Source organism: Spermophilus citellus (genome assembly GCF_964194105.1).
Source record: "Spermophilus citellus genome assembly, chromosome: 5".
Lineage (NCBI taxonomy): Eukaryota > Metazoa > Chordata > Mammalia > Rodentia > Sciuridae > Spermophilus > Spermophilus citellus.
In genome coordinates this window covers 42,316,141-42,388,229 of record NC_138186.1, presented here as the reverse complement: position 1 = coordinate 42,388,229, position 72,089 = coordinate 42,316,141, and the positions used below count along the sequence as shown (strand labels likewise).

At 35.7% G+C, this 72,089-nt stretch overlaps 3 protein-coding genes and 1 pseudogene across 4 annotated transcripts; 2 read left to right on the top strand and 2 right to left on the bottom strand.

Annotated features, from left to right (window-relative positions):
- Positions 1–12,467: 12,467 nt before the first annotated feature.
- LOC308650376 (olfactory receptor 10C1-like) lies at positions 12,468–13,430 on the top strand (the record flags this gene model as incomplete). The annotated part of the gene is made up of 1 exon (XM_081296423.1): positions 12,468–13,430. The coding sequence occupies one exon, from the start codon at positions 12,468–12,470 to the stop codon at positions 13,428–13,430; it is 963 nt and encodes a 320-aa protein (XP_081152549.1).
- A 3,099-nt stretch (positions 13,431–16,529) lies between these two features.
- On the bottom strand, positions 16,530–40,971 carry LOC308650375 (olfactory receptor 2G3-like; the record flags this gene model as incomplete). The annotated part of the gene is made up of 4 exons (XM_081296422.1): positions 16,530–17,260; positions 29,132–29,343; positions 39,039–39,222; positions 40,899–40,971. 4 exons carry the CDS (start codon positions 40,969–40,971, stop codon positions 16,530–16,532), a joined length of 1,200 nt encoding a protein of 399 aa, XP_081152548.1.
- Positions 40,972–44,919: 3,948 nt separating this feature from the next.
- On the top strand, positions 44,920–45,832 carry LOC308650374 (olfactory receptor 2G3-like; annotated as a pseudogene). The gene has a single exon. The product of its transcript is annotated as an olfactory receptor 2G3-like (transcript).
- Positions 45,833–50,499: 4,667 nt separating this feature from the next.
- On the bottom strand, positions 50,500–53,762 carry LOC308649830 (rho GTPase-activating protein 17-like). Its single transcript, XM_081295677.1, is given in 5 exon segments — positions 50,500–51,419; positions 51,422–51,888; positions 51,891–52,208; positions 52,211–53,422; positions 53,425–53,762. Coding segments are annotated over 5 exon segments (2,526 nt in total). The 5' UTR covers positions 53,693–53,762; the 3' UTR covers positions 50,500–51,158.
- Between the last annotated feature and the right edge of the window lie 18,327 nt (positions 53,763–72,089).

Here is a 72,089-nt window from a genome sequence, read left to right as displayed (position 1 = left end):
GGAAAAAATCAAAGTATTGTATTCTCCTTCATTCATTCTCCCTGGGTCACATTATTTTGAGGTTTGTCACTTTCCATATCCAAGAGCAGTAGTAAGACTTTACCTACTAATAATTACCTTGAATATAAATGTATTAAATTCTTCAATAAAAACATAAACTGATTGAATGGATATAAACAAAATAATATAGACCCATCTATATGCTGCCCATAAAAGGCTCACTTTACCTATAAGAATACCTATAGATTGAAAGTAAAGGACTAGGAAAAGATAGTTCTTGAAACATGAAAACCAAAAAAGAGATGGTATAGCTATATTTAAATAATATAAAATAGATTTTAATTCAGAAATTGTGAATAAAGGGACAAAGAAAAATATTGTATAATGTTACATAAGTCAATTCATCAAGAAAACAAGAATTTTAAATACACATACATTCAACATCAGAGCTCCTAAATATATAAAGCAAATACTAGCAGATGTGAATGAAAAGATAGACTGCAATACAATAATAGTAGAAACCTCAGTATCCCATGTTCAGAAATGAATAGATCATCCAGAAAGAAAATCAATGTCAAGAGATTTGTAATGTTTAGAACAACCAATAATAAAAAAATAAATAAAAAAAGATTCAGATCATTTTTGAAAAAAAAAAAAGAAAAGTACCACATGATCTCACTTATATATTAACTCTAAAAATGTTGAACTCATAGAAGTAGACAGTAAAATGGTGATCGGCAGGGGCTTGAGGGGAGGTTGGGGAAATATTGACCAAAGGATATAAAACTTCATGAAGAATAACTTCCAGAGAGGTACTGTAAAACAGTTATTATGGTTACTGACCATGTATTGTGGTCTTGAAAACTGCAGAAGAGTACATCTTAGGTGTTCTCACCATAAAAATTGATAGTTGCAAGAGACAATGCAAATGTTAATCAGTTCAATTTAGTCTTGTCACAGAATGTACATATGTCAAAACAACATATTGAAAATGAAAAGTATGTATATTTTTTTTATTTTTCAATTGAAAAACAAAAGTATTAGCAATCTAAATTTCTTCCCCCAGTGAAAACATTTAGAAGACTGTTTTAAACAATCTAAAGCTGAGCAATTCACTGGCAGTAAACCATAATAAAAGGGAAGTTCTTCAAGCAAAAAAAAATGATACTGGATGAAATTTTGAATCTATGTAAAAAGAAACAAAAAGTAAGAACTTAGGAATTATAAAAATATAGGTAAATAGGAAATAATTTCTTTGTTTTAAAAAATTGACTCTTCAAGACAAAAGGAATAGTAACATATAGTGCTATACATAACATATGTAGAAATAAAGTACATGACAACAATGGAAGGTAGGAGAAATTAGAGTATTTTTAAAAAAGGAATCTTAGGTTATATATCATGCTAAATAAGGTTTAGAGATAGGTATTGATAAATTAAAAGTGCAAGTTATATGACCTTGAACAACATTTTAAAAATAAGGCAGATTTTTTTGATCCAAACGTATGTTAGAGCACTAATCTCTAAGATATATAAAGAATTAAAAAATCTTTACGCACAAAAAACCCCAAATAACCCAATCAATAAATGGGCCAAGGAACTGAATAGATACTTCTCAAAAGAAGATATACATTCAATCAACAAATATATGAAAAAAAAACGTTCAACATCTCTAGCTTTTAAAGAAATGCAAATCCAAACTTCTCTAAGATTTCATCTCACTCCAGTCAATTTAGCAGCTATTAAGAATACAAGCAACAATAAGTGTTGGCGAGGATGTGGGGAAAAAGGTACACTCATACACTGCTGGTGGGACTGCAAATTGGTGCAGCCATTAAAGAAAGCAGTATGTAGAATCCTTGGAAAACTTGGAATGGAACCACCATTTGACCCAGCTATTGCTCTCCTCAGACTATACCCAAATGACTTAAAAACAGCATACTACAGGGACATAGCCACATCAATGTTTATAGCAGCACAATTCACAATAGCTAAATTGTGCAACCAAACTAGATGCCCTTCAGTAGATGAATGGATAAAAAATGTGGTACACATACACAATGGAATACTATTCAGCATTAAAAGAAAATAAAATTATGGCATTTTCAGGTAAATGGATGGAGTTGGAGAATATAATGCTAAATGAAGTTAACCAACCCCCAAAACACCAAATGCTGAATATTTTCTCTGATTTAAGGCTGATGATTCATAATGTGGGGATGGGGGCATGGGAGGATTAGATAAACTCTAGATAGGGGAAAAGGGGAGGGAGGAAAAAGGAGGGATATGAGGGTAGTAAAGATGGTGGAATGAGATGGACATCATTACCCTAAGTACATGTATGAAGACACTAGTGGTGAGAAAATACTTTGTGTATAACCAGAGATATGAAAAATTGTGCTCTTTATGTGTAATATGAATTGTAATGCATCTTCTGTCATGTATAACAAATTAAAATTTTAAAAAATGAAAAAAAATTAAATAGAAAAAATAGGAAATTTAAAACAAACCATAATGATAAATCTATTGACTATAAATGATTAAACACTCAATTAAAAGGTTGCCAGACTTCTTAACAAAACAAGACCTAACTCTGAGAGGTCTATTTTAATTGCAAATGAAGAAAATTTAAAAGTTAAATTATGGAAAACATAAACATAAAAATATAAATCATAAAATCTGTAATATTAATATTAATATCACTGAAATAGACCAGGAAAAGGAATATTGCCCAGGACAAAGAGAAACATTTCATGATGAGATGAAGGAAGTCATAGAAAGGACATAAGTATCTTAATCATGTGTGCCTCTAATAATAGTGCTTCTGTATTTACTAAACCAAAAATGACAAAAAAGAAGAAAAAAGGTTTATATGTGGGGATTTCTACACTCCTTTTTCTGTCAGGAACTGACTGAGTAGATAGAAAACCTGTAAAAATATAGAATATTTAAACAAGATTATTGTGTTAGTACAGTCTGGCTTCGGTAACAAGATGCCATAGATTGGGTAGCTTATAAACAACAGAACTTTTTCTCACAGTTCTGGAGGATAGAAAATCCATCATCGAGGTGCCAATGAATTTGGTGTAAACAAACAACAGAGAATATCAATTAAACCAAATGCTGATTCTTTGTAAATTAGTTGAATTGATCAGAGATGCATTGGGCACTGTCTAGAGAGGGGTTCAGGGTGCTGGTGAATTTTCCTGTGGGTTTTCTGGGTGGATCTGTCATTGGAGTTTATGAATCAGACAGCAAGAAGTGTAGCAGGCTGTTGAAAACAGGCCAGTTGTTGTGTGCTTCCTCCCCTTCCTGATCCTACTGTCCATAGACTGATTCAGCCAGGTCAGTTCCTCATATGATCTGGTAGCACAAAGAAGAAATAAGACTCTGGGCAGAATCCTTAGGGCTAGGGAAATCAGGCACTAGCTTTTTTTTTTTTTTTAAACTTTACACCATGTTTTTTTAAAAAGAAAGAAAGAAAGAAAGAAAAACTCAAGTCAAGGTAGCCTTTCTTGTAGCCTCTCTTGGCATGAGCTGTGAAACCTTGGAGGAAGGGAGATGCAGATAAAATAAAACTACTCTTTTACTCTCTTCACTGTGTCTGCTCTCAGCTTATTTACTCCAAAAGGATGCTGAAACCTCAGTGAGACTCTAGGCCTCCCTCCAAGGAATTCTTGCCCAAATCAGTATTTTTACTGGGGTATGAAAGCTAGAACATTCTATCATGCCATCCTGATAATGTCATTCTCTTTATCTTCTTATAATCACATTAATGTCATCTTGGAGACAAGACTCTCCTGGCCTCATTTAAATTTAAAGTCCAAAGGCTTCATCTCCACAAATCAACAAACAACCTGGGAAACAAGTCTTTGAAATACAAATTTTAGCCAAAAACAAGCATTCAGTCTACAAATTCAATAATATTTCAAAACTAAGAATTATCTATGACTTAAACAACAATAAAAGTTCAACTAGAAAGTTGCTGAAGTTTCTTTGAACACCTTGATATTTCTAGTGATTCAATGTGAGATGTTAAATGAGATCTATGATGTTCCTGCAAAGAAACGATGTACATAATTACAAGAAAGACCAAAGGTATTAATGTAGGACAGATGAGGCAAGACACATGAGGAATTTTCAGGAAGCAGGTTCATTTAATCTGTAACATTTCAGAGGACCCAATGCATAAAAATCTCTGGACCCCAGGTTTAGAAATTATTTGAGATTCTTATTAAGTGGGTGGTTACATGACAGTTCCTTCTTGTTCCATATTCTCAGGTTGGACAGACTTTTCACATGTTTTCATCAAGAAAACAGAGATAGTATCTTTTGAAAAGCAAGTTTTCTTGAGACAGAGTTAGTCTACCACACCATTTGATTGTAAACCTGGCATTTACAAAAAAAAAGAGGAAGCTTCAAATGAGTTCTCTGTAGAAATTCTGCTGACTTTCATTGTAAAAATTGTGCTGACAAGGTGAGAAGCTGCTATGATTATGGCAGGGATCTTTGGGGGCTATAGCAGTATAACTATCAGTATGCTAAATTAAAATGGTACAAATAAACTATTGGTAAGATTATACCAAATCTGACCAAAATTGATCTCTAGCCTGAGAGTGGTTTAGTATCTGTTGTGGTAAATTTTGCAAAGAGACTGCCTTAGTCAAATAAACCTATAAAAAGAAAGTATTTCCAAAATTTCACATCCTTATAGCTTTAAATTTTCCAAAATCTCCTTTCCAATTTACCATCAGCATTTTAAGACCAGCAATAACCAGGTAATTCCAAGAAGCTGAAGTCAAAAGAGACATTGAGAAATACCATCAGCCGATTACAACACCACAAAAACAATCCATCGTGTCCTCTGCCTTCCAAGAAAGAGACTCTGAAGTATTTTTGTGTTAGGTACAAATTTGGGAGGATTCTGAGGAAAAGCGCAAATTCAATGAAATAAAATTCTGGGACTGATTTACTATCTCTTTTTTAAGCCTAAAATGAAATGTTAGCATGTGTGCCACGTGTTCCTTCCTTCTCAGAGATATGTTCTGAAGAAATCATGGGGTTAGAGAACTTCAAAAGTTCCTACTTCAGACTGGAAGAAAAACAAAGTAAATGAATTACAGAATTTCTAAAGGATTTAAAATTTAACCCCAGTGAATGAATAACACTTCATGCTTTTAAACACAACTGCGTGTATTTGAATACTGATCCACAAATGATTACCCAGAAGATAATCACCATGATCCAATTAAATAGGCCAAAACTATCAATGTCTCAGAATGAACACATACTAGTTGGTTAGTAATGTTGATTACTTTTTAAAGTAATTATTATTATGCTTTTCATTATCACACTTTAAAAATTATTCTATTATCAGAAATATTTGAATACATTATCAAATTGAATAGATGTTAATGAACTTTACTGCTACATAAGACATTTAGTTGTATGTATCAATAAGGGAACCTAAAGTATTTTAGGGGATAAAAGGACAATGATAGAACCTCCTGTTAGTCATGTATCAATTATTAATTGGGCAATTATGTGCAATGCACCAAGTACAAAACCATATTTGGAAGCTCTGAAAATTTACCTTTATTTTCTTCACTCATCTTTCCACTTTCTCTCTGTTCTCCATTAACAAAAATTCCCCTTATTAATTTAACTTGCTATTGACCACATGCCTTAGCATTCCTTCAGTATGTGGGTAGCATTTAATATTATTCAAATCAATGTACTTATTTTAGAAAGTACTAACAAGTATATTTGCTCTTTGGTACTAACAAAGAGGCAGAGAGAACTTCTTGAGTGAAAGATAAATAGTATGCACAATTACTTTTCTAATTCAACCACCTGCTGGAGAAATTAATACTGAATGTACAAGGTTCATTTTGGGGTACATAATGAACAACTCAAAATACCCTTAAAAACAAAGTATACATCTCAAGCCCCAAGTCCAATTTGTCAGGACTCCATTTTCTAACTTCATGTGCCAACAACCCTTAACTCTGGCAGTTGTTCTTATTCTGCAGCTGTTGAGTGAAGCTTCAGTAAATCATATTGTTTTCCAAGGTAGGGGGATGGATGAAGAAGGGTAACAATAAAGCATTCCCCTTCCCTGGAAAACCTTCTGGATCCAGCCTGCTTCAATTCACATCTTATTATCCAGAATTAGTTACAAGTACAAGAAAATCTGAGAAATATGTTATTTAACTGAATGTATTTGCCACACAAGTAAATTTATTATTCCATCAGTAAGGAGGAGAATGTGAGAGAAGATAATTATTTTGTCCAATCCTCATAAATCTAATAAAAATCCCAATGGCTCTTCATCTGCTTGATAGAATGAAAACTGTTAAGAACTATATTTTATGTGGTATATATACACAATGGAATATTACTCAGATATAAGAAAGAAAGAAATCATGATATTTGCCTGTAAATGGATGGAACTGGAGAATATCATGCCATGAGAAATAAGCCAATCCCCCCCCCCAAAAAAAAAGGCCAAATGTTTCCTCTGATATTTGGATGCTAATTTCAAAATAAGGGAAAGGGTTAGAGAAGAATAGAAGTATTTTGGATTAGAAAAAGAGGAATGAAGGGAAGGGAGGGGGAATGGAATTAGGAAAGATAGTAGAATGAATTGGACATTACTATCCTCTGTACATATATAAATACACAACCAATGTAATTCTACATCATGTAAAAACAACTAAAAGAATGAAAAGTTATACTCCATATATGTATAATATGTCAAATACATTCAACTATCCTGTATAACTAATTAGAACAAAAAAAACTACATTTAATCGTACTTAAGTACTTAAGCAGTCAGATTCTAATTCAAGAGTATTAAATGCAAAAAAAAGTACAAGTTAGAATATGTAAGATTGGAACAATAAGTATGTACTGTGGAATTTCAAAGAGGACATTTAAAGCAGTTATAATAAGGAAAATTTCCTATCCAAATGACATTTTGTTCTTCCCTAGTGTTTTGCATTTGCCTTTATATCACTTAAGTCCTAAGTTCAGTATTTTTCTCACTTTTCTTTATAATAACTATCATTTAGTTCCTTGCCTGGTTCTTTTACCATCCTAAAACATACTTCTAACACTCAATCTTATTGTACTTACTTTTAATAGAAACAAGTAGACACATTGTAAAAGTTATGTTACTAGAAGATTATGTAATTTATTAATATAATATAATCTGATTATTAATTATAATCAGAATATTGACTTCTTCAACATACTATGAAATGAAAATTCTATCATTTTCATAATGATGTTTAATAGCATGCTTAATTCAGATAAAAATAAAAATAATCAATTTACTTTAAAGTTTAGAATAGTCAAAGAATTGGTTGAAATAACGTATTTCAATTGAGTTTATATCATACTGTAAACATAGCTTGCAATGACAGTTACCATTAACATGTTATTAATTATATTGAACCATTAATTTGTCTGCCTCTTAGGTTTATTTCTTTTGCTTCCCGAATGTCAGCATTTTCCTACAAATAGAGACAGACCTGTCCATGACGACTCTCAAGAGGCAGAATCAAACTGCTTCCTGACATTCTCCAGTGTAAAAAAATTATGTCCCTTGGGGAGAGTGTAAAGATAAGGATTCAGAACGCAGAGGATAACTGAAGTATTATATATTTATAAACCATTGTTTTTCAGGAAAAAGGAAGTTTCAAAAGTATTATCATGTGACCAGTATGGCTCTGTATGCTTTTCTCTCTCCAGTTTGTACATGCGGGGTGGGTAAGTAACTGGGGACATTGCTAGGAGAGACAAGGTACTCAGGAGACATGCAATCTTCCTGAGATCAGACATGGTTTCTGCCTACAACAAAGGCTTCTAGATGCACCATCTGAAAGATGAGGATGAGGAAGATTTACATCCTCTGAATTTCAGGATGAAATAAAGAGAAAATCAGGGCATACTCATCAGAAACAATAATCAGCTACTTCTCCCATTAAATTTTGTGACTCAAGGTATGCATCATTGCTTACGTGGTAAGAATAGAGGACTTTTGAAAACAGTACATTAAAATGTGAAAATGGATAGCTGATACTTAAAGCATTTCTATTTCTCATCATTATTTCAATTAGTTACTGTCTTCTTCTCTGAGAAGTGTAACTTTATTCAGAGGCATATTCCTCTTCCAGAAAATAGCTGTGAGTTGGTCTAAACAACTAATTATTTCATAGTAAATTAATATTTATCTTATTGTTGGGGAATGGAGATAACCAGATTATCCTGCACATGGCAATTCAATAAGGTACTAAAACAATTCTGCTGGTTTTTGTTAAGACCTTGATGAAGTGAGTCTGGGGTAACTGTGGAAATAGACAATGTGTCTAATAATCTTTTCACGAACAATTGTTACAAATTTTATTCACTATTAAACCATTTTATAAATAACAACTGCAGAATAACGAAGGTTAACATTTATGGACTGTTTCCTGGTGCGAAGCACTGTACTAAGTGTTTCAGATGCATTATCTAACAGTATAGCATATACTTTCCTTTGGCTGATAGGAAGTAAAGAAACATTTCTTGATAAAAACAGATGAAATAATAAACTGGGACAGTCAATTAATATTTATAATTATGTGACAACAATCCAAAATGAATATGCTTTCCCTTATTATTTCCAAATAATAACTATAAAGAGTATATCTATCTTGAATCTTGGAGCTGTGTAAAGTGGCATGTGAAGTCAATCATTGACCTATTTTTTGAACAATTAAAAGTATCTCCTTCCTCATCTCTTGCATATATCCAACTACCACGAAAAAATATATTTCATGATTCAAACCTTCATAACCTCACCAGTGTTTAACAGCTATGTTATAACATTGTATAGCAGTAGAGATAAAACATAATTTACTATCTTGTATGGAATTGCTGTATGTTCACATTATATCACAGTATCTATTTAAATAACTTTATTCTAACTCTTAATATAGACTATTTTGTAAATCGATAATAATATATAATATAGAATAACCCATGAATACTTTAACATGAAGCTTAAAAAGGCAGAATGTTTTACATTTTTAATGGCCACTGTTTACTGTTTTTTCATGGTTTGCTTCTATAATTTTGTAATTTTTAGCCAATACAGCATAACAAAAAAGACAATAAGGGCTTGATCATCCTATCTTTATAAAGAAATAATCAGAAACTTTAAGTTAAGAAAATGTATGAGAGGCAAAGGTGATTTGCATGCTGAATTTTTCTGGTTGCTTGACAAAGCTGCTTTCTGAAGACCTTTGACAGCTTTTGTAACATATTAATCTCAATATATGAGTAATAATAAAAATGAAACATTCTTTTACAAAAAGTGTTATTGTTATATAAACCTGTGTCCCATCCACCAGTTGGTTTCTCCCTTTCCCCAATGTGACTGACCATCACCTCCAAAATAAGGATTTGCATTTGCTGTAACAGTCTAAATAGGACAAAGACATTCATGGAAGGAAATCTTCATGAGATTAAGAAATGGTCACATTTTTTTTATGGCTGAACCATACCACTTGTTCTCTCCATTAGTGTCTTCAAGAAAACTGCAGTGCCTCCCAAAGACAGGACTATACAATGGGTAAGAACAATACCTGCAAATTTAACTTATGAAACAAGATGACAACATCTCCACAGAGCCCTCTATGTAACTGCATAACCTATAACCTATTATTGAAGAATTAAGATTGTTTAAAAAATCTTTGTGGTTTTAAAAAAAGAAAAGTTAACCATTATCTTAATTTTATTTGGCTCAGCCTTAAGTGAATTGTGTTACTACATGAGAAATATAGATGTTTAAATCAATCATAGTAGAAGGAAAGTGTTTATAAGTGCTTTTAGATAAGTGTTAATGCATCCTAATAGACTACTCAATGTTAAGAAATTTTATACTAGCCATGTTCATTGTGAGTTCATATAATTATACAGAGTTGCAGCTTCATATGTAATAGAGATTTTTATCAGTTTACTTGTTTTCCATACTTAACTTTTGGAAAATTTGCAAAGATTTTTGGACAATCAACTTAAAAAAATTAAAAAATGACCAAAAATGCACAACTTCTTTTGTCTAGGGCATAAAATTCCAGTGGCAATTTTTTTTTTTTTTTTTGTATATATTATTTGCTTTTCCTCTCTCCATGATGGTAGGTGAATAGTAAAATCATGAGAAAAAGATGAAGTTGATGAATAGGAGAAAATATTATAGATTGTAATGTAAAATTTTCCAAAGGAAGAAGATGAAAGGTAAATCTACTGTGACAGAGCATGTGCATATGTGTACATATGTGCATATGCTGTGTAGTAATGCTTGAGCATTTAATCACTTTTTTAAGTGCTCATGGGAATTAACTCAATCCTTCCAACAACTTCATGGAAAATATATTATCATCTCATTTTGTAAATGAGCAAATTGAGACCAGAGTTTAAGTAAATGTTAACTTTAACCCAGCATTAGATGGATAGTCTAAGATTTGAACCTATATATAATAATTCCATACTATTTTTCATCTCCTTTTTTCCTCCCCATCAGTTCTGGGAGTCAAACACCTGGCTTTATGCATGCCAGGCAAGCATTCTACCACTGAATCACATCCCCAGCCCCCTCCAGAATATTCTTAACCACATAGCACTCAGTGTATATTTTTGTGCATGTGTTTCTGCCCATAGGTATAAATATATATTTGTATAAGTGAAAATGTACACTTTTTACATATTTTTGTAAATGCAAGTATTCTTTTGTTTGCTCAAAATAATTTAGTACCTCTAATAGCCTATGTTTGAATATACCGGTTTAAATGTGGTATAAATAGTGATGTGATATTAAAAATGCAGCTTAAACATGATCTTGGGTTATGCCAATGAGAAGATAGGCTATAGAGCAATCAAATTGATATCTCCTTATCCTCTTCCCTGTTCAGGGAAAATATTGCTTAGATTTTTAGTTAGTGACATTTCAAAATAAACAATCCAAACTTTAGTACACCCACAAAAGAGCAAGAAATATCTCATCAAATTTGGTAATTATCATATTCAGAAAAAAAATAACTGTCACATTTAAGGTAGTTGAGAGAGATCAGATGAACTTCAGGAAACCTAATATGCAAAATTGGTCAGAATATGTATAGGTAGTCAGAGTAAAGCTAAGCATTAAAACCTTTTTTGTCACATGAGAACTTGCTGATTGGTAAGAGTGGTAGATATAATGGTAAACAAAAGCAAATAAATGAATAAAATCTCATACCAGTGTCTTTGTCTAAGGCTACTCTCAAATAAGCAAACCAACATCACAGAATGGTGTTATCAAAGCAGTTATAGGGTGATGGGAATGCAGATGGGTGGGATGTAACTGACTAGTATAGGAACAAAGAAAGGCAGAGGTCAGGAAGGGATTCTAATGAGGATACAAAACTATTCTGGAATTTAAACATAGAAAGGCAGTTGACCAGGTAAATAATCAGGGAGGCAATCACCAAGGCCCCAGATAAAAATCAGCACAAAGCAAACAAAATATATGCAAGCCAGGTATGTGTTAAATGGTGCAAGCAGTTTGAGGAAACTGTAACATAAGGTCCACCTGAGTAAGGAATGAGATTTAAAAAAAATCTACTAATTGTAAGTCACCTGATTCTTAGATTCTCATTAATCATATTAAGAAATGTGAACTTTAACTTCAAGGAAATGATAATTTTCATTTAGCAAAAGTGCTTTGGTATATAAAGAATGGAAGATGAAAAATACTAAGATGAAGAAATTAATTCCAGAACTGTAATTATCTCAGCAGTACAGCATAGATACAATGTCTCTGGTTGTGATGCAGCCTTTGCAAGACTGTCCTTCCTCTTTCACATCTCAGCTCATGCTTCTCATTCTCAAGGACCCTCCCCCCATCACCAATTTAAACTTGGTCAGTCACCACAACATACTCTAGTTTTAACTCTATACATTGCAGCAATTATTTACTTCTGATTTCCTTCACTAAAGTGTAAGCCTTATTTGTAGAGAAATGTTTTTTGTTCATTACTAACCCCAATGCCTACAAGAGTAAATACAATACAGTCTGAACTTAAAATTTGGTGAATAAACCAGTAAAGAAAGAACATCAGTGGAATGGGAATGGAGAGAAACGAGGACTTTCATTTGGTAGCATTTGACAACTGATTTTTAAAGGAAGGCATGGAGAATTGAAATGTAATTAACACTTTTTTTCCATTTCTTGCTTGGTAGCTAAGTACATTTTGGAGAAATCAACTGAAGTGGTGAACACAGAAAAGGATTTGGTTTAAAAAGGTATGAGAATGAGTAGTAATTTCTGAACTTTAGAATCACAGGTAAGAAATTTCTCCTTCTGAGTTCTTCAAAAATCATACAATGATCTATTTCCCTCATCTGAAGAATTCTTCTGGTTACTCTGCTGTTCTTTTTTACAGGACATGAGCCTCAATTGCTCCTCCTGGCAGGACAACAGCTTGTTTGTAAAACGTTTTGCATTTGCCAAATTCTCTGAGGTCACTGAACAGTGTTTCCTTCTATTTACCCTCATCCTACTCATGTTCCTCGCATCACTGACGGGAAATGCCCTCATAGCCCTTGCCATCTGGACTAACCCAGTCCTTCATACCCCCATGTACTTCTTCCTGGCCAACCTGTCTCTCCTAGAGATTGGCTACACTTGCTCTGTCATACCCAAGATGCTGCAGAGTCTTGTGAGTGAGGCCCGAGGAATCTCTCGGGACGGTTGTGCCACACAGATGTTTTTCTTTACATTATTTGCTATCAGTGAGTGCTGCCTTTTGGCAGCCATGGCTTTTGACCGCTATATGGCCATATGTTCCCCACTCCACTATGCAACACGAATGAGTCGTGGGGTGTGTGCCCATTTGGCAGTGGTTTCTTGGACAGTGGGATGCATGGTAGGCTTGGGCCAAACCAATTATATTTTCTCCTTAGACTTCTGTGGCCCCTGTGAGATAGACCACTTCTTCTGTGATCTCCCACCTATCCTGGCACTTGCTTGTGGGGATACATCCCATAATGAGGCTGCGGTCTTTGTGGTGGCAATCCTTTGCATTTCCAGCCCATTTTTATTGATCATTGCTTCCTATGGCAGAATTCTAGCTGCAGTCCTGGTCATGCCCTCCCCCGAGGGCCGCCGGAAAGCTCTCTCCACCTGTTCTTCCCACTTACTTGTAGTAACGCTCTTCTATGGTTCAGGATCTGTTACCTACTTGAGGCCCAAGGCTAGCCACTCACCAGGTATGGATAAACTGCTAGCCCTCTTCTATACCGTGGTGACATCCATGCTCAACCCCATCATCTATAGTTTACGAAACAAGGAAGTCAAGGCAGCTCTCCGGAGAACGCTGGGTAAAAGAAAGATTTTGAACCATGGATAGGTACCAGAGGACCATGCTTATTTGCTCTTTGAAAAAGAGGCACACTCAACCCAAGAGTGAACAAATAAAAAACTATGAACTTTTTCATGTCTTGTAAGGAACATTTTTTTATAACTACCATTGTAATTTTGGAGTTATCACTGTACTCAGAGCTATTTTCTTTTTTAATTTTTTAAATTTATTTCTTACATACATGACAATAGTGGCATAATTTGGCATGAACATACTTTATATTCAGAGCTATTTTCTGATTGCAAATTCTGAAAGGAACCTGACTTCTAAAAAAATTTTAGAAGTTAAGTCTAACACTAGACAGGTTTTCCAAAATATTTTAGTCTAGGTTAGAAGTTAAAATTACCAGGTTATGTCTCAGAAGTTTGGAAAATTCTCACTCCACATTCTCAGACCTGTTCTATACTCTGAGCACCCATCTGACTTCTGCCCTCCACACATGACTGTCCCATATAGCACTTAATTCCTTAATAACTCTATGAAATACATTATTTCCTTTCATAAAAATGTTTTCAAATTCTTCAACCATAACTACTGGCACATAATACAGGTCAAAGAATTCTTTTTGCAAACTGTGCATACCATAAAAATTTATAAACACTCCAGAACAACCAAACTTTGGTTTTAGAGGTATTTGCTATAAAATATTAAAAAGAAGATATGTAATATTTTCATCAAGAGTTTCCATGGCAAATTTTTTTAAGAAACAGAAATGATATTAAAATTCAAAGACGAGAGAAGAAAACTAAACTAAAAATAATTACTATAAATCATTTTTAAGATTTTTATATAATTTACAAAATTTCATGTGTGCAGATGAATCCTGACTCAATCATTTAGAGATCATCCAAAAACTTGTTCTTAAGGGAAATAAACATGATTACAACATACTTCAGTAACCCAAGGCACCTATAAAGGCATGGTCTTAGATTTGAACATCTAGTTGTCAGGAAGGCAACTTAGGAGGAATTAATAGCTATTCATATAATAGTTAAAGATGAAAAATAGTTACAAATGGAGAACTCTGATGCTACCATGACTTAAGGTTATCTGCCAAATATAGGGTATAATCTCTCATAATGTGATATTTTTACCATCAGGGGATAATAGTAATGCTCATTAATGATCAAGGTGTGTGTTTTGCTAGATACCCTTATTTGACCAAACACTGTTCAATTAATGTAAAGATATGTTTTTCACCTGAATGTATAAATACTAATTAACAATGGAAATAATCTAAACATGCAAAAATAGCTTAATGGTTGGCAGTTATGCTACAATTATGGAAAGGAATTATGTGCAGATATTAGAGATGATGATGATTTCTATTTATTAGTGTATGGAAAATGAATGGTTTAGTAAGAATTAGTGAATTAAAACCAGTTTGTATAAGAGGCCCTTTTTATTTTTTAAGAACTGAATAAATAAATTTGAAAGGATCAAAGTGAAATGTTAACAGTAGTTTCTCTAGTCAGTCATGTAATTGCTGATTTTTTCTTTTGTTTCGAAGGTTTCTTCAATAAACATATAGCTCATGTATATTAAAAATAATAAAACATTTCATTGCAGACTTTTTCTTAAAACAAATATAAAAATGCATGTTTTCTGTAACAATTTATAAAGTATAAAAAGGTAAAAATTCTAATTTATTTCAGTATATTTTGCAATCCAGCAATAATCAATGCAAATATTTAATTTATTTTAGTCTTTTTGTTTATTTTTATTTGCTAATTGCATGTTTATATACCAATCAATTCCATCATATATTATCAAAACATAATTCTTTGACAGCAATTAATTCTGAAAAGCATCAGAAATTCATATTTAGGACATTTTGAGGTTAAATGTCTTAAATATCTTTATTATAATTAATTAATCTATGCTCAATAGTTTATTAAATATTTCTTAATAGTTAGAAATTTCTTACTAACTTTGAATGTCAGACTCTGTGATGTCTGTTTTCAAGAACATTTAGTGGACATTTTCTTAGCACTAGCTATAACAACAACAACAACAAAACAACAACAAAAATCACTACCATTTACTTAATTTGGACAATACAAAAGTGACAGTTCATGCTTATTAAACGTATTGTTTAATCTGACCTTGAAAACTTTCCTTGTGCTGCTACTTTCCTCATCCTATACCTGTGGAAATCAAGGAACAGAAGTCTGGACCATTCATCCCCACACCAAGTACAAGATGGATCAGTATTTAGTCCAGGCCGTCTGATTCCCTGCATTCTTTTCCCCTGAGTTAAAGAAGCGTGAAAATGGTCAACTGTATCCAGAGAATGTCTTTGCCAGGAACTTATAGTCCTGGTGTTTAAACTCCTTCTAACCTGTAAGATTTGGGGGCTTATTCAATGTTTCTTTCAGGAGAGTCTTTTTTAAAAAATTTTAATCAGCAAGTGCTAGGGAAATAATAAATTCTGATTCATATTTTTGTAAATACTGAATATAGAATTATAGAATATATTATAGAATATTATAGAATATTTATAAAGGTTTATGGTTTGGAGGTTTTTTTATTATTGATTTTTAAAAATAAATAAATAAATGACAGCAAAATACATTACAATTCTTATTACACATATATACCACAATTTTTCATATCTTTTTTTGTATATAAAGTATTTTGACACCCAATTTGTGTCTTCATAAATGTACTTTGTATAATGATGTCCATCACATTCCACCATTTTTGCTAATCCCCTACCCCCTCCCTTATCCTCCCACCCCTCTTCCCTATCTAGAATTCTTCTATTCCTCCCATGCTCCCCCTCCCTACCCCACCATGAGTCAGCCTCCTTATATCAGAGAAAACATTCAGCATTCCTTTTGTGTGGGGGTTGGCTAACTTCACTTAGCATTATCATCTCCAACACCATCCATTTACCTGCAAATGCCATGATTTTATTCTTCCTTATTCCTGAGTAAAATTACATTGTGCACATCTGCCACATTTTTTTAATTCATTCATCTATTGAAGGGCATCTAGTTTGGATCCACAGTTTAGCTATTATGAATTGTCCTAGATTATACAAGATGATATTTAAGAGACTTGTGATGTACATTGCTTCATTTTTTATGCACATAAGTCTCTGTGGCATATTCTTCCTAGTGCACCTTTGACTTCTTTGTTCCTCAGGGTATAAATGAGAGGATTGAGGGTCGGGGTGATGACTGTGTAGAAGAGGGAGATGAATTTCCCATACGTGTGGGCATAAGAACTGTTAGGCTGGATGTAGATGGCTGTGATGCTCCCATAGAAGAGGGATACTACTATCAAGTGGGATCCACATGTCCCCAGGGCTTTGTGCCAGGCCTGCACTGACTTGATGCTTATAACTGTCTTGGCTATGTGTCCATAGGACATCAATATCAGTGCCAAGGGCAAAAGGAGCAAGACCAATGAAGCAAGGAAGAGCTGGATCTCATTGTCATGGATGTCCACACATGCAATCTTAATCATGGAGGGGACTTCACAGAAGAAATGATGAAGCCGTTGGTGTCCACAGAGAGGTAGCCAGAGGGTGACAGTGCCCTGGATGAGAGCATTTCCTGCTCCACTCAGCCATGCGACCCCTGCCAGAACCTGGCACAAGCGTGGGTTCATTACAGCTGTATAGTGGAGAGGTCTACACACTGCAGCATAGCGGTCAAAAGCCATCACAGCCAGGAGAACACATTCAGTGGATCCCAATGCCAGGGAGACATAGAGCTGGATGGCACAACCCAGGGATGTGATGGTCTTGGCTGGTCCTTTGAGGTTCCACAGCAGCTGAGGGACAATACTGGTGGTAAAACAGATGTCCACTAGGGAGAGGTGAGTAAGGAAAAAGTACATGGGTATTTTGAGTTTAGGGTCTATGGAAGAGACCAGAATAATTAGTGTATTTCCTGCTAAAGTAAGAAGGTAGGATATCAAAACAGCCACAAAGAGTATCTTTTCCAGCTGGGGCTGCTCTGAGAAGCCCACCAGAACGAAGTCTTCTTTGGCACTGCTATTGGTCATGCCCATTACCTTGTTCAGACAAGAAGGAAAACATTACAAGAATTAAAAAGAGAGTATAATGTGTTGGTCAATAGTGACAGCATCAAACTTTATAAAATAACTCTATGAAATCCTCACTCAGACAAATTACAGTGGCTCACAGAATAAATTTCAGTGCAGTGTCCTTCAAAAGTTGCAGAAGATGTTGTTAAAGACTTTCTACACATGGAGGGACCTGGAGCTTACTCTGGAAACAAAGGCTTTCCTTGAGAGAGAACTATTAGAAGCTTAGATAAAATCTTCCACAGAAGGAAAAAAAAGTACAGAGAAAGAAAGAAAATGCCAAAGGAAAAAATACATTAAATTCATTAATAACTTATGAAGAATCATTCAAATCAAATGGAAAAATTCAGTAAAATAAATGTTTAATATAAGCAAATTATATATACAATATATATAATATATATAATTTCCACAAATTTTATATATATAATATATAAATTATATATATATATATATATATATATATTTATATAATTTATATATATAAAATTTCCAGTATTCAAGCATAAACTTTGAGTTAGGCATTCTTTTTTGATGATTGTCTTTATATGAATGACTGTTGGGTTGTGGAGACTATAAAGATTCTTTTTATTTTAAAATGGTAAACATTTGGTTAATAAAGTCATATTATTATTATTATTATTTATATCTAACTGTTCAATAATGTGGACACATAATATCAGAAGCATGTTTCCTTTAGGGATTAGTCAATTCATTTATTCCATAAGCTTATTGAGGATGTAGGTTCATGCAGCACATTCAACAAAATCCTCATTTTTTTTGGTGTGTGGTACTAGGGAAGGGAATGTTCAATAAAAACGTGGTTAAATCTGAAAGGAGGGAGTGGGGATTATTATTACGAGGGCCCATCAAAAGAATGAAAGAGCTGCTTCAATGTACATAAAACCTACATAGAATTTTTACCTTTCAAGAGGCTAAAGGGAAGATTTTAAAAAACTCCAAATATTTATGAATGCAAAAGTTTAAAATATATTCACCAATTCAGTTAATATACCTAAAGACCATAACCATACCTGTTGTTTAGGACAAATAGACACTTTCTACATGGATGTGAAAAAATCTTTCAGGCCTTGAAATTTTTCCCTAATAATTGTTTTATTGTAAAAATTAATCTTGGAAATAAAATATGTGAAATAATTGTCAAAAGTAATACCTTACAGTAATTTCACTTATCATATAAAAATGATATTTAGCAAAAATCAGTAAAAATAAAATCAAGGGTGTGGTAGGGGAGACACATCAAATAACAACATCGAGTCCTTGAGGGATCACTCAAGAGATAGGGAAAGGGGAGCACTATAAGAAATATAATTTGAAGGGGGCCCTAGATATATACACATATGCATAAATTTATGTATATGTAAAATACATAAAAGGTATTGCATAGATGTTTATACATATCCATATCCATACAAACTCCCAAAACACATATATGCATAATTTTCACTTTTCTCACTTTACTTCTATCAATTCAATAAAATAAATTCAGACATGTCACTCTCATTCTAATCCTGCTTATAGCCTCTACCCATCTTGGCCAAATGATACTTTTAATAGGGATTTTAACACACATTCTCACACATATATAATCTCAAAAGAATGAAATGAAAGATTAATTCTGGTCATGAGAAAGTTCCTTACTTGTAAGATTATGTTCATTTTAGGCCCATAGAAGAATTGTATTTAACTCTGCTGCCAAATTTGAAATTATATGTGTTTCATATTATCTCCCTTTACCCAGATGGACTTGAATCCAAAATCTCAATTTATTATTAAAAGTTAAGAATCATGGGAATAAGGCAGATATAAAATCAAGGCATAAATAATAGTGAATATATTAAAAGAGAAGAAGCTTTTTTATTTTTTTCATCCCAATAACCACATTTTTTAAAAAGAGGAAATTTAAGTCACAAAGCAATAACAATTTTTACCTTGAAGTGATAAATCAATGTCTGAGGCCCATGAATTGGTTGTAGGGACTGTTATTTGAGATTGGAGATCCCTGAAGACCAGAAAATAAAGAGAGGTTGGGAGAGGACACAGGCCATTGAATCGAAAAAGTTCCCAGGGACACAGTTCTCCCAATATGGCAATTAATCTCAGGCTCTATAGTATCCAAAGTCAATGGTCCCAGGAGATCATTCTGAAAGAGAGTCTTACCTTTCAGTACTGTTTAAACTAGACAAAACCACAAATATTTTAACTTTTACTTTAATAACCTCCCAATATTGAGTCACTCTGTTTTAAATATATTCATATTAAATTTTTATCAATAATCTAGTAGTACACACACACACACACACGCACACATACACACGAAATACATCTTATTGGCAGATAATTTCATTGGAACCTTAAAAATTTCTCTTATCCTTTCTTTACATCTACCCTGAAAACTCAGACATGGAACATTTTTACAGGGCTTTTCTCCTCATTTCTTACAAGCACTGGGTTTGATGGACATAAACATATGACTTTGTGGAATCACACCTTTAAAAATCCCAGTCTCTCTTCCAATGGCCTCTTAGGTCTGCCCAGAAATCATTCTATGTGTATCCTGTTGTTCTTCTCTTCTGTCATAGAAAACTGGGACAAATTATTAAATCCTCCCACTCATCCCTGCACAGGTTATCTTACTCTAAGACCAAACAAAGTCCCCAGATGGAAATCCCATTAATTTCCTGCCTGCTGCTTATAAGTACACCATATTCATCCCATACTTTATGCATTTCTTCAAGCATACTTTTTCTCAATAGAGGAGGTGAACTTCATTTTGTCTAAGGCTACTGACTCCTTTTCCAATATTTCAGAGTATGAATAAAAACTCATGCACCCTCATGTTCTAGCCAGATGATACCAATGACAGGTCTAAGAAAACAATTGCAGTGATATAATGATGGATGGCAACCACATTTAGCTAAGGTGTGTACCCAATACTAAAAGAGTAGCAGAAAATTGGACAAACCTCACAGCATATACAGAATCTGAAGGAAACAACAGTTCACCTAACTTGATCATTTTCTGCGCATTGAGTCCCAGTACTAAAAATATTTATAATCCTCAATAGAATCTGGATTTTATGAAAGCCTATTGATTCTTTATATAAATTTATTTCATATCCAAATAAATAGTTCAGCCAGATATGTTGGTACACACCTGTAATATCAGCAGCTCTGGAGGATGAGGCAAGAGGATTTCGAGTTCAAAACCAGCTTCAGCAAAAGGGAGATGTTAAACAACTCAGTGAGACCCTGTCTCTAAATAAAATACAAAATAGGGCTGGGGAATGTAGCTCAGTGGATAGATGTCCCTGAATTTAATCCCAGGTACTCTTCAAAACAAGCAAACAAACAAATAATTCATAAAGATGCAGGTTGATAAATTCTTACATTATGAACACATCTTGATGGAGAAATAAAACAAGCAACACTCCAGAACAACCCTCAATTCATTTCCATATAATACTTTTACTTATCACATTAAATTTATTATGATTTTTGAATGGTATATAAACAAAATAATGCATCAATATTACTTTTGTCTTTGCCTTCATTCATTCAACATTTTCTTTGTGAAATTTAATCATTATGGTGTTGGTAACAGCAAATTATAATTTTTATTCCTGCATTGTATTACACTGGGTGAATATGCCACTTCAAATTTAGCCATTGTAGTATTGATTGGTATTTAAGCATTTTCAGGTTCATCTTTTATGAGCAATGCCACTATGAATATTTTTGCACATATCTCTGGGTAAACAAAAAGGTAAGTTATCTTCTGATGAATTGTTTAGACATAGATTATATTCAGATTTAGTAGATACCATTAACCTTGAAAATTGATGTAAACACTTATACTTCTCAGGGCTTGGGAATCCCAATTGCTCCACATCTATGCCTACACTCAGCGTTTTGTGTTCTTTTAATTTTATCCATCTGGTAGTAAGTAATGGATATTTCATTACTACTTAAATTTTGTACTCCCCTGATGACTAATAAAATTGATCAGATTATTTTGTTTAAAATTCATTGAGAGATCTTATGTATCATACTTGTTCAAGTCTCTAGGTTTTTTTCCAAGTTGACTTCTAAAAATTTTTTACATATATCAGAAGTTTGAAAAATAAAAGGGAAAATTCAAATACTTGTTTCAGTCAAAACTAAAGGATAGTCTGATAAACTAACACAGGATTGAAATATTATGAAGTCCATTATGAAATAAATCATACTCATTTCCCAAATTGAATTTATTCCAGATCCAAAACATGAATAATGAAAATTCACCAAAATAACAGAATTAAAGAAGGAAAATTTACTTAATAATACCATTAGATCCTTAATCAGCTATTCATAAAATTCAAGGTCCACAAAAATAAATTTTTTGTAAACTGTGAGTAGAAAAAGACACTAAACTTTTAAACAAATGTGGCTTTTCAGGTCACTAGAAAAAGTAATTTTTTTTATTAGATGCTACTGTAATAACTAATCATTCATATGGAAAAGGAGACATGTGACCACTATCACACCATCAATAAATATTCTTGTCAGATGATTATAGAACCAGTAATGAAAGAAAAAATCTATACATTCATGACATCATCATGGGAATGCTTTCTTACAAAATCAGTAAATTATTGAAATATCAAACCATGAAGGAAAAGCTTGATTGATTTGACTGTGTTGAAATTACTGGAAAGCTTTGTCATTGCACTTGGGCTGAATTCTTAGGAAAGACCCTGCTGTTTCCTGGCACAGTGTACTTCTTCTTAGAAAGACTTCCTGCTGTATGTATATCAGTGCCCATATTGGTTTGTATATCCTTTCCCTTCCCTCTAGCTTTTTTCCCTAATTTCTCTCTCTCTCTCTCTCTCTCTCTCTCTCTCTCTCTCTCTCTCTCTCTCTCTCTCTCTCTCTCTCTCTCTCCCCCCTTTTTCTTACTTTCTCTCTCTCAGTTTACACACTCTCCTGGGTTTCAGTCATTAAACCAAATCTGCCCTCCAAACCAAATATGACCGTAAACCTGTTTCTTCTCAGAGCTATATATTTTCAATCTTTTTAAGGAGAAAAATAGAAGATTTGAACTGGGGCAGTGGCAATGTGAATGTGATGGATGAAATGGGTTAAGACACCACTAGGAATAGTTTGGAGAAGAGTTTCCTGTGGCTGTGATGATAAGGGAAGTCTAAATATAAAGCAGGATCCACATTCAAACTTTACACTAAATTAGAGGAGCTACAAAAAATATAGGGAATAGTTGGGCATAGTTAAATGCTGCTGAATAATACAAGGAAGTTATTGAATACATAGAGAAATCATTAAATCAGTAAGGTCAATCAAGTTATGAAGTTTGGAATAGTATAAGTGATGTAGAAGTAACTAACAATTATTGGGTGGTTGTTATTAATACATAATAGATAGCTCTGAGTTTAACTGTATCCCAATCAGATTTACTTATCACAGTAGTCAAGTAAGTTAGGAACTATTGTTCCCACTCTTGTATTGTTGAGGATACTGTGAATTGTTGTAATATGATATGTATTTAAACTTTATTCTAGTTGATTAGTTTCATAGGACTGGGCTTTGAACCCAAGCACTCTGACTCAAAGTTTCAACAATATTCTTTAGAGCAAAGATTCCAAAGTCAAAATTGGTATTTGATTGCAATTTGGTGTTGATACAAAGAGGTGTGAAGAGAGATTTTGATTGATTTTAGTGTTTCCAGGAAAAATCGAATGAATAAATAAATAAAAATCAAATGAATAAATAAAATCAAATAAATAAATAAACAAAAATAATCTAAGTATCATTCAATATAAAATGTAAAACAAACACAAGCACAAAATGAAGCACATGTTGAGAATGACAGAGGTTGTGTGGAAAGACTATGGAGAATTCTGAGCACCATATTTTTTAATGTATTTTTATTTTTTAGTTTTAGTTAGACACAACACATATTTTATTTATTTATTTTTATGTGGTGCTGAGGATCGAACCCAGCGCCTTGCATGTGCTGGAGAGTACTCTACCTCTGAGCTACAACCCCATCCCATATCATTCTATTTTTGAAAATATTTTAAATAATTATTAAATTTGTTGTCTAATTTTTTGAGTTCTTTGTATACTCTGGATATTAGGGCTCTATCTGAAGTGTGAGGAGTAAAAATTTGTTCCCAGGATGTAGGTTCCCTATTTACCTCTCTTATTGTTTCTCTTGCTGAGAAAAAAACTTTCAGTTTAAGAAAGTCCCATTTGTTGATTCTTGTTATTAACTCTTGTGCTATGGGTGTCCTATTAAGGAATTTGGAGCCCGACCCCACAATATGTAGATCGGAGCCAACTTTTTCTTCTATCAGACACAGAGTCTCTGATTTGATATCTAGCTCCATGATCCACTTTGAGTTAACTTTTGAGCATGGTGAGAGGAGGGGATTCAGTTTCATTTTGTTGATTATGGATTTCCAGTTATCACAACACCATTTGTTGAAGATGCTATCCTTCCTCCATTGCATGCTTTTAGCTCCTTTATCAAATATAAGATAGTTGTAGCTTTGTGGATTAGTCTCTGTGTCCTCTATTCTGTACCATTGGTCCACCCGCCTGTTTTGGTACCAGTACCATGCTGTTTTTGTTACTATTGCTCTGTAATATAGTTTGAAATCTGGTATTGCTATGCTGCCTGATTCACACTTCCTGCTTAGAATTGCTTTTGCTATTCTGGATCTTTTATTTTTCCATATGGATTTCATGATTGCTTTATCTATTTCTACAAGAAATGCCATTGGGATTTTGATTGGCATTACATTAAACCTATAGAGAACTTTTGGTAAGATCGCCATTTTGATGATGTTAGTTCTGCCTATCCATGGACAGGGTATATTTTTCCGTCTTCTAAGATCTTCTTCTATTTCTCTCTTTAGGGTTCTGTAGTTTTCATTGTATAAATCTTTCACCTCTTTTGTTAGGTTGATTCCCAAGTATTTTTTTTTTTGAGGATATTGTGAATGGGGTGTTTTTCCTCATTTCCATTTCAGAAGATTTGTCACTGATATACAGAAATGCCTTTGATTTATCAATGTTGATTTTATATCCTGCCACTTTGCTGAATTCATTTATTAGTTCTAGTAGTTTCTTTGTAGACCCTTTTGGGTCTTCTAGGTATAGAATCATGTCGTCTGCAAATAGTGATAATTTAAGTTCTTCTTTTCCTATTTTTATGCCTTTAATTTCTTTCGTCTGTCTAATTGCTCTGGCCAGTGTTTCGAGAACTATATTGAATAGAAGTGGTGATAGAGGGCATCCCTGTCTTGTTCCAGATTTTACAGGGAATGCCTTCAATTTTTCTCCATTCAGAATGATGCTAGCCTGAGGCTTAGCATAGATAGCTTTTACAATGTTGAGGTAAGTTTCTGTTATCCCTAGTTTTTCTAATGTTTTGAACATAAAGGGATGCTGTACTTTGTTGAATGCTTTTTCTGCATCTATCGAGATGATCATATGGTTCTTATCTTCAAGTCTACTGATGTGGTGAATAACATTTATTGATTTCCGTATATTGAACCAGCCTTGCATCCCAGGGATAAATCCTACTTGATCATGGTGCACAATTTTTTTGATGTGCCTTTGTATCCGATTCGCCAGAATTTTATTGAAGATTTTTGCATCTAGGTTCATCAGAGATATTGGTCTGTAGTTTTCTTTCCTTGAGGTGTCTTTGTCTGGTTTCGGAATCAGGGTGATGTTGGCCTCATAGAATGAATTTGGCAGAGCTCCCTCTTTTTCTATTTCCTGAAATAACTTGAAAAGTATTGGAGATAATTCTTCTTTAAAGGTTTTGTAAAACTCCGCTGTACACCCATCCGGTCCTGGGCTTTTCTTGGTTGGTAGTCTTTTGATTGCTTCTTCTATTTCATCCATTGATATTGGTCTGTTTAAATTGTGTGTATCCTCCTGACTCAGTCTGGGCAAATCATCTGACCTAAGAAATTTATCGATGTATTCACTATCTTCTATTTTATTGGAATATAGGTTTTCAAAATAATTTCTAATTTTCTTCTGTATTTCTGTAGCATCTGTTGTGATATTGCCTTTTTCATCCCGTATGTTAGTAATTTGAGTTCTATCTCTTCTTCTCTTCGTTAGTATGGCTAAGGGTCTGTCGATCTTATTTATTTTTTCAAAGAACCAACTTTTAGTTTTGTTAATTTTTTCAATAGTTTCTTTTGTTTCAATTTAGTTGATTTCTGCTCTGATTTTAATTATTTCTTGCCTTCTGCTACATTTGCTGTTGTTTTGCTCTTCCTTTTCTAGGGCTTTGAGATGAAGTGTGAGCTCATTTATTTGTTGGTTTTTCCCTTTTTTGAGGAATGACCTCCAGGCAATGAATTTCCCTCTTAAAACTGCTTTCATTGTGTCCCATAGATTCCGATATGTTGTGTCTGTATTTTCATTTATCTCTAAGAATTTTTTTATTTCCTCCTTTATGTCTTGTGTAACCCATTGATCATTCAGTAACATATTGTTCATTTTCCATGTGATGTAGGATTTTTCCTTCCTTCTTTTATCATTGATTTCCAGTTTCATTCCATTATGATCAGATAAAATGCATGGTATTATCTCCACCCCTTTATATTTACTGAGGTTTTCCCTATGGCATAATATATGGTCTATTTTTGAGAAGGATCCATGTGCTGCTGAGAAAAAAGTATATCCACTTGATGATGGTTGATATATTCTATATATGTCAAACAAATAACCCAATCAACAAATGGGCCAAGGACCTGAACAAACACTTCACAGAGGAAGACATACAATCAATCAACAAGTACATGAAAAAATGCTCACCATTACTAGCAGTCAGGGAAATGCAAATCAAAACCACCCTAAGATACCATCTAACTCCAGTAAGATTGGCAGCCATTATGAAATCAAACAACAACAAGTGCTGGCGAGGTTGTGGGGAAAAGGGTACTCTTGTACATTGCTGGTGGGACTGCAAACTGGTATGGCCAATTTGGAAAGCAGTATGGAGATTCCTGAAAAAGCTGGGAATGGAACCACCATTTGACCCAGCTATTGCGCTTCTCAGTCTATTCCCTGAAGACCTTAAAAGAGCATACTACAGGGATACTGCCACATTGATGTTCATAGCAGCACAATTCACAATTGCTAGACTGTGGAACCAACCCAGATGCCCTTCAATAGATGAATGGATAAAAAATGTGGCATTTATACACCATGGAGTATTATGCAGCCCTAAAAAATGACAAAATCATGGAATTTGCAGGGAAATGGATGGCACTAGAGCAGATCATGCTTAGTGAAGCTAGCCAATCACTAAAAAATAAATACCAAATGTCTTCTTTGATATACTGAGAGTAACTAAGAACAGAGCAGGGAGGAAGAGCAGGAAGAAAAGATTAACATTAAACAGAGACACGAGATGGGAGGGAAAGTGAGAGAAAAGGGAAATTCCATGGAAATGGAGGGAGACCCTCATTGTTATACAAAATTGCATATAAGAGGTTGTGAGGGGGATGGGATAATAAACAAGGAGGGAAATGAATTACAGTAGATGGGGTAGAGAGAGAAAATGGGAGGGAAGGGGAGGGGGGATAGTAGAGGATAGGAAAGTTAGCAGAATACAACAGTTACTAATATGGCATTATGTAAAAATGTCGATGTGTAACCGAAGTGATTCTGCAATCTGTATTTGGGGTAAAAATGGGAGTTCAGAACCCACTTGAATCTAATGTATGAAATATGATATGTCAAGAGCTTTGTAATGTTTTGAACAACCAATAAAAAATACTTATTAAATTTGGGGCTGGGGATGTGGCTCAAGTGGTAGTGTGCTCACCTGGCATGCGTGCGGCCTGGGTTCGATCCTCAGCACCACATACAAACAAACATGTTGTGTCTGCCAAAAACTGAAAAATAAATATTAATTTTTCTCTCTCTCTCTCTCTTTTTAAAAAAATAATTATTAAATTTACTCAGTATTTACCACTGCCATGACTTTTTGACACTTTGCATGAGTTAAGTGTATTTAATCGTCCCTGACCATGTCAGAAGTGATTGAGAAATGTACAGGTAAGGTAAAGAACAGAGGGTCATGAATGGCAAGTGAGTAAAACAAACCTTCAAACCAAGGAAGTGTGGCTCCAGAGACCACAGGTTCCCACAAAGACACTGGGAAGGCAAGAGACTGTTACATAGAATTGAATGCAAGATTTTTCAAGAGCCTGGATCAAGCTGAGACTTCATTATGTGAATGTTTAGTATTCATTAAATTATTTAGTAATTATTTATACATATTTAAAATTATTTGAATTATTATTTGTTAAAAGTCAATATTTTTTCTCAGTAGTAGTTTAAGTAGATTCACAGATTTTGTGATGTATGCCAAAAAAATCCACTTTTTGAAGTTTGGTGATGTTGTATTTTTTTCCTGAAAGAGCTGAGATAATATATACAAAATGCTTGCAACAATATAACAAGAGAATTGTTCTACAAAGGAAATACTACAATAATTTCTTCTTGCTAATATATATTTTTCAATTTTTCAAACAATAAATATCATTGTAATTCCCTAATTATGTATGCAGTTATATATGTATATATGTGCAGTGAAAATCTACAAAATCTTCCATTCTTACTATATGTGTAGTCTTTCAAATACATTTAATAAGGAAGTTTGTGAAAATATTTTTAACACACAGGTTCCATGAGCTACAGAAATTGAATCTCAATGTTTTTTTTGAGACAATGTGGGCCACACTGTATGTAAATGCTGCTAGAGGGGCAATCAGTCACTTTAGGGAGCAGTCATTTAATATTATGTCTCTTTAATAAGTTTCCAGAAAAGAAAGTCACTGCCCTTTATTTTTTCCATTACAAATTTTGTTCTCTCCTCAGCAGTCTCCTCAGGGCTCCTTTCACATCCTTGTTCCTCAAGGTGTATATGAGGGGGTTGAGGGTGTGAGTCACAACAGTATAAAAGAGTGTGAGGAACATGCCCTGGCTGTGGCCAAAGGATCTCTGTGGTTCGATGTATATGACTGAGCTGGTCACAAAATAAAGGGACACCACTAGTAGATGAGAGCCACAGGTCCCTAAAGCCTTGTGCCAAGCTTGGGATGACTTAATTTTTATCACAGCATGTGTGATAAATCCATAGGAGACAGATATCAATGCCATGGGAAGGAGGAGGAGAACTAATGTAGCCACAAAAAGCTGGACTTGGTTTGCATGGATGTCAACACATGCCAACTTGATCATGGCAGGCACTTCACACAAGAAGTGGTGGAGACGACGGTGCCCACATCGAGGAAGCTGCAGGGTGATGGTGCTTTGGATCAGAGTGTTTCCCACTCCACTTAGCCAAGCTATTCCTGCCAGGGCCTTGCAGAATGATGGGTGTATGACAGTTATGTACTTGAGAGGTCTGCAGACAGCCACATAGCGGTCAAATGCCATGATAGTAAGGAGAATGCACTCAGTGGAACCTAAGGAGAGGGACACATAGAGTTGTAGGACACAGCCTACAACTGTGGATGTAATGGTCTTGACTGGTCCCCTCAGGTTCCACAACAGCTGGGGCATGATGCTGATCAAGAAAGGAGAGATTAGTGAGGAAAAAGTACATAGGTGTGTGGAGTTTAGGATCCAGGTGGGTGACCATGATGATGGTTGTGTTGCCCACAAGGGTCAGAAGATATGATATCAAAACTACCACGAAAAGGATGATTTCCAACTGGAGCTGGTCTGAGAATCCAAGCAAAATAAAACCTCCCTCGGAGGTTTCATTGTTTTCTTCCATCAGTCTTCAAAGGTAAAAAGAAAAATAGAATCAATTTAGAGAAGTATCATTATTACTATTGACCTACAACATTTGAGATAAAATTTAGGTAAGGTTTTTAACCATGAAATTACACAAAGAAGAATAATAAATATAATTATTAAAAGATATTCATGAATGCAAAGGCATTTTGTCTCATATTTTTGGTATCATTAACCATTTGATATCTCCTGTTTTTTTCATAAGCTGTTTCTTCCCCCTTATTGTCAAAAGTTATTATTAAAGACAATCTATTTAAGAAAAGCTTCCACTTGGTTTGCAATGACAAAAATCTATCTAACATACCACTCAAACCTGATAATATCAACTTAGAGGAGGAAAAGTTTATTTTGAGCTTACGATTTCAGAAATTCAGTCCACAGTCAGCCAACTCCATGGTTCTAGGCTTGAGTTGAGGTGGAACATCATGGAAGAAGGGCATGGTGGAGGAAACTTGCTACTTCATGGTGTCTGGGATGGAGAGAGAGAGTGAGAGAGAGAGAGAGAGGAGCCAGGGGGACAAGATATAATCCTCAAGAGCACGTCAAAAGTGACCCACCATACCCCATATACCCACAGTTACCACCCAGTACAATGGATCGTTCAGTGATTCATTCATAAAATAGATTAGGCTACATTTCTAATAATCTAATCATTTCACCTCTAAATGTTTCTGCATTACCACAGGAGCTTTTGGAAAACTCCTCATATCCAAACCATAACAGTGGCTATTTAAGTGGGAGGGGAGTAACAGGTGAATGCTGAGACTAATTTTAAGCTATCATTGAATGGATTGTTAGTAATCATTGTTCATAGTAATAGAAATTGCAATACAAAAAAAATAGTGGATAACAGTGAAGAATTTGGTCGGGGAAATACCTAGAATGTATTTTGTGTCTTTTTTTTTGTCTCACAGACAAGGTGAATTATGATGATGTTTCTTACATTTAATTAACTGATGTGAGAGATATGGGGTTAGATTCAGGTGTCAATATAGAAGGAAACTAAATAAAGCTACATTTTCTTTAATAACATACTTAGGAATGCTTACATAAAATCTTCTACCTCTTAAATGTGATAAAAAATAGGTCATATATACATATGAAAACACACAAGCGGAAAATCTCAGATGTGCACGCATCTTAGGTGATTAGGTGATTAGGTTGAAGAATAACTATTCTATTTAATCTCCTGAGAACCAGCTCCTAACTCTGAAATGGGATGTGTAGAAATTTGCTTTCTCCAAAGATTAAGTCTGACTTGAGGCTTGAATGGAGTCACTGAAGAAGACCTAGAAAAGAGAGTGGTCAGAAATGTGTGTGTGTGTGTGTGTGTGTGTGTGTGTGTGTGTGTGTGTGTTTGTGTGTGTTGAAACCAAAATAGAATTGTAAAAACCTCTTTTCACATCTTATATATGAACAAAGGACTGAAGTACTATTTGGAAAATAATTGTCCAGAGAAAAATCCTTTTTTCTTTTGGCAAAAAGATCAAGAAATTTATTCTCCCCAAGCTTTTTTTAATGATAGTTCTTATTGTATGATACAGTTATTTTTAATGAACATGTAGAGGGAGAGACACAGTGACTCAATCAGGGAAGTAGCTAAGTTGGTGCTGACTAGTGTGACTGGAGGCAGCTCAGAGTGGGAAGACATGGCGATGCAAGACATTTAGAGGATTACTTACATCCTCTAGGTCATCTCTCTCTTTCCCTTTCACACTTATTGGCATGTATAGAATATTTCTGGTGATATGACCTTAGCATAATAAGGTTTCTCTCTTGGAGTGAATATAACTGCCTTATACCCAGGTGAAAGTAAATATGGCTTGAGTAATTTTCCATGGAGAAACTCAGATTAGAATAAATGAAAAATACATAGGATATGGATTCTCTCAAGACCATCTGGATCTATATTTCTAAATTTCTAATTATGGAGTTGATTAGTGTCCAGAAATTTTCTTTCTCAAGAGAGACACTTAAAGGAAGGCATTTCTCAACAGACCATTTTTTTTTGTTTTTTTCCTGACAGTATTATTATTATTTTTTTTAAGAGATTATGATTTTTTTTTTTGAGAGAGAGAGAGAGAGAGAGAGAGAGAGAGAGAGAGAGAGGAGAGAGAGAGAGAGAGAGGAGAGAGAGAGAGAGAATTTTTTTTTAATATTTATTTTTTAGTTCTCGGCGGACACAACATCTTTGTTGGTATGTGGTGCTGAGGATCGAACCCGGGCCGCACGCATGCCAGGCGAGCGCGCTACCGCTTGAGCCACATCCTAGCCCCTTTCCTGACAGTATTAAAGGAAAATTCTCTGACCCATATTCAGACCTCTTACATACATATGTTCTTTAGTTCATTGCTATGGGTGTATGGGTGCTATGAATGAAGTCTGTATCATTGCTATTAGAAGTTAACTACATAATTGAGTAAATGAGCCATGTCTCCTTTGCAGGCCAATTACTTTCACTAACAAGTTTAAATATTTTTTCAGTGTCAGAAAATATTAACCTTACATCATTGCCTCATTAACATTCCATTATAAAGATTTACCAAATTATTTGTATAAATTCCACGATTATAATCATTAGATTTGCATAAAATGTTATTGTACATTATAAATTATTGAAATAAATATTTCTTATAATTAAGTATATGCATTTTATTGTATTTAATAAGGGAACTTATGTGTTATCTGCCTCAAGAAACTTTTCAAATCCCAACTCTATGTGAATATTTATGCAAGTATTATTTGTCTCAATTTTATCCCTATTTATTGATATTCTAAGTTTAAAGTAAGTTCTTTATATATTTCATTCTTTCATATATATTTGTTATTCTGGAAAATCAGATATCTAATATTGTCTTTATTTTGGTGGATCATTACTTGATCCACTAAACAATATATTTCTTTACTAATTTAAAATACTATTTGTATGGCATGTTGCTACTTCAGATATTTGTACCTTTTTACAAAGTTTATGAATTTTTCATTATATATTTCCAGAGATATACCCAATGATTATGTCTATTCATACAAATTTTATATTATTTTTGTTACTGTTGCCATTTTATGATTTAGTTTTTTTGGGGGGAGTACTAGGGATTAAACTTAAGGATGCTTAATCACGGCCACTTTTTAATATATTTTTATTTATTTACTTTTATTGATTTAAAAAAATAAATGATAACAGAATGCATTACAATATTTCTTGCACATAAAGACCACAATTTTTCATATTTTTGTCTGTATAAAATTATGTTCACACAAAATTGTATCTTCATACATGTACTTTGGATAATGGTGTCCATCACTTTCCACTATCATTGCTAACCCCCCTGCCCTCTCTCTTCCCCTCTCACCCCTATGCCCTATCTAGAGTTTGTCTATTCCTCCCATGTTACCCCTCCTTACCCTACTATGAGTCAGCTTCCTTATATTAGAGAAAACATTCACCATTTGTTTTTTTTTTTTTGGGGGGGGGGATTGGCTAACTTCACTTGGCATTATCTTCTCCAATGCCATCTATTTACCAGCAAATGCCATGATTTTATTCTTTTATTGCTGAGAAATATTCCATTGCACATATATGTCACTGTTTTTAATCCATTCATCTATTGAAGGACATCTAATTTGGTTGCACAATTTAGCTATTGTGAATTGTGCTGCTATAAACATGGAATGTGGCTGTGTCCCTGTAGTATGCTGTCTTTAAGTCCTTTGGGTATACACCAAGGAGAGGGATAGCTGGATCAATTTGGTGGTTCCATTCCCAGTTTTCAAAGGAATCTTCATATTGCTTTCCATATTGGCTGCGCCAATTTGAAGTTCTACCAGCAATGTATGAATGTGCCATTTTCCCCATATCCTCGCCAACACTTATTGATGTTTGTCTACATAATATCTGCCATTCTGAATGGGAGAAGATGGTATCTTAGAGTAATTTTGATTTGCATTTCTCTAATTGCTCGAGATGATGAACATTTTTTCATATATTTGTTGATTGATTGTATATTCTCTTCTGAAAAGTTTCTGATCATATCCTTGGTTCATTTATTGATTGAGTTATTTCTTTTTTGTTGCTTAGATTTTTGAGTTCTTTATATACCCTAGAGATTAGTGATCTATCTGATGTATGAGGGGTAAAAATTTGCTCCCAAGATGTTCACTCACCTCAAAGATTGTTTCTTTTGATGAGAAGAAACTTTTTAGTTTGAGTCCATTACATTTATTGATTCTTGGTTTAAAATCTTGCACTACAGGAGTCTTATTAAGGAAGTTGGGGCCTAATCCCACATGATGAAGATTAGGGACTACTTTTTCTTGTATTAGATGCAGAGTCTCTGGTTTAATTCCAAGGTAAGTTTGTGCATGGGGAGAGATAGGGCTGCCTCTTTTTCTATTTCCTGAAATAAATTGAAAAGTATTGGTATTAGTTCTTCTTTAAAGATCTTGTAGAACTCAGCTGTGTATCTGTCCTTTCCTTGGATTTTCTTGGTTTGTAGCCTTCTGATAGCATCAGTATTTCATCACTTGATATTGGTCTGTTTAAATTGTGTATATCATCCTGATTCAATCTATGGAAGTTGTATGACTTAAGAAATTTGTTGGGGGCTTCAATATTTTCTATTTTAACAGAGTGTAAGTTTTCAAAATAATTTATAATTATCTGCCTTTCTAGGATTTCAGACTTCAAACTATAATACAGGGCAATAGTAACAAAAACAGCATGGTATTGGTACCAAAATAGGCGGGTGGACCAATGGTACAGAATAGAGGACTCAGAAACCAACCCACAAAACTACAACTTTCTTATATTTGATAAAGGGGCTAAAAGCATGCAATGGAGGAAGTATAGCATCTTCAACAAATGGTGCTGGGAAAACTGGAAATCCATATGCAACAAAATGAAACTGAATCCCTTTCTCTCGCCATGCACAAAAGTTAACTCAAAATGGATCAAGGAGCTTGATATCAAACCAGAGACAAGGCATCTGATAGAAGAAAAAGTTGGCTACGACCTACACACTGTGGGGTCGGGCTCCAAATTCCTCAATAGGACAACCATAGCACAAGAATTAATATCTAGAATCAACAAATGGGACTTGCTCAAACTAAAAAGTTTTTTTCTTAGCAAAAGAAACAATAAAAGAGGTAAATAGGGAGCCTACATCATGGGAACAAATCTTTACTCCTCACACTTCAGATAGAGCCCTAATATCCAGAGTATATAAAGAAATCAAAAAATTAGACAATAAGATAACAAATAACCCAATCAACAAATGGGCCAAGGACCTAAACAGACACTTCTCAGAGGAGGACATACAATCAATCAACAAGTACATGAAAAAATGCTCACCATTGCTAGCAGTCAGAGAAATGCAAATCAAAACCACCCTAAGATATCATCTCACTCCAATAAGATTGGCAGCCATTAGGAAGTCAAACAACAACAAGTGCTGGTGAGGATGTGGGGAAAAGGGTACACTTGTACATTGTTGGTGGGACTGCAAATTGGTGCAACCAATTTGGAAAGCAGTATGGAGATTTCTTGGAAAGCTGGGAATGGAACCACCATTTGATCCAGCTATTCCCCTTCTGGGTCTATTCCCTAAAGACCTAAAAAGAGCATGCTACAGGGACACTGCTACATCGATGTTCATAGCAGTACAATTCACAATAGCAATACTGTGGAAGCAACCTAGATGCCCTTCAATAGACGAATGGATAAAAAAAATGTGGCATTTATACACAATGGAATATTACTCTGCATTAAAAAATGATAAAATTATAGAATTTGGAGGGAAATGGATGGCATTAGAGCAGATTATGCTAAGTGAAGCTAGCCAATCCCTAAAAAACAAATGCCAAATGTCTTCTTTGATATAAGGAAAGTAACTAAGAACAGAGTAGGGAAGAAGAGCATGAGAAGATGACTAACATTAAACAGGGATGAGAGGTGGGAGGGATAGGGAGAGAGAAGGGAAATTGCTTGGAAATGGAAGGAGACCCTTAGGGTTATACAAAATTACATACAAGAGGAAGTGAGGGGAAAGGGAAAAATAATACAAGGGGGAGAAATGAATTACAGTAGAGGGGGTAGAGAGAGAAGAGGGGAGGGGAGGGGAGGGGGGATAGTAGAGGATAGGAAAGGCAGCAGAATACAACAGACATGAGTATGTCAATATGTAAATCAGTGGAAGTGAAACTGATGTGACTCTGCAATCTGTATACGGGGTAAAAATTGGAGTTCATAACCCACTTGAATCAAAGTGTGAAATATGATATATCAAGAACTATGTAATGTTTTGAACAACCAATAAAATAATTTATAATTATCCATTATATTTCTGTAGTGTCTATTGTGATGTTACCTTTTTCATCACTTATGCTGGTAATTTGAGTTCTCTCTTTCTCTTTGTTAGCATAGGTAAGAGTCTATCAGTTTTATTTATTTTTTTCAAAGAACCAACTTTTTGTTCTGTCAGTTTTTTCAATGGTTTCTTTTGTTTCGATTTCATTGATTTCAGTTCTATTTTAAATATTTCTTGCCTTCAACTGCTTATGCTGCTGATTTGTTCTTCTTTTTCTAGGGCTTTGAGATGTAAAGTGAGGTAATTTATTTGTTAACTTTTTCTTCTTTTAAGAAATGATATCCATGCAATGAACTTTGCTCTTAGAACTGCTTTTATAGTGTTACAGAGTTTTTGATATGTTGTGTCTATGTTCTCATTTACCTCTAAGAATTTCTTAATTTCCTCTTTGATGTCTTCTGCAACCCATTGTTCATTCAGTAGCATATTGTTTAGTCTCCAGATGTTGGAGTAATTTTAACTTTTTATTTTGTCATTGATTTCCAATAGTATTTCTACTATTTTGTATTTGTTATGAATTGCTTTGTGGCATAGTATATGGTCTATTTTAGAGAAGGATCCACGTGCTGCTGAGAAGAAACTGTATCTGCTTAATGCAGGCTGAAATATTTTATATATGTCAGTTAAAGTCTAAATTATTGAGTCTGTATTATTGAGTTCTATAATTTATTTATTTACCTTTTGTTTCAAAGATCTATCCATTGGTGAGTGAGGTGTTATAAACTCACCCAAGATGATTGTGTTGTGATCAATTTGACTCTTGAACTTGAGAAGAGTTTGTTTGATGAACATAGCTGCACCATTTTTGGGGGAATATATATTTATGATTGTTATGTCTTGTTAGTGTATGGTTCCCTTGAGCAGTATATAATGTCCCTCTTTACCCCTTTTGAACAACTTTGGCTTGAAGTCTTCTTTATTTAATACAAGGATGAAAATCTCTGCTTGCTTCCTCAGTACCTCAGAGTTGTATGATTTTTCCCAACCTTTCACATTCATTCTGTATATGTCTTTTCCTATCAGATGAGTCTCTCATAGGCAGCATATTGTTGGATCTTTTTAAAAAAAAATCCAATCTGCTAGCCTATGTCTTTTGATTGGTGAGTTTAAGCCATTAGCATTCAGGTTTACTATTGAGGCATGGTTTGTATTCCCAGTCCTAATTGTCTATTTTTGTTATTTAACATGATTGGTTTTCTTCTTTGATTAGTTTTTCCTTTAGGGTACTACCTCCTTCTGCTGATTTTCAATGTTGATTTTTGTTTTCTCTTCATGGAATATTTGTCCAAGGATGTTTTTAGTGCCAGTTTTCTAGCTATAAATTCTTTTATCTTTTGTTTTTAATGGAAGTTTTTTTATTCATCTTCAAATCTAAAGCCTAATTTTGCTGAATACAAGATTCTTGGTTGGCACCCATTTTATTTCACAGCTTGATATATGTTTTTCCAGGATCTTCCAGCTTTTTAGTGTCTGTGATGAAAAATCTGCTGTTATCCTAATTGGTTTTTCCCTATATGTCATTTGATTCATTTTTCTCATGGCTTTAAAAATTCTCTTTTTATTCTGTATGTTGGGCATTTTTATTATAATGTGACTTGGTGTGGATCTGTTGTGATTTTGTACATTCAGCATCCTGTAGGTTTCTTGAATTTGGATTTCCAATATATTCTACATAATTGAAAAGTTTTCTTATATTATTTCATTGAATAGATTGTTCATTCCTTTGGTCTTTTATGCCTTCCTCTATCCCAGTAACTCTTAAATTTTATCTTTTTATGCTATCCCATATTTCTTGAATGTTCTGCTCATGGTTTCTTACCATGATCATGTGTAACCTATGTTCTTTTCAAGATTATACATTTTGTCTTTATTGTCTGATGTCCTATATTTTAAGTGGTCTACTCTGTTGGTGATGCTTTCATTTGAGTTTTAATTTGATTTATTGTTTCTTTCATTTCAAGGATTTCTGTTTGGTGTGTTTGTTTGTTTGTTTGTTTGTTTTAGAACTCCTATGTCCCTGTTGAGGTGATCTTTTGCTTCCTGTATTTGTTTTTGTAGCTCCTTGTCGAAGTGAGCTTTCATTTCCTTTATTTACTCTCTTATATGTTCCTTCAGTTCACAGAACATTTTAAGCATGTACATCCTAAACATCTTCTCTGTAATTTCTTCTGCTGTGGCTGGCAATGATTCTAATACTGTGGTGTCTTGATTTGTTTGGGGGCACTTTCTTCCCTTGTCTTTTCACGTTGCTCATGTGTCTTCCTTTTCAGCTCTGTGGGTCTTGGGTGTTTTTGTTTTTACCTTATAGGTTTGTAGTGCTCTTGTAGAGTTACAAGACCTCTCCTTTGTGGGAAGAACAATGTTAACAGATCCCAAAATAAACAATGTACCACCTTATGAACAACTTGTTGTTATTAAGATGTTTACAGCTTAGCCTCAATGTACAGAAATGTTGGATTCAATTATTTTCTAAAATATTATCAGTAGTTTTGTAAAATGGTTTACAAAAAGGGTTCTGATGGTGGAAAATGAACAGGTTGGGGTGTAGGATGATATGCTGAGGAGGTAGGATGTGAGGATATAGAGTTAATATATCTTAGGAAGTGTGAAAGAGAAATCTAATGAAGAGGGTTAATAGCAAGAGAATAGACAAGATGTAATTTCGGGTAGACAAGTACATGGGAAGATAGTAGAGTACATAAAACAAATACACATATGTATTTAGAAAAATAAAGGATGTAAAAATAGTAAAATTTGGAAAGAAAAATGAAAGAAAAAAAGGGCATATAAAAAACCTCTATATTATATTATTTAGATGACTCAGTCTTCAAAATTCTATTTCATGCAAAGTTTTTGGTTTCACATATGTTGGGGATGTGAGGGCTGGAGGATAGAACACTAGAAGAGAAAGAGAAAAAAATACTACAAGTTAGAAATGAAGATTGTTGCTAGTTTTAGAGAACAGTATCTTCTCTGCTTCTCTTCTCATCCAACATGTGGGGTTGTGTGTTGTAAGCTGGTGTCTTTGCCCTCTTTATGGTGGAGATATCCAGGGAGGGAAGGCTGGTCCTGGTGCAGGACACCTGGAAGCCAGGAGTGGAACCGGTCAGTCCCTACAGGGAGAATGCAACTCATGGTTCTCTTTCTGGGACTGCTCATACAAGTTGAGTACCCAGTACTATCTCCCTATCTTGTCTGGAGATTTTCCAGTTCCTTGTCTCTCAAAACTTTAGCCCCTCTCCCTTAGCAGTTCTCAATTGAGGAACCTCTTACACTGGGGCTCCCTTGGGCAGTCCCCTGGTCACACTGCATACCTGTCCAAGTGAGAGTTGTTTTGTGTTGGGCAGTTGCTGTGTTGGGTTACCACTGCTGGGGAGAGGGTGGAGTTGAAAACCTGGTACCTGGCCAGCTGGAGATCCAATCTGGAAGCTGCCCCCACCAAGTATGATGAGGAAGGTGAGTCAAGATGCAGGCAGTCTGCTTCCAGCACCAGTGTGTCTGGTGAGATGAGGGGAACTTGGTGATGGCGTTGTGCTATGGGTAGGTAGTAGCTGAGTGACTTGAGTAGGAGTGGAGTGAAGTCTGGGAGTTCTGCAGAGGTGCTGATAGATGATTCTGGTAAGATTCTCTCGAGCCCTGCTTGGATAGAACTTCAGACTTTGGGTATTGGGGGCCAGGATTCCAGAGTCCTGATCAATGCTAAGGCTCAGAGCCCTGTGTGTGGTCTCAGTGCTGGTGATTTCTGCAGAAAGCAGTTGTATAGGGGTCCTTTAACACTTTCCAAGATGCAGTATTATGATTAGGTGAGATCTGGATCACAGAGAAACACAGAATGCTGCCTCCTTCTGGCCTGCTATCTTCAAGTCCACCACTCGCTTATATTTTATATAGCAACAGAGTTTTGCTGAGTTTTTAGGGCCTTGCTAAATTACTGAGGCTGGCTTTGAACTTGTGATCCTCCTGCCTCTGCCTTCTTAGCAGCTGGGATTACAGGCATGTACCACCACACCTCGCATTATGATTTAATTTCACACGACTTTTAACAAATATGTAAATCTACTTTTCAGAATTCTCATCCAATTACTGTTTTCAAACTACTCAGAAGAATGTCATTGGTATTTTGATGGGGATTGCATTGATTCTGTGTAATGATAGCAGTAGTATAACCATTTGATAATATTAATTTTGCCCTCCCCTACTCCACAGATCTTCCTTCTATTTTCATGGTATCCTCACTTCCACCACCCCTCGCCCTCCTTATTTTGTTCTAATTGTAATCATTTCCCTGGTAGCCGCCATCGCCTCCATAGCCACTGCCGCTGCTTTGCTCACTCAGAGTATCCAGACTACTCAGACTGTTGTCTACTGCGATAACAGAAGTCTTTGTCATTCAAAATGACTTAATAAACTGTCCTGAGCTGCTATTTAAGTCATTCAGCAAGAACTAGACCTCCACCAGGAACAACTAGATATTCTGTTTATGTTGCACAGGCTCACTTGAGACCCTGAATTTCATAGTATTTGTATCACCCAATATGCTGTATCTGAAAATGTAACCTTACACTTTTCTAATTTTTCTCAGTATTTTAAGGGAGCTTGGGATTCTTACTATGTTATGATTATGCATAACCTTACTAAGGCAATTTTCAAAATCAATGAGATGAAGGTGTCTGTCTTGACAACCTCTTCTTTTTTCCTGGGATGGACTGAACATTGGAAAAACCTGGTAGCCAAATTAACTAATCCTTATAATGCTATTACCCTGGCCTTACTGTTTATAATATCAATAAATTTTTCTTATGTCTTGAGACACTTATGTAACCATGTAAAGGCCACTGAATGAAAAACAGCAATCCTGGCAGAAGTCCTTGCAGCACAGTGAGATGTGGGGACAAGTGCATGGAATACTGCATACACGGCAGTGGCATAGGTTAAGGGCATGTGAGTGGCAAACCACTCCCCTGTGCTAGGTGTGTGAGTGGCAAACTGCTTACCCCATAGGAACAGCCCTGGGCATGAGGCCGCATGTTGTAGTCCCTGTGCTTGATCCATGGCCCATTCCTTGATTGGTCGCTGCAGGAACAGTTGGCCAGAGATTGTATTGGTGGCTGCTTGTAATCTGCTTAGTTACTGCCTGAGTATATATACATGGTAACTGAACAATAAAATCAGACCTGCTTCCTGCTTGGTCTCTAGAGGTCTTGATTTAGCAACTCCACAGCCACACTCTCCTCTACCCTGTTCCATGGTCCTACTCGCTGAATGAGAGAGAGAGCTCATGCAGATGCCAAAGAAAATTAGGCTCATATTTTCCTAATGGGCTATATAATTATCTTAGTCTGAACATAACAATCTAAGATTTATAGATTTATTTGTTTTCTAGTTAGGCTGTTTGAGACCTAATCAGAAATTTTCATTAGAAAGGCTTTTATAAAAGAATATTTATAACTATCATAGTTAATCAATATGCTGCAGGGAGTCTTTTGGGAACTCCAAAATTGACCAATCAAAGTTTGAATTTTCATAACTATACTTCTTATCTTTGCAAGTTAGTAGTTTGAACTATACTTATACAGGCTATATAATTTATTTTATAAAAGGTCAATGGATTATGTTAGTTCTCTCTACTTTGTGTATCTTACAATTAAAACATCTTAAAGGTTTGTTGCCTTGAGTTAGATTTTAAAATGAGTTAGATTTTTCTAGAGAGAAATATTTATAAAGCAGAACAATGCCTCCAATAGAGAGATCACAGAAGACTTTCCTTAATTTGATTGTTGATTGTACCTTCAGTAATTGATTGCTTCTTAGAAAAGCAATGAATATTAATGATAGACATATCTAATAGCTCCTATTTCATATTATAATTATTCTTACTGTATCCCAAACTCTAATTACTCTATGTATTTTTTAGTTTATGCATCTATTATATCTGTTGTATAACTATCATGTATCTATGCATATAGAAATAATTTTATTTTCAACTTGCTTTGTTTTTTGCAGTTTGCTCATTGATGGCATGTGTATTTCATTTTCAGGTAGTTCAGCATATATCTCAAACCTGTTTTGCTGTATGATTCTAATGTCTATTTTATGTTTGTATTTAGGATGTTCATGATATGCATTTGTCTCCTATTCTATTTAACAACACAGTTTATTATTACATTATTTTATATGGGTATATTGTTTCTTTGTATATAATTCCAGTAATGAAATGCTCAAGTTTTTGTTCATTATTTTTTATTGGTTACAGTATAGGGTTTTTATTCCCAAAGGAATAAAATAGAAATTATTGAGAAAGATAACTCACAATTGGGAACAATAAAAGGAATCAATTTTAGCAACCCTGCAGATTTTATCTTACTGGGATTTTCTGACCAACCCCAACTGGAGATGGTTCTTGTTCTTGTCATCTCTGTTATCTACATTTTGACACTGCTGGGGAACACAGCAATAATACTTGTTTCACACTTGAACCTCAAACTCCACACACCCACGTATTTCTTCCTCTACAATCTCTCCTTCCTGAACCTCTGTTTTATTACCAGTATTGTATCACAGATGCTTTGGAATCTCAAGGGCCCTGAGAAGACCATCAGTTATACATTGCTCTGGGATTGGGCTCTACAGAGTGTGTCCTCCTAACTGTTATGGCCTATTACCATTTCAATGCTCTCTGTAGACCCAAAGCTTCTCCAGTAACTAGTAGTTGTGTTCTGGACAAGTGGTTTTGTGGAGTCCACAGTTCAGACCACCTTTTTTTTTCCAACAGCTTCTCTGCAGCCACCACCTTTGCTTACACCTTTGGGGCTTATCCTATGGCTGCATTGTTAGGAATATGTGGAGGATAAAATCCACTGAAGGGGGCTGGGGATGTGGCTCAAGTGGTAGCGTGCTTGCCTGGCATGTGCGGAGAGCAGGGTTCGAGCCCCAGCACCACATAAAATAAAATAAAGATGTTGTGTCCACCGAAAACTGAAAAAATAAATATTAAAAAATATTCTCTCTCTCTCTCTCTCTCTCTCTCTATATATATATATATATATATATATATATATATATATATATATATATATATATCTTAAAAAGGAACCAAACTAAAATTTTATCTCTAAAGTTGCTTCTAAACATCCTATCAAATTATGTGATTTTAAAATACTAGAAAATTGGTAATGCCTGGATTTATGCTTATGAATAAACACATATTTAAGAGGACATTACATTCTGAAAGAGTTCAAATTTAAGATGATTCTAAAGTTTTTAAATATATGTACATTGTGTTATTTTCTTAAGGCAATAGGAAAAACTTATGCTTCTATTAGAGCTAAGCATTTGTTTAAACTATTGAATCAGTTACTTTAGTAACTAAAACTAAAAACATACCAGTCTGAGACAAATTATCATTTTGTGTTAAGCAGCATTAGGAATATGCAGAATGCGGGACTCTATATAGCATATTATTCAGGCTTGCTGAGTAGAATACTTTACTAGCTATGCATATCTAAGCATTTAGGTCCATAATTTAAAGCATTAAGAAATTATTTCCCCACATTCCAGACACAATTTTACTGAATAAAACAAAAAACTGATCCTTAATTATTCCTAAAAGTAAATGATTCAAGAAGATGCTACCATGAGAGCAGAAAATTTGGGAGCACAAAGAATAACATCATAAAAAATTGTAAGTGAAGAGGCATGGAGGATTGTACTATGATCCAATAATCTCCTTTTATTTATTAAGCAGAGCAATTTAAAGTGAGTTGAACAAGATATGATTTGCCTTCTCATGATTGTTTTAAAAATGCCAGCACCTTGTCTTTAAATGAATTGGTTATAGTTTCCCCTTATTTTTATAAAAATATCTCATGGTTATCTGTCTCAACAAATGAGTGCACATCTGAGATTTTGTACCTCTGTTTTTTCATATGTATATATGACCTATGTTTTCATCATTTTTAAGAGGCAAAAGATTTTATGTAAGCACTCCTAAGTATGTTATCAAAGAAAATGTAGCCATATTTAGTTTATTTCTATATTTACACCTGAGTCTAACCCCATATCACTCGGATCACTTAATTAAATGTAAAAATCATCATCATCATTCACCTTGTCTGTGAGACAAAAAAAGACACAAAATGCATTCCAGTTATTTTCCTAATCATATTCTTCACTGTTATCCACTATTTTTGTATTGCAATTTCTATTACTATGAACAATGATTACTAACAATCCATTCAATGATAGCTTAAAATTAGTTTCAGCATTCACCTGTTACTCCTCTCCCACTTAAATAGCCACTGTTATGGTTTGGATATAAAGAGTTTTCCAAAAGCTCCTGTGTTAATGCAGGAACATTTAGAGGTGAGATTATTAGATTATTAGAAATGTAGCCTAATCTATTTTATGAATGAATCACTGAAAGGTCCAGTGTACTGGGTGGTAACTCTAAGTACAAGGGGTATGGCTGAAGGTGGGTGATGTGCTCTTTAAGATTATATCTTGTCCCCCTGGCTCCTCTCTCTCTCTCTCTCTCTCTCTCTCTCTCTCTATATATATATATATATATATATATATATATATATATATATATATCTATATATATATCTATATCTATATATAGATATATATATAGATATATCTATATATATATCTATATATATATATATATATAGATAGATAGATATATATATCCCAGACACCATGAAGTAGCAAGTTTCCTCCACCATGTCCTTCTTCCATGATGTTCCACATCAACTCAAGCCTAGAACCATGGAGTTGGCTGACTGTGGACTGAATTTCTGAAACCGTAAGCTCAAAATATTAACTTTTCCTCCTCTAACCTGTAATTATCAGGTTTGAGTGGTATGTCAGCCAGATTTTTGTCACTGCAACCACATGGAAGCTTTTCTTAAGTAGATTGTCTGTAATAATAACTTTTGACAATTAGGGGGAAGAGACAGTCCGTGCAAAAAAAGAGAAGGTGTCAAATAGTTAATGTGACCAAAAAATGACACAAAAATGCCTTTGCATTAAAAGACATTCCTAAATGTCTTTTAATAATTATATCTTTTCTTCTTTGTGTAATTTCACTGGTTAAGAATCTTACCTAACATTTTATCTCAAATGTTGTAGGTAAATAGCAATAATGATACTTCTCTGGATTGAACTTCTATTTTTTTCTTTTACTTTTGAAAGATGGAAGAAAACAATGAAACCTCTGAAGGAGGTTTTATTTGCTTGGATTTTCAGACCAACCCCAGTTGGAAATCATCCTTTTTGTGGTAGTTTTGATATCCTATCTTCTGGCCCTTGTAGGCAACACAACCATCATCCTGGTCTCCAGCCTGGATTCCAAACTCCACACACCTATGTACTTTTTCCTCACTAATCTCTCCTTTCTTGACCTTGCCTTCACTACCAGCATCATGCCCGACCTGTTGTGGAACCTGAGGAGACCAGCCAAGACCACCACATCCATGTGTCCCTCTCCTTAGGTTCCACAGAGTGCATTCTCCTTACTATCATGGTGTTTGGCCGCTATGTGGCTGTCTGCAGACCTCTCAACTACACGACTGTCATACACCCATCATTCTGAAAGGCCCTGGCAGGAATAGCCTGGCTACGTGGAGTGAGAAACACTCTGATCCAAAGCACAATCATCCTGTGGCTTCCTCTATGTGGGCACCATCGCCTCCACCACTTCTTGTGTGAAGTGCCTGCCATGATCAAGTTGGCATGTGTTGACATCCATGCAAACCTAGTCCAGCTTTTTGTTTCTACATTAGTTCTCCTCCTCCTTCCCATGGCATTGATATCTGTCTCCTATGGATTTATCGTGCATGCTGTGATAAAAATTAAGTCATCCCAAGCTTGGCACAAGGCTTTAGGGACCTGTAGCTCTCAACTACTAGTGTTGTCCCTTTATTTTGGGACCAGCTCAGTCATATACATCAAACCACAGAGATCCTTTGGCCACAGCCAGGGCATGTTCCTCACACTCTTTTATACTGTTGTGACTCCCACCCTCAACCCCCTCATATACACCTTGAGGAACAAGGATGTGAAAGGAGCCCTGAGGAGACTGCTGAGGAGAGAGCAACATTTCTAATGGACGTTTTGTGCTGAAAATTTATTGAAGAGACATAATATTAAATTACCATTCCCCAATGTGCAGTGCATGTGTGGCTGCATTTACTAAATACTTTGTGGCCTACATTGTCTCTAAAAAGAACATTTAGATTCAATTTCTGTAGCACATGAAAACTCACATATGTGTCACAAATATTTTCACAAACTCTCTCATTAAGTATATTTAAAAGGTTGAAGTATATAGAAAGAGTGGAAAACTTTCCCCACACATAAATACATATTTGCTTGCAAACATGATTATGGAATTAAAATAATATTTAACTTTAAAAAGTTGAAAAGTATATATTAGTTGAAGAAATTATTGTAGTATTTCCTTTTAAGAAGAATTCTCTTATAATGTTGTTGCAAACATTTTGTATATAATTGTCTCAGTTCTTTCAAGGAAAAAAAATAACAAAACCAAACTTCAAAAAGTGGGGATTTTTTTGGCATAAAGGACCAGATCTATGAATCTCCTTAAACTGCTACTGAGAATGCATTATTATTTAACAAGTAATAATTAAAATAATTGTTATAAATAATTACTAAATAACTTAATGAAATACTAAATATTAATGTAATGTAGTTTCGGCTTGATTTGGACTCTTCTTGGCAAAAGCTTGCATTCAATTCTATTTAACAGTCGCTTGCTTTCCCCAGTGTCTTTGTGGTTGTTGAACATGTGGACTGGGGAGCCACACTGCCTTGGTTTAAAGCTTTGTTTTACACTCTTGCCATTCATGATTCTCCATGCCCTTTACTTATTTTCTCAATTCAATCAGTTCTTACATACCCAGTATGGATTAAATAAATTAACTCATGCAAAATGTCTGAAAGTCATTCATGGCACTGGAAATTGCTGAGTGAGTCTTAACAATTTTAAAAAATACTCTTCAAAAACATAATTGTGTTCAGCTATCTCCATAGTCTTCACAAACAACTTCTATCATTCTCAACATGTGCTTCATTAGTTGTGTTTCTTGTTTTGTATTTTATATTGCATTGTATTTAATTTGTTATTTACTAGAAACACTAAAGCCAGTCAAAATCTTTCTTTATACTTTTTTTGTATCAGCACCGATTTGCACGTCAGTACCAATTTGGACTTTGGAATCTGTGCTCTAAAAAATACTGTTGAAATTTTGAGTCACAGTGCTTGGGTTCAAAGCCCAGTCCTATGAAGCTAATTAACTAGGATAGTGTTTAAGTACATACCTATACTATGCCAATTCACAGTTTCCTCCACTGTACAAGAATGGTAACGATAGTTCCTAATTTACTTGATTTCTCTTACCCTTGCAGACATAGGAAACTCTTCTCCAAACTATCTCTAGTGTTTTCTTAACCCATTTCATCCATCACATTCACATTGGCACTGCCCAAGATAAGATCGTTTATCCTGCCCCTAACAAAGATTGAAAATATATAGCTCTGGGCAGGAATGGGTTTTAGTGCATCTTTGGTTTAGAGGGAAAACTATAATTTAATGATTGTGAATGTCCTCAGATGTGCAGTGTATTTTCTGCCTTACAGCCTTTCATACCTGGTCCATGGACTCCTTGTGGGTCTACTTCTAGCTTCCGATGCACTTAAAATGTTGGTACCTGTGACTGTATTTTTAAATTTGAAAACTATTATCTTGATGACTTATTTTTTTCAATGAACACTTTGATTGTTCTAGAAAAATTAAACTCTATTTATGGCTATGATATTCTAATATTAAATGCCTCTTAAATCATTACAGAATAAATTCTAAAGTAGCATAATATCTCAGGTTTTCCACCATATTGATTGAATTTGTCTTTTATCTCCTCGTTATGCTCTCATTTATCCTATTATTTAAGCAGCGATTTCTGAACATTTTATTTTTATTAACCTTAGCACTTTATACCATGACAACTTCTCAAAGCCAAAATGAAATCTCACCTATTCCACAAAGATGTCCTCATTCAGTAATAACTTTTTCTCCTCTGAATTGCCATGCCATGTAGTATTAATTCATAAATGTATGAGAAAAAGAGAATTATTCTATTTAAACTCAAATTTAAATACTTTGTTATAGTTAGCGGGAAAGAATATAATCAGAAATTATAGGGGATATGCTTAGAAGAATGAAATGAACCAAATTGCTTAGGGATTTGTATATTATGTGAAGGAGGCTGGACATTACTATGAGTTCTAGAAGAATATCTTGTTTTGTATAAGGTCTTGGGCACCAGAGTCATACCAACCTAGTTCTAACTCCTGAAGTGAGTTCCCTAATTTCCAAATCTATAGAGTTGGAGCAACATTGCCAATTTCATGATCCCAGTATGAGGAGTAAGTGAGGACAACACCCATAACAGGCCTGACAAGTGTGTGGCATGTAGCAAAGCTCAACACTCATTTGTCTATTACTGGTGATTTTCCTCAAGGAGTACTATTAAATCAGAAGAAACATTATTCTTTTATGTCTACTGCCCATACCAGGGGCATGGCTCTTTCCATGCTCCTGGAGAGAAGCTTTAGAATGACACCTGATTTTTCTGGTCATTTTCAGATGGTGAGGTGACTTTTCCAGTAAAGTATCCCCATTCCAACAATTGAAATATTTGTCACCTGTTTTCAGGCCACAAATATAAGATAGAAAGTAAAGAGAAAAGAGTTTATAACTGAGAAAATTGATAAGGCAAAAAGTACAATTTTGAAAGAATTTAGTAAAATTGGTAAATTTCAGGTAAGATGATTCAAGGAAAAAAAGAAAGAAAGCCCAAGGAATCATTATCAGTAGTAAAAGTAATATAGCCACTATTATTATAAATTCTAAATAGAATAAAAATAATAAGTGAGCACTGTGAACCACTGAGCAGGGACATATTTTCAGACACTTTGGGACTCATTTGGAGCAGGAAGAGATTTTAGCCTGGCAGGCATTGAGTGTGGGGTGTTTGACAGAAACCCAGGAGCATATACAAATCAGCAAGAAAGAGGGAGAGGGAGAGGTAGATGTAGATGTAGAGGTAGAGGTAGAGAGAGGGGGAGAGAGGGGGGTGGAATCTGAATGAATTAAAGAAAGACATTAGAGTTAATAAAAGGAGTGTAAACCAGCATGGGGACAGGTGTGCATACAGTAGGAAGACTTTCCAAGTAAGAAGTATGCTATGCCAGAAAACAGCAGGGTATTTCCTAGGGATAGGAATTCAGCTCAAGGGAGGTTACAAAACTTTGAAGTAATTGCAGCATAGGTAAATTAGTCAAACTATTCCCTTATGGTTTGAGATTACAAGAACTTATTGATTAATTAATAAATAATTACTGTGATGATGCTATGAACATATAGCTTTTTTCTTTCATCATTGGATATACAATCATCTGGCAAGAATGTCTGTGGATGGAGTGATAGTGGTCACCTGTCTTCTTTTCCACATGAATGATTAATTATTACAGTAGCATCTAATAAATAATACCATTCTTATTGATCTGAAATGCCAAATTCATCTAAAAGAACCTACCTTTGTCTACTGCCCATATTGCCCATGTTTCATTCTATTCATAGTTTACAAAAAATTTTAATTATTTTTGTGAACCTTGAATTTTATCAAATACTTGATTTTGGATTTAATGATATGATTATTTAAGTGTTCCTTTGATTCTCTTATTTTGATGAAATATACTTACTCATATTTTGGTTCTGGAATAAATTCAATTTGGGCAATAAGTAGAATTGATTTTACAATTGCTTTCACAAAATTTCCCTTGCTTTTTCCCAAATTTATACTTCCCTAGAACAAGTATTTGAATGTTTCTTTTTATTTTCCAAACATCTTACATAAAGATTTTTTAGAAATCAATTTGGAAAAAAACCTCGATACTTGAAGAATTATAATACATAAGATCTCCCAATGATTTATAAAAGAAACAATGTGGTCAAATTTACTAGTTATCAGGGGAGTACAAAGTTTAAATTGTAATGAGATATCCACTACATGCTAACAGATGGCTAAAATTAATTAAAAAAAAAAAAACACAGAACATTGAGTGTGAGTACAGATGTGGAGCACTTGGGATTCTCACACCTCCTGTGGTGTGTAGGTGTTTACACCAATTTTTAGAGTTAATGGTATTTACTAAATCTGAATATATGTGTACTTATTTTATGGCTAAGCATTCTTCAAAAGCAATACTTACATTTTTATTTTCCAAAATATATATGCAAAAATATTCATAGCAGCATTGCTCATAAATGGTAACCCTAGATAAACTTAAATGCCTATCAATACTATTATGGATAAATATGGTATGGCATATTCACACAAATAAATACAATGCTGCTATAAAATTTGTGATTTACTGTACAAGCACCATAATGATTAAATCTCAGAAAGACAATGTTGAGTGAATGAAGGAAGAGACAAAAAAGTGATATATTATTGTGTTTGCATACAGTTCTAAAATTACAATAATGGTTATATGAGGACAAGTAAAAGTATTATATGAAGATGAATTGAGGGCTGTTCTAGAGTGTCCCTGTGTTTTTATTTCTCAATCAAGATGTGTTCACAGTATAAAACTTGAGCAACTGGCGTCTTTATGAACAGTTTACTTTTCTATATGAATAACTCATTTTAAGAATGAATAGGCTTTTTTTTAACCACAGAATATATTTAATCCAAATTAAACATGAAACTAGAATAATATTCGGTCCGTATCAAGGAGCAATTACATTGTTAAAAAAAAAAAAAAAAGACAGTACATTTCTCTACATTCTGGCAATCTGACAAGGCACAAGTCACGTCCAGTTTGATGAGGTGACAGATCCAGCAGTCACCATCGATGCAGATGGTTCTGAGGGGACTGGGAAGACACAGACCAGACTTAATACAAAACGGTTCTGCAACAAGTCTGCAGGAGGGGCTCCCTCCTGGTACATGAGGGTGAGCGCCCCAGTAGCAAGCAGCACTGACCTGCATGGCTGAGGGTTTTATTAAATAGATGGCGCGTTGCTTCTGTTCGCTCTGAGCTGCTGTGGGTGCCGCCTGCGTTCACAGCAGTGGCCAAAGCTTCCTATGCACTGCTGGTCCTCTCCAGGTTCTTCTTTGCTTTTTACTTTTTGCCATGGTTGCCCTCCCAGGTAAAGAAAGCCAACTTCTTCAAGACCCAGGTCATGCAGCTTTGAAGTGTGGGCCTCCATGCTCTCCTTGGGCTGTGCAAAAGGCCAGGTCCTGCGTGGGAGGACCTTTCTCCTCCACTGAAAGCTATTCACTGTCTGGTCTGCCCAGCCTGGTTCCAGCCCACAGGGTGGGAGGGACGGCTGGGAGCGGCTTTCTTCACAAGGCGGTACTTTCCGTGTCATTGTCTATATCCAGCAGAATGTGGCCGGGCAGGTCTTTGTTTGCGGAGTCTGAGTGCATTTCAGAAAAGATGCTGCGAAGCGGTTCTGAAGCCCTAGAATTGGTGTCTGTCACTATTTTGGAAGCTGTTGGTGCTGCGCTGCTGAGGCTGCTGTCCCCAGCAGAGTGGGCGCCAGGAGGATGGGGGGGCGGGGGCATGCTGGGTCGGTTTCTCGTCTTTGGTACTGGCCTGGGTCTCTTGGCAGGGTTCCAGCATGTGTCTGTGCAGCCTCAGGGTTACTCACCACCTGGGTCTGAGCAGCTGGCAGGTTGGAGTTCTGCTTTCCTAGGGGTGGAGTACTTGGGGGTGTTGGCGTCTGAGGAGGGGTGTGGGGTGGCTGCTCGAGTCCGTGCTCACTGGGCAGTGTCATGGAGGTGGGTGGGCCCTGGCCGCTCGGTTTGCTGTGCCCCTGCGGCGTGGCCTGGGTGGGCGGCTGTGGCGGCGGGTGGCTGGGTGCTTGTATTGGAGACAGGCTGCTGGAGTACCTCCGGGGTGCAGAGATCTGGGAGGTGGCCCAGGGCTGGCCTGGGGCTGGGCCTGTGTGCTGTGGGGGAGGAGACGGACTTTGAGCGGATGGCTTTGGTGACAGGCTGGGTGGAAGCTGAGGCGCTCCTGGAGCACTTGGGCCCCCGTGATGGCCAGGAGGCGGGTTTCCCGGTTTCGGGGCGCTGGAGCAGGTTTTTTAACTGCCCCGTGCAGCGTGTGAGGGCTGGGACCAGCAGCGTTGTGAGCTGGGCCGACAGAGAGCTGATGGGAGCTGGCACCTGCCTGGGCCTGGCTTTGGCCACTGGTCATTTGACTGCTATTTCTCCCTGGTGCAGGGACAGCTGCAGATACAGAATCCTTGGGTTTTGGAGGACTGCTGTCACCCGGGCTTAGCCCCTGCTCCAGTATGCTCACAGGGGAGGGGACTGTCCCACCCCCTGAGCTGCTTTCAGCCCTAGAGCTCTGGGAAGGGGGCTCTGGGCCTGCTGGAGCCGAGGCGCGCCGTCCATGGGCGGGAGCGGTCGCTGGAAAGCGGGGGATATGTGCTTTCTATTTAGAGTGCCACCCCTCCGGTGGGCCTGGAAGTCCATAAGCTTCACACCAAAGCTCTCCTTCTTCACCAAGTCCTCTTCCATCACCGCCATGCTGGCCGGCCGCTTCCTCTCCAGAGTGCCCGAGTCAGAGTCGTTTCCAGTGTGGGATGAGTGATTGGAATTTGGGGTTGCGAGAGGCACGAACGCTTCTGATACATTAAACTCCACCTCTTCAGGGAAGAACCAGTCTGCGTGCTGGATGATGGGCTCAATCACTGCAACCACATGGACGGATGTGGCCGCTGCCATTTCAGCCAGTGTTCCTTCATTTTTGGCCCATAACAAATTAGGGCCTAACACGATTGCAATGTTGCTAGGAGTCATTTTATTAATGTCACTAGTCTGAGCAAGCTTCGCAAGGAACTTGATTAAATACCGAAAATTAACAAAATTCTGTGGTGGCAACTTCTGACATGTTCTCCATAAATCTTGAAGTTTTTTGTCCTGATCCTGCACACTTGCCACTTGTGTGCACTCCTCATACAGATTAAAAGTCATCAGAGGTTCAGGCAATTCCCGTAGGTAGGACTTCAAAGCACCTGGTACAGCATGGGGGTCTGAGTAGAACTCGTCCAGGTGAGAAGTAGAACAATCCAAAGCGGCTTTCAGCTTCTTTAACTTGGAGGCTCCAGCCCCAATTCGGAAAAGGCCCTCTTCCTTCATGCCCGTCTCCAGAAGCAGCATGATACAGGCTTCGATGGGAAGCGCGATCTCACGCCCACTCCGCTTCAGGTGCTCTTCCAAAGGCGTCCCAAAGGCTGTTTTTTCTGCCCACTTATCTTGATGGGCTCGCATTTCGGGAAGGGCCTTTTCTAAGACTGCTAATGCTTTTCTATGGTAATCTGCTTGGGCTTCTAATAACGTAACAAAGAATTTGCCGAACTCCCCTTCCTTGGCCATGAAGTTGTACATGTCTGCTGCAAGTTGATCCTTGCACTGTTCTACTTTATTTCCAGCTTCATCCATCTCTTCCTTTAAGGTATCTATTTTTGATGGGAGCCCCTGAAAGTTGGTTCCTGAAGATTTGTGAGCTTGGTTCCACCTGGCTCGGACAGAGTCCCAGTCCAACACCAATTTAGCCAGCTGCTTCCTCTGTTTCTGGATGTTGGGAATCTCCACCCCAGGAGAGAGTCTTCCAGCTGAGTAGATGCTTCTTGCATATTCTGAGCGAGAGCTGTCAGAGGGAGTTTTTTGTGTCTTCTCTCGGCATCGGTGCCATGCTGGCCCTGGAAGCATGCCATGAGCCGCTTATGGGAATGGTGACACATTGACCGCACAGTGTCCAAGCGCCGCTCGATCTGTAACAGATCTTCACTGAGGACTTCTGTTTTCTCGGCTCTGCCCACGGTCTGGTTGGCCAGCTGCTTCATGCGGTTGAACTGCTTCTTCATGGCGGCGGCGGCCCGCGGGGCTCGGGCCGGGCAGGGCTGGAGACGGCCTGGGGGCTCCTACATCGCTTCCCGGCCCCAAGAATGAATAGGCTTTTAACAAAAATCCAGATCCTATTGAAGATTATCAATATTTTTCAGTCCTGGGACTTGATGCACAGAAAATTGATCAAGTGAGCTGAACAGTTGTTGTTTCCTTCAGATTCTGTATGTGCTTGAAGTTTGTCTAAGTTTCTGCTACTCTTTTGGAACTGAGTGCAGGTCTTAGCTAAATGTTGGTGGCCATCCATCATTACATTACTGCAATTGTTTTCTCAGACTTGATCCACTCTGTCATTAATATCATCTGCCTAGAACCTGAATGTGCATGAATTTTTCTTGTACTCTAAAATATTTAAAGAAGGATAATACCCCTAGACAAAATAAAGCTCACCTCCTCTATTGAGCCTTGAAGCAAAGCATGAAGGATGGGATGAGTATGAGTAAGTTTAAGCCCAACCTTCTAAGTTCAGCATCTGAGCACACTCATGGACAGGTTTTGTTGCCTGCTGTTTATTTCTCCTTTCTCAAGATGAGTCATAATTCACTGTTTTTTTTTTTTCCATTTGTTGTTGTTGCTGAAACCTGGATATTAAAATATTATGTTGTAGCACTCTGGGTGCTGATCCTCTCTAACCCCCTATGACTTGCTACTGTTTTTTGTTTGATTCTTTAATAACTCTCCCAGACTAATTCAGTAAACTCTATCTACCTGGTTGTGTAAAATCTCTGATGTTCCTGATAAGTTCTGCTTTTCTTTTTACCTTGAAATCTTATCTTACTTTGGGTCAGTTCTGTTTAGTATTCAGCTAGTGATTGGTCAGAGGTTGTGTTTAAGCGCCCTGAACAAGAAAAGTATTCACCTCTTGTTGAATATGCAGGAGGCTTGGAGACTGCCTTCACTGTTTAGAGAGTTCATGAGTTTACTAGGTAGTCAGCCAGGGTCTAGTAATCCATAAGTTCTCATTCTGGTTACTTCTTGGAGAGGACAGCTTTTTTTTGCAGAGACTTTGGAAAACTAGGTAGAATTTTTGTTTCAGTGGGATATTCTTTGAGATTTTCCTCTTTAGGTTTTACACTGGTCTGTTTTTATAAGGGTTCTATGCATAGCTGTTAGTGTCCAGTAATATTAGCTGTTTTTACAATAGACTGGGACATTTATTTATTTTATTCAGCCATTTAAAAATTTTGTTCTTATTTGTATACATTGACAGTAGAATGCATTTTGACACATCATACATAAATAGAGTGTAACTTCTTGTTCTTCTGGGTGTACATAATGTAGAGTTAAATAGGTCATGTAATCATATGTGCACATAAGATAATAGTGTATGATTCATTCTACTGTCATTCCTACCCCCATGCTTCCTGGACTGGGACATTTGAAAATATTCTGTAGAATTAATATTTCCTATGTTACTGGGACCCTAAGTTAATCTTTACAAAACTTCTACAATTATTTTTGGTAAGAAGAAAAATATCACTTTATCAGTTATTATAACTAAGTCAACTTCATAATCAAAATCCCTTATCTTCATGAAAAATAAATCATCTTTCTTTAACTAACTAAAACCTATTCTGAGTTGATGGGCTTTAGAGTGTGCAGGACCTATTGCCATATTTTCTGTATTTACCAGCTTCCAACTTCTATGTTATTTCCCACTGTTTCTAGGTTCCCTCTGCTTCCTTTGTGGTTGAAACTGGGAGAAAAAAGATGTGAAGAGTGAGAATGGTCATAATTAAGTAGCAGAGTGACATGCTTCTGTATCTTTTCCTCTACTCATATCAGATATTTGAAGCCAACTCTTTTTCCTTTGGGCACATTCATGAGCCCATTCCAGATACTCTAAGACTGAGGACCATTTTGGTAGCATCCCTGAAGCATGTTTGACACATATTTCCCTTGAGCTTGGGAAGATGTGAAAATACTACTATCACCACTTCTTTTCATATTTGCTTACAGTTCTGGCCAGTGCAAAAATAAGGAAGATAATCAAGTTTTAGAAACTGGAAAAGATAAAATGAAATTCTTTATTCATAGATTATGTAATATATAATGGAAATTTTAAAAATCTATAAAAATATGATAATATTTATAAATAAATTTCATAAGATCACCAAATATAAGGTCAATACATAAAAATCAAAATGCTCTATTTAAATATTGGCTGCAAAATTAGACAAATTTCAACATTATAACATCAACTACATATAAAGAAATCTAAAAAAAGGCATAAAACAATTACATCAAAACTGTATATAATTTCTGAGAGAATTTTTAAAGATGCAAATAAACATAGAAAATAATCTTGTTTATGGATGAGGAGTTAAAATATTTACAAGAAGACAAATCTTCACTATGTAGATCATAGATTCAATGCAATGCCAGTCAAAATTTTAGTAGATATTTTTTGGAAATTATAAAATTAATTTTGAAACTCAGAAGCATATTTAGAAGACCTACAGTAGCCCAGAAAATCTGGAAAAACAGAGTTAGAAAACTTATACTACTAGATATTTAAAAACCCCTACTGTATAGCTACAGTAAATAATAGAGCTCAATATTGTAAATCTGAACACAAAACATAAAGACTCACATTATAGGGTCACCTAATACATGACAATGTACCACTGCAGTTCATTGGAGGAAAAGATATTTCTCTAGTGACATTAATTCAATTTCGTATCACTGAGTAAAACAAACAGTGACATCTACCTCTCACAAGATACAGTTGTTAATTTTATTTATTAATATTTTTTTTAGTTGTGGATGGACACAATATCTTTATTTTGTTTTTATATTTTATGTGGTGCCGGGTATCAAACCCAGTGCCTCACACATGCTAGGCAAGCACCCTACCAGTAAGCTACAACCCAGTCCCCACAGTTGTTATTTTCTAATGGATTATAGATCTAAATGTGTATGGCAAAATAAGAAAAATTCTAGACTATAAAGCTGTATTACTTTAAGAATATCTTGTTCTATTTTGATTTTCAAAAATTTCTGTATTTAATAATTCTATACTTTTAGTATGATATAATCACATGTGTATTGATCCTAGTTGTACTGACAGATTTTTGTTGTGCTTTTCAAAGCTGATGATCTGTATTTTTTAAAAAAAATCTGAAAAAACTCTTAGAAGTTATTTCTCTAAATTTCACCTATAACACAGTCCCTCAAAGAATGGGAAAATAGAGCAATAGATCTTTTTGGAGATTTTGATTGAATAACTTTTTGAATCTTCTTGTTAATCTTATAATTGCTAATCTTTTCCAGATTTTTTAAAAAGACATACGTTTAGAGCCTTAGAGCCGCGGGCACTTTGCTCCCATCTGCTTCCTCTTTCACTTCGCTCCGGGCAGAGAAGCTGAATGTGTAATCAGCAGAGGATTGTAAGTACCCGAGGCAAAGAAAGCCCAGTGCGCCCCGCCTTTTTCTTTTTTTAATATTTTCTATACAGGGAGAGTTTGTGGATTGGGATTGTTGGCTGGGCTGTGGTTTTGGTGCCGAAAATCCACTCCGCAGGAGCTGCCATTTGCTTTCTGCTTGCTGTCTTGATGGCTCTGTCTACATTGTCCAGCAGCCGCATCTAGAGGTTGGAACTGGGCTGCGTGCGGAGCCCTGTCCTCCGAAGGCTGGACCACGGCCTTGAGCGCCTTGGTTGCCTGTTTGCCGCTGCACCTTCGGGCAGAGCCTGCTCTGGGGTCGTTCTGCATCCCCCTGTGAGGGGACCCGTGCTCCGGAGGAGGGGGTTGCAGAGCTGCGGCGGCAGCCGCTTGAGCCCCGGGGGCTGGGCACCAGGCTGAAGATTGGCGGAGGCCGCGGCGCCACTAAGGTCGCGGACAAGTGCAGTGCCCATGAGCGTGGCCCAGAGGCGGAGGCGACAGTGGCAGGGTTTCATTTCTAGAAATCTGGACTGGAAACAGAAGCAGCAGTTTGTATAATCCCAAGATCTTGCTTATGCCAGGAAGCTGTAAGGGTAACATGAATATCATTGAGGAGATCTAACATGGTGGCAGGCGCGGAGAGATCAAGTCTCTGACCTCTTCAACTGCGCGGGCATAGGGAGCCGTAAATTATCTAAAGGCTGCTTGCTCAGGATCACTAGGCAATGCTGAGCTGACGTGGATCTGGGGAGTACAGTCTGGGCCCCTCAGAAAACACACACTGAGCCCGGATTAGCTGCATTCAAGCTCCCGTTCGCCTACTTCTTGTGACTCAGCACTAACGATCCTGCTGAAATAACTGGTTGGCCCTTCTGAACTTAGAGGTAAAAGCCAACCGAGCCTTCATAGTCAGTAGCCACAGAATTGAAACGGGGATTGGGAGAGACAGGACCCACCCGTTGCATTGGTCACCTGGCAAAGGGAACAAACGGTCACCATTTGCATGGGATACCACCTTGACAGAGAACTGACATCACGGGCGGAGGAGTTAACTGCATTGAAACCAGCGAGACAGGTGTGTAATCCCCTAGCCATCTCTCTCCACACAGCGGGGGAAAACGTAAGGGCCCCTCCCAGCTCTCCTGTGAGCACGATAGCCAGACCGAGGGAATCAGGAGTGGTGCGGGATTCGCAGCGCAGAACTCCCGGCTACCGCTCCCACCAGTGCTGACAACTGAGGTCTCTTGCACCAGCTACCACGGGCGTGGCTACCGGAGGGCAAGCAAATTCGCTCGGGGTTCTCAGCCCCAAGCTCTACAAACTTAGGGTCTGGGGGAGGCAAATAGGGAGAATGAGCCCAGTCGTTCATGAAAACAGGACTATCGGGAACAACAGACCTGGCGTGTAGCCAGGATTGTGGTGAGCGTCACAGGTGAGCATGGCCTGGCTTGAGGAACCACAAAAGAAGGCCCTAGGCACTCAGGATTGGAGACCCGCCCAGTCTGGGAGGAAGAGCTGCTTCACAGTGATTGGTTTCCACCTATTGAGAGGAGAAGCTTGACCCAGTGGGCACAGCTCCACCTACTGGAAGAGAAGTTAATTGAACTCTAGGACTACATTTATTATTATTATTATTACCATTTTTTTCTTTTTTCTTTTTCTTTCTTTTTCAATTTTTTTAGTTGTTGTTCATTAATTTTTTAAATGTTTTTAATTTTTTTAATTTTTAAATTTTCTATTATTTTTTAATTTTAATTTTCATTTTTTTATTATCATTATTATTTTTGTAAAATTTTTCTTCTTTCTTTCTTTATTTTCTAATTTTTCTTTGTTTGTTTGTTTTTGTTTCTTTTGTATTTTCATTTCTTTTCAATTTTCTTATTCCCCCTTCCTTGAATTCTACCTGCCTACTCTCATTCTCTTTAGTGACTTCTTCCCTGCCCTTCTAATATCTTTCCTCCCAAGCATCAAATAAATTTATAAGAGTAAACAGTAACTCAGCAATCAAACAGAACAAGAAGTAACATGAGCAGCATAAAAAAGCAAGGAAGAAAAGGACTACAAACAATGCAGGACAGCCTAAATATTCAGGAGGACCTAGAGTCAGCAGAAAAGTGATCATATAAAGAACTCAAGGAACACCTTAGACAGATGGAATGGAACCTTAAAGAGGATACAAGACAGCAAATCCAAACAGTGAAAGAACACATTGAAAATGAAGTACACAAACAGATAAAAGAAGAAGTTAAGCATCTTTATTATGAGATAGAGATTATAAAAAAATCAAACAATAATTCTAGAAATGAAGGAAATGATAAACCAAATTAAAAACTCAAATGAGAGTATCACTAACAGAGTGGAGCAAGTAGAAGCCAGAACATCAGATAATGAAGACAAAATATATAATCTTGAAAAGAGCCTAGCAAACTCAGAAAGGCTGGTTAAAAATCACGAGAAAAACATCCAAGAGATATGGGATAACATAAAAAAAACAAACCTATGAGTCATCAGGATAGAGGAAGGCACAGAGATTCAAACCAAGGGAATGAGTAACCTGCTGAATGAAATAATTATAGAAAACTTTCCAGAAATAAAAAAGGAAACGGATATACAAATTGTAGATGCATACAGGACACCGAGCACACAAAATCACAGTAGACCAACGCCAACACACATTGTTATGAAGATATCCGATATGCAGAACAAAGAGAAAATATTAAAAGCTACAAGAGAGAGGAGGCAGATCACATTCAGGGGTCAAACAATAAAGTTAACAACGGATTTTTCATAACAGACCCTGAAAGCGAGAAGATCCTGGAACAACTTATTTTGAACACTGAAAGACAATGGATGCCAACCAAGAATTCTGTATCCAGCAAAATTAAGCTTCAGGTACAACAATGAAATAAAAATCTTTCATGATAAACAAAAGATAAAAGAATTTACAGCCAGAAAACCAGCATTGCAAAGCATCTTGAGCAAAACACTACACAAGGAAGAAATGAAAAACAATAACCAAAACCATCAGTGGGAAGTGCCTCTAAAAAGACAGAGGGCAGGGGGAAAGCTAACCTTGGAGAAACAAACTAAAAGAGGATAAATAATCAAACATGGCTGGAAGTACAAACCATACATCAATAGTAACTCTAAACGTTAATGGCTTAAACTCTCCAATAAAGCAACATAGGCTGGTATCATGGGTCAAAAAAAAAAAATCCAAAAAGATGCTGCCTCCAAGAGACACATCTGATTGGAAAAGACATACACAGGATGAAGGTGAAAGGTTGGGAAAAAATATACCATGCACACGGTCCTCATAAGCAAGCAGGGGTGGCCATCCTCATATCGGATAAAATCGACTTCAAGACTAAGTTAATCAAAAGGGATAAGGAAGGACATTATATACTGTTAAAAGGAAACATTCACCAACAAGACATAACAAGTATCAATATTTATGCACCAAATAATGGTGCTGCGACATTCATAAAACAAATTCTCCTCAAGTTAAAGAATCAAATAGACCACAACACAATAATTATGGGTGACTTCAACACACCTCTCTCACCATTGGACAGTTCCTCCAAACAAAACTTGAATAAAGAAACTATAGAACGCAATATCACAATCAACAACCTAGACTTAACTGACATATATAGAATATATCAACCATCATCAAGTGGATATACTTTTTTCTCAGCAACACATGGATCCTTCTCAAAAATAGACCATATATTATGCCATAGGGCAACCCTCAGTAAATATACAGGGGTGGAGATAATACCATGCATTTTAACTGATCATAATGGAATGAAACTGGAAATCAATGATAAAAGAAGGAAGGAAAAATCCTACATCACATGGAAAATGAACAATATGTTACTGAATGATCAATGGGTTACACAAGACATAAAGGAGGAAATCAAAAAATTCTTAGAGATAAATGAAAATACAGACACAACATATTGAAATCTATGGGACACAATGAAAGCAGTTTTAAGAGGGAAATTCATCGCCTGGAGGTCATTCCTCAAAAAAAGGAAAAACCAACAAATAAATGAGCTCACACTTCATCTCAAAGCCCTAGAAAAGGAAGAGCAAAACAACAGCAAATGTAGCAGAAGGCAAGAAATAATTAAAATCCGAGCGGAAATCAACGAAATTGAAACAAAAGAAACTATTGAAAAAATTAACAAAACTAAAAGTTGGTTCTTTGAAAAAATAAATAAGATCTACAGACCCTTAGCCATGCTAACGAAGAGAAAAAGAGAGAGAATTCAAATTACTAACATACGGGATGAAAAAAGCAATATCACAACAGATGCTACAGAAATACAGAAGACAATTAGAAATTATTTTGAAAACCTATATTCCAACAAAATAGAAGATAGTCAAGACATCGATAAATTCCTTAAATCATATGGTTTACCCAGACTGAGTCAGGAGGATACTCACAACTTAAACAGACCAATATCAATAGATGAAATAGAAGAAGCAATCAAAAGACTACCAACCAAGAAAAGCCCAGGACCGGATGGGTATACAGCGGAGTTTTACAAAACCTTTAAAGAAGAATTAATACCAATATTTTTCAAGTTATTTCAGGAAATAGAAAAAGAGGGAGCTCTGCCAAATTCATTCTATGAGGCCAACATCACCCTGATTCCGAAATCAGACAACGACACCTCAAAGAAAGAAAACTACAGACCAATATCTCTGATGAACCTAGATGCAAAAATCCTCAATAAAATTCTGGTGAATCAGATACAAAGGCACATCAAAAAAATTATGCACCATGAACAATTAGGATTCATCCCTGGGATGCAAGGATGGTTCAATATGCAGAAATCAATAAATGTTATTCACCACATCAATAGACTTAAAGATAAGAACCATATGATCATCTTGATAGACGCAGAGAAAGCATTTGACAAAGTACAGCATTCCTTTATGTTCAAAACACTAGAAAAACCTGGGATAACAGGAACTTACCTCATCATTGTAAAAGCTATCTATGCTAAGCCTCAGGCTAGCATCATTCTCAATGGATAAAAATTGAAGGCATTCCCCCTAAAATCTGGAACAAGACAGGGATGCCCTCTATCACCACTTCTATTCAATATAGTTCTCGAAACACTGGCCAGAGGAATTAGACAGACGAAAGAAATTAAAGGTATAAAAATAGGAAAAGAAGAACTTAAATTATCACTATTGGTGGATGACATGATTCTATAACTAGAAGACCCAAAATGGTCTACAAAAAAAACTTCTAGAACTAATAAATGAATTCAGCAAAGTGGCAGGATATAAAATCAACACGCATAAATCAAAGGCATTTCTGTATATCAGCGACAAAACTTCTGAAACGGAAATGAGGAAAAACACTCCATTCACAATATCCTCAAAAAAAAATAAAATAAAATACTTAGGAATCAACCTAACAAAAGAGGTGAAAGATTTATACAATGAAAATGACAAAACCCTAAAAAGAGAACTAGAAGAAGGTCTTAGAAGATGGAAAAATATACCCTGTTCATGGATAGGCAGAACTAACATCATCAAAATGGCGATATTACCAAAAGTTCTCTATAGGTTTAATGCAATGCCAATCAAAATCCCAATGGCATTTCTTGTAGAAATAGAGAAACCAATCATGAAATTCATATGGAAAAATTCACAGAGAGTGAATGCAAAACACTGCAGTATGCATTCCCAGAGGGAAATATAGCCATTATGCATGAAAGAGTTGCAAATGGACCTTGGGACTGTCACAGAAATGTAGCACAGATACAGAAAGGAGGGATGTTTCAAGAAGAAATACATAGGTGAGGAGAGACTGTGGTCCACGGAAGCAGTGGTAATAATGAGAATATTGCCAACTAGAGCCACTATGTATAAGACTAAGAAAAAAGCAGCAAATAGCATTTCTATTTCAGGCTTGCCAGAAAAACCCATGAGAAGAAATCCACTCATTGTAGTGAAATTAGCCATTTCCCTTCTTGATTTCTAAGAATGATACTGACTGTAGGAAGAATGGAAAATCCTAAATATACAATGTTTGTTATTCAAGAATATAGTGTACTTACTTGGCAAAATGGAAGCATGAAGATTGGACCATCAGCCCACTATTTTAAGCATGAAATAGCTTTACATACTAAGAATTACATAGAGTAATTTTAAATGTTTTGACTCAGCCATAAGGAGGATTAGTAAAATAGATAATATAATTTAGTGTCACTCATTCTAATCAAAGGAAGAAAAATGCATAATTGAACTAATGGAACATACAGCACCCAAGTTTTATACACACTAAAAGTTTCATTCAGTTCATATGAGCACAGCACAAATACATTTTTAGAGACATTTTTGAGGTATCTGTTTTTTTCCCAGTAATCTTCCTAATTTTAAATCTTATTTTTTTATTGAAACATAGTAATTTTACATTTTTATGAAGTATGGTATATTTTAATTTGTGCATGCAATGTGTGATAATCTGTTTTTTTTTATTTTTTTAGTTGTATATGGACACAAATGCCTTTATTTATTTTTATGTGGTGCTGAGCATCAAACCCTGTACCTCACATGTGCCAGGCGAGCCCTCCACCAATGAATCACAAGCCCAGCCCTGATAATCTGTTTTTATATCACCACTGGTACTACCTGATTCTTTAATTTCAATTTCATAATATTTTTTCATATATAAGAGAACAAATTCTTAACATTTTTTCTTTCTCCATGCATTCTTTGGAAAAATAATGTTAAAGATACATGTTACATTAATAGCATCTGTGTAAAAATTATGATATACAGGCATTGCCCTTATCATAAAATATATAAACTCATCTGAAAAAATTATAAGTGATAAAAGGCAAAAATTTTTCTATTGCATTTTAGAAAAAGAAATCAGATGACCAATATTCTCAGGAAAAGTTATCTACCCTAGTTTTTAATTAAATAAGTTTAAAGTAACAATGAGGTACAACTTTTATTCTAGTCAAATTAGCAAAGATCCAAAACCCACAATTCCCTGAGCTATTGAGAATGCAGTCAGATATGATCTTAATCATGTAGTTAGGTTGATAAAGTTTTCACAGAATCTATTTCAGGCATATCTCTGGATTTATAATAGGAAGTTCAGTCATCCCTGTGTCTCTGGAGGGTCAAGATAATCATCCTTTAAATCACTTGGAAATAATTACTACTGTTATGTGCCATATTTTCTTAGATTATTTTCACTGTGTTTATTTTTATGTATTTACTGATGGTTTATATATTGTATCATTCTTTTAAAATCGAAAGTAGTTATTGTTATTACTATTAGTTATCTCATTAAAAACAGTTTAATCATAATTGTAATGCCATCTAATTTTTTTTTCTTTTTTTGAGAAGTGCTGAGGATGAAACCCAGGGCCTTTTGCATGCTAGGGAAGTACTCTTACTGAGCTACATCTCCAACCGATGCCACCAAAATTATTATTATGTAGATAAGTAATTCAGTAATCCTCAATTTGACCATTAAGTGATTGACCAATTTTTGTTAATCATTTAATAATTCTTAATGAAAATAATTTCCTTAAATACCCATTATCCAGATTATTTAATTAAATATTTAACACAAAATTGATCCATTTAAAGTATATATTGTGAGATGGGAACAATACTCTGAAAATATATTTTTGAATATAAAGGATTTAAAAATTTCTTTTCTTGATTCCTAATTTTTTTTTCTTTTTGGTTCCAGAGATTAAACCCTAGGGGTGCTTAATCTCTGAGTCATATACCCAGCCCATTTTTAAATTTTTTACTTTTTATTTTTATTTTGAGACAGAGTCTCACTAGGTTGCTTAGGGTTTCTTTGAATTCCTGAGAGTGGATCTGAATTTGTGGTCCTCCTGCCTCAGCCTCCAAATCTGCTGGGATTATGAGTGTATGCCATCATGCCAGACTGATTCATAATTATTATTTAAAAAAATCTAGAGTTGATAATTTTTTTGCATGTGTGTGGGACTGAGAGTTGAACCAGGGGCACTCAACCACTGAGCTACATCCCCAGCCTTTTGATTTTTTTAAAAATTTGAGACAGTTTCTCACTATGTTGCTGAGGCTGGCTGTGAACTTGTTATCCTCCTGCCTCAGCCTCTCTGGTAGTTGCAATTACAAATGTGCAACACAGTGCCTGGTCAACTAAAAAGAAGTGTTTAATCAGTTTTTCTAAGCTAAATGCCAATGTCTTTCTTTATCTCATCTACTCAAAATCTGTAATTCATTTGTTTCTCATTACTCATTAAAATATCTTTCTGATAATCCAAGCACACTCACTTTAGCACATCCAGGAATTTTTTTCCCTAAACCTGAGGTAATTCTAGCAATGTGTCAACTACCATTTGGCAAAAGGTCCAGATCTTCCTAATTCATTCCCTTCCAGTAATATTTGGTGTGTAGATAGAAAAATAAGGTGTTTCAATTCTTTTTATGGCCACTGGAGGCCAAGCTATATATATCTTTGACCCTATAAGAAAGGTCCCTGAATGCTCTGGGTATTTGGGACCCATTGTAACTGTCTTGGGAATGAAATTTGCAGTTCTGTGATCTTTTCCCATGGAGTATTTTTTGTCAATTTAAATAAATAATCACACCTACTTAATTGGAATTTTGTTTTATTTGTGCCCATTAGACCAAAGCATTGTGGTTTATGCTTTGGATTAAGAAACACCAAATATCATGAGATTAACTCCTTTGTTCAGTTTGTTCATTGGAAAGTAAATGCATAAATAGGGAACTCAAGGCAATGTGGGGCACAACTACAAAGCAGAGGTTGTTTAGCCTTCACATGCTTCCAAATTAGATATTACCATATACTCAAAGAATCAAAGCGTGAGAAGAAATTGTAAGATCATCATGGCCAACCAACATCGTATCAAAATTTTAGATACATTTTTCCAATTATGTAGTTTGTCATTCTCTGTTTGAATGCTTCAGTTCTAAGACTTTACTATAACTTTCGGACTTCAGATTCTAGGAATTGAAAGGTGAACATATTTTGGAGTTCTTCCTCATATTGAGCCCAATCTTCCATTTTACTATTTCTTATCTTAACATTGGAAGGGGTAGATATGGTTCTTGTTATTTTATTATTAATTTTTTATCAACATCTAATAATTATACACATTATGGTACAGTGTGATATTTCAATATATGTATACAGCTTGACCTGATCAAATTTTTCTTTTTTTCATCTCTTGCTATCTTTACTTGTGTGGTCTGATAGTTTTCTGTAGTGGAATGCTTTGATTTTTTTCTCTTTTTGTTTTGTGCGTCAACTGTAGGTATTGGTCTTGTAGTTACCATGAGGCTTATGCAGAACATCTTACAATTATAAAACTGTATTTCAAGTGTATTTCAAGCATCAACAATTCTAAACTTTTATATTCCCATTTTAGGTTTTGAAATCAGAATTACATCATTTAAAAATATGTATTCCTTGGGCTGGGGTTGTGGCTCAGCAGTAGAGTGCTCACCTAGCATGTGTGAGGCTCTGGGTTCCATCCTCAGCATCACATAAAAAAAATAACTAAATAAAATAAAGTATTGTGTCCAACTACAACTAAAAAAATGTATTCCTTTGTTAATAGTTTAGTTTCACTCTTTATTATGGACAAAATTCTTGAATACCTTACCATTATAGCCTTGGAATGTTCTAACTTATGCCATTGAGCTTTGTGCTTTTCTAATTTTTATGCTATAAGTTAATGACATTATGTTTCAACTTAAAGAACTTCATTTAGTAATTTCTGTAGGCTGGGCTATTGGTGATGAATTCCCTTCATTTTTTTTTGGCATGGTAAGGTTTTTATTCCCTCTCATTTTGGAAAAATAACTTTGTTAGGCAAAGTATTCTTGTTTGCCATTTTTTTTCCTTCAGTACATTGAATGTAAAAGATACTTGGACACTTGCATGTTATATGTTTTTCATCTTTTCCTAAATCCAAATTTCATGTCCCCAAGTTAATGAATTTTTGTTTATCCAATTTAGTGTTCCAGTTCCTAGATCAAACATACTCAAAATTCAATCCCATAGTGATATCTCAGTATGTACCAGCTAATAATTTCAGATACTTTGGGTTAATCTTGGTCCTCCTTTAACAGCCTGAGCACATTTCTACTTAATTTATGCAGGAATTTAACTCTAATTTTTAGCTTTGCAGTCAGGAGAAACATGCATTCTTGTTTATGCTAATGCAGAAGATAGAAAGTGTTTTTAATTAACTCATGGGACTTTATAAGTATATTATCAGGAAAATAACTTCATCAGTCAGGATACTACAGAGAAACAGAGCTAATATGATTTTGTCTCTCTCTGTCATCTATAATCTATCATCATTTCTCCCTTTCTATATATTATCTACCTACTTACTTATCGATGCATTATGTATCTATCACTCATCTGGTATAAAAACTGACTCACATAATTATGGAGGCTAAAAAAATCCCAACATTTGCAGTTGGCAGGCTGGAGACCCAATAGTCAGTGGTGTAGTTCTAGACCAATTCTGAGGATCTGAAAACCTGGAGAATCAATGCTGTAAGTTCCAGTTTGAGTAAAGAAGACAAGTAGCTCATACAGTCAGCCACAGTTCTCTATTAACTCATTGTGGTGACTAATTTTGGGTGACAATTTTTTTCAGTCTTCATAATGTTGTGAACCAACTACCCTAAAAATTTCCTTTTCATATATGTCTATATATGTTTATTCCATTGGTTCTCTATTTTTGTAGACCTTGACTGATACACTCACATTTTTTTGTCTATTCGTGTCTCTAATTGATTAGATGAGGTCTTTCACATTATGAAATACAGTATGATTTACTCAGTACACCAATTGAAGGATAATCTTAGCCATAAACATCATCACAAACACAATCAAAATGGCACAGTTAATTGACACACAATGCTAAACTTCAAAATAGTGAAAGTTTAATAGATTTCTTTTAGCTGACCATTATAAAATCCAATGAGATGAACTGAAAACCAAGCCATTCAATTTTCACTCAGAATTCATGGGAAAATTAAAGGTTTTAGGACTGCCCAGATTCAAAAGAGTAAACCATATTATCAGTCTTGGATATATTAAGATAGCAGGAAATTCTCAAAATGAGAAATGGCCACATAGTAAAAAACAAATTCCAGCATGCTGCTATGAATGTATGAATACTAGGTAAAGATCTCAAGGATGTGGCTATTGTTTGTTGAAGTCTCAGAATGATTAAGGGGAAATATAGAATATATTCTAAAAATCTTAATGACAGGTCTATCCCTTACAGGCTAGACAGGTCCATAAGAATCTTAAGTATGCACCTTGTAAAGGTTTTCAACTAGAAGCAAAAATGTTTCTAGAAATCATTTGAAACATTGCTGATATATAATTAGCATATAAAATTTGTCCATATTTAATACATACATCTTGATGTATGTATTTGTACATTTATACATTCAGGATGCCATCACCATTACCAAGGTACTAAAATTATTTATCACTATCCCCCATTTCCTTGTGTTTTTTGCCTTTATTTGATAAGAATATTTAACATGAGATTTATTCTCCTCTTAATGTATGTTGATGTGTATATTATAGTGAATATGTTGTAGATCTGATCTCTTGATCTTTACTTGCATAACAGAAACTTTATACCCATGGAGAAACCACCTCCTTCCACCAGCCCCTGGCAACCATCATTTTATTCTCTGCTTCTATGAGTTGGACTTTTTTGACACTGTATATGTGTAATTGATGCAGTATTTGTATTTTTATACCTGTCTTATTTACTAAACATATTGTTCTTTAAGTTTATCCATGTTGTCACTGCAGAATCTAATTAATTAAAGATTGTGCAATATTCTGTTATATGTATAAACCATATTTTCCTTTTCTTTTTTGTTTGTACATTATAAGTGTACATGATAGTGTGATTAATTATGCCACATATATATATTTGTGAAACCAACCTTGCACATGACTTAGTCACTCCCCTGGGTGATTGGAGCATTAGGCAGATGCTGCCAGACTGCCCCGCCCTTTTGGGTTCTAGTGTCAGTGTCTTCCTGCCATGCATGCCTTCCTACAGCCCCATGGGCGGAGCTATGCTTACCTGTTCCTTTGTAATATAACCCCTTGCGGTGTTTGGGATAGAATGTTCCATGAAAACGCCTTTTGTGTGTCCCCTTATCTTACTGTGCCCTTGGGTGTGGCCTTCCTAGATGTCAGTCAACCTGCTGACAGTGGACATCATGAAGATGGACTCAGCCCTCTGAAACCTTACCCCTTGCCTCATTTGAATAGCTTATCCTCAATAAAAGGGGTCAGCATGTGCAGGCTCTCTCTCTCTCTCTCTCTCTCTCTCTCTCTCTCTCTCTCTCTTTCTGCAGACCCTTAAGGTCAGAGGAGCCATCACAGCACCCTCAAATAAAAAGTTTTTTCTGTATCTTGTGTGGTTATTTCGAGCAGCCCAGTTAGCCCAGTTCCCCTGGAGTGACCCATGAGTGTTTTAGTTGAGAATGCAACCCGACATATATACATGAACATAACATAATTGGATCAATCTCTGTGGTAGTCAGTTTTTCATTTCTGTGACCAAAATACCTGATTAGAAAAACTTAGAAGAGAAAAAGTTTATTTGGAGCCCACAGTTTCAGAGATTCAGTCAATGGCTGTTGACTCAATTGCTCTGTACCTCAGATGAGATAGAATTATGTGGAAAAGGTGCAGTGGAAGAAAGCTGCTTAGGTTATGGCAGCTGAGAAGAAAAGAGAGAGAGGAAGAGAGAGAGAGAGAGAGAGAGAGAGAGAGAGAGAGAGAGAGAGAATTCCCAAGAGCCTGCCCCCAGTGACCTACTTCCTCTAGCCATGCCCCGCTAGTTACCATCCTGAATCCATTCAGATTATTAATCCATCTAATGAGTTACTTCAAAAGTTACTGCTTTTCTAATCTAATAATTTCCGCTCTAAACTTTTCTGCTTTGCCACATGAGTTTTTTAGAGGGACATCTCATATTCAAATTGTAACAATCTTATTCTCCAGTACCTTTCTTTTCCTTCCCACGTTACTCCCCCTATCTGTATTCTCTGCTGTACTATATTTTAATTAATGAATTATAATCATAATTATATGTGTGTGTATGTTTGTGTGTGCGTGTTTGTGTGTGTGTTTAATTTGAGAACCTTTTCATATGTCTTTTGGATAAATGTCTTCTTTGGGGAAATGGGATTACAGTATGCTTTTTTACTCTGCTGATTGCTTCCTTTGCTATGTAGAAGCTTGTAAAATCCCATTTTACAATTTTTTATTTAATTGCTGGTCTTTTTCTGAGAAATTTAAGAAATAATTGCTAAGACCACTGTCAAGAGGTTTTCCACAAATATTTCCTTGAGGGACTTTTATAGTCTCAGGCCTTATTATTTAAATCTTTAATCCATTTTGAGTTGATTTTAGTAGATGTGGTAAGAGATGGTCCAATTTCATTTTCTACATATGAATAACTAGTTTCTGAGCACCTTTTATTGAAGAGACTGTCCTTTTCCCATTGTGTGTTCTTGGTACTATTGTCAAAAATCACTTGATTGCATACACATGAATTTATTTCTGGACTCTCTATTCAGTTGCACTGATCTATATGTCTGTATGCTAGTATCACTGCATTAACCAAATCTAAGAAATTTGATTTGGAAAGGAAGAAGTAAAATTGTCTGCATATGACATGATTGTATATCTCAAAAACTCTTAAGACTCAAAAATGAAAACAATAAAACCTCCTATGATTCATGAAAAAAAATTCACTAATGTTGAAGGATACAAATTGATTTGTAAAAATTATTTCCATTTTTATACAGTAATAGCAAACTATTGGAAAAAAATTTAAAGCAGTCTTATTTACAATAGCAAAAAATAATAAAATATTGAGAGATAAGTATATCTAAGAAGGTTAAAGCCTGTATACTGAAAACTATAAAACATTGATGAAACATGTTGAAGACACAATTGATAGGACAAATCATACTTAGAAATTAGAAGAATTAATATTAGTAAAATTTTATACTACCCCAAATAATGTACATATTAATTGAAATTACTGTCAAAATCCCAGTAGCATATTTTTTTTTCAGATACATAGAAGTTTATTTTAGAAAGTAGATGCAAATTCAAGGGGGAATGGGAGTGATCTCAAGACAGAGCCACTTTTGCAGGTAAAGCAAGGAAAACCCATTCAAGGGATTATGAAGGCTATTTCCAGAGGCAGAGACAGCAACATGTTGGAGTGGAGTATTAATATCCATGAAGGGATAGTTGCTAAAGGCTGGCGTAGAGGTGGAGCCACAGCAGAGTCACACAATTTCTCTTCAGTTTGCCCTGCACTTGTGCACTGATCTCATAGTCTCTCTGCAAAGAAAAGCTGCTGTCTATGGAAAGAGCCAGGCTAAAACCCCCCACATATCATGCAACTGGCAGGGCCAAAGGGGTGGGGCTCCCCAAGCCTTTTGGAGAGAACATTTTGCCACTATGTGCTCTAATGCTGTATTTGGAGTTTGTGGACCAGGTTGACCAGCTGGAATTTCATCTTGCATTGGTTTCACCCCTTCTTTCTATGTCCCTTTCCTCCATTTTGGAATTGGAATGTTTATTATGTGCCACTGTATATTTTGATTTTTACAGAGTTTGCTTTGAGTCTCAGATGAGAGTTTATATTTGGACTTTTGGATAAAACTGAAACTAATAAGACTATGGAGGCCCATAGAGATGGACTAATTACATTTTGCATTGTGAGATGGGCATGAGTTTCCAGGGGCCAGGGGAAGAATCCTAGAGTTTGGATGTGAACTGTCCCCCCAAAAGTTTCTGCTAATGAAAGAATGTTCACAGATGAAATTATTATATTTTGGAGAGCTGCAACCTAGTCAATCCATCCTAGTTTGAATAGACTGATTG